Source organism: Delphinapterus leucas, chromosome 6 (genome assembly GCF_059928025.1).
Source record: "Delphinapterus leucas isolate spDelLeu-1000000601 "Yukka" chromosome 6, BTC_Dleu_Yukka2, whole genome shotgun sequence".
Lineage (NCBI taxonomy): Eukaryota > Metazoa > Chordata > Mammalia > Artiodactyla > Monodontidae > Delphinapterus > Delphinapterus leucas.
Genome location: NC_143134.1, coordinates 99797456 through 99869544, shown reverse-complemented (window position 1 = coordinate 99869544; position 72089 = coordinate 99797456). Strand labels below are relative to the sequence as shown.

Genomic DNA, 72089 nt, shown 5'->3' with positions numbered 1-72089 from the left:
TCATACATAAGGTAACAAAGTGGCCTGGTTCAGCTTAGAGATCTAGTCCCTTGAGAAATCTCTACAGATCAATTCGATTCAGCACACAATCAGTGAATACTTTCTGAGTGCCTGGCCCTGGGCTAGGTGCCAGAGTTATGCATGAGCATTGCACCCAGTGCCTGCCTTTAAAGAGCTCCCATTTTAGTGCCTAAAACAGACCAAAAATTGGCCTACCGTTGAAAAAAAGGATAACAGATCTATGGAAAAGGGAAGAGATGGGAAAAGTGATTAACATCTGAAAAGTAGGGAGGGGGAGCTCTGGGGAAACTTTTGGGGGATGGAAAGATAATGAACAGGACTTTGGAAGGACCAAGCAGAAGGACCAGCAGGAATAAAGCCTGTGGGGAGAAAAGCACTGAGTGTGTAAAATAGAGGAGAAAAGCCTGCTGTGGCTGGAGCATCCGTTCCCCATGTCCAGGGCTGTGTCTTCCTTCCCTGTCTTGCGTGTACTCACATTGACCTTGCCCCTTTCATGCCATTCAGCTGGGGTGAGAGCAACGAAGTGGAGCCCATTGAGCTTCCTATTCTGGGCTTAGGGAAAGGCGGGGCAAACAGGAGTGAGCGAGAGAAAGGCTCCTTATAGCGCCACTGCTGGAGAGAAGGGGTAGGGACAGGGGAGTGCTTTTTTGTTGTTGTTGAGCAGAAGGGTGGGTGTAGGGAAGACAGGAACCTTTTCTGAATTAATTTATTTCTTTTTCCAGGCTGCTTTTTTTTAACATCTTTATTGGGGTATAATTGCTTTACAATGGTGTGTTAGTTTCTGCTTTATAACAAAGTGAATCAGTTATGCATATACATATGTTCCTATATCTCTTCCCTCTTGCGTCTCCCTCCCTCCCACCCTCCCTACCCCACCCCTCCAGGCGGTCACAAAGCACCGAGCTGATCTCCCTGTGCTATGTGGCTGCTTCCCACTAGCTATCTACCTTACGTTTGGTAGTGCTTTTTAAATCCTCTCCTTTTTTAGTATTTTATTTAACTTCATTCTATATGTCCCCATGATTTACATAAACTACTTGACTCCATAAGTGTGTTTTTTCTCTTTTTCTTTCTGGCATGACTTCCCCATCTCTCTCTCCTCTCCCCTCCATCACTGTCTCTCATGTCTACAATCCCTTTCCCTAGATACCCCATGTTAACAAGATGAGTCAGGGCCCTTGCAGGGAGCAGACGGCACACTCATACAGACTATTCAAGGAGATTTTATTAAAGGGACAATTTTAAAGGTGTGAGCGGGGCCAAGAAAAACTAGCAAAAGTTGGTGAAGCAAGAGCAGATAGACCTCTAGGCTTGAAGGGCCAAAAATAAAGATTATAAAACAAAGAGAATGGTCATCTGGAGGCCCCCCGCCAGGCACGATGGTCTTCAATAAAGGGATGGCACCCACCTGTAGCCACCACCACTGGCAGAAACGAAGCCAGGGGAATATACCCTGACCTCACATTCCTCCCTCTTTCTCATCTTTTGCTGGTACTTCCCATACCAAACCAACCAGAAGCCAAAGGGTACACTGGTCCATAGATACAGCCCATCAAGGTCAGGGTCCAGGGCACAGAGCTGGTTGGGGAAGGTAGGGAATGGATTTGCGAGACAAACAGAAAAACCCAGCACAGCCTAATATGCATTGTCCCAAAGATTTCTCTGCAGACATATAATTCTCTAGATATCCATATATGCCATACATGAGATTTTTATCCTTTTTTACCAAAAAGGCAGCATATGGCACACACTTTTGCTTATCTTGCTTTTTACATTCGACAGTGGCTCATAGACTAACACTCCAAGTCGTTTTGTAGAGCTGCATTCATTCTTTCTTCTTTTTATTCTTTATTCTTCCCTTTAAGTAGCTGCAAAATATCCCGTGAGATGAATGTATGATTAGTTACTCAGTAATTCTCTTATTTTCCAGTTATTTTGTCAGTTTAAACAGTGCTGCAAAAAAACATCTGTATATTCATGCCATTATGTATTAGCGTTTTTTCTGTGCTGTAAATTCCCAGAATGGAGACAGCTTGGTTTAATAGTATATCTGAGAATCTCTGCCCCCTCTTCTCAATTTTGTTGTAAATCTAAAACTGCTCTTAAAAAATTGTCTTTAAGGAAAGAGTGTATTTGAGTATGTATGTGTATTTTAAATAGAAGTTGCCAGAATGCAATCATGCCATAACTTTTCATGTGCTCAAGAAGAACAGGCAAGGAAGGGAAAGAAATCTCGTGTCTCCATTCGTGTGTCACGTGCTCCAGAAAGCCATCCATGATCTCCCGACTCTGTCCCCTTCATTGTCACTGCCCCGGTCCACCCCTCCTCATCCATACCCCAAGTGCATCCCCCAAACCGTAAACTTCTGAGGTTAGAAACTGTGTCTGAGACACCTCTGAACCTCCACCATCTAGCATGGAGCCTGCAATATGTTAGACTTGCCATGCTTATTAAATGAAAGAATGAATGAACCAAACAAAGGTGACAGGAACCTTCCAGTATCTTCTCTGCCATCCCAGGGTGGGGAAAGGAGCATGGACTCAGGGACTGAGCTTCTGCTTCAGTGCAGAGCTTGCCATAGAGTGGAACATTCTCTATGGTCTACTTCTTGGGCCCTGAGCTTGACAGATAAGGTGCCAGTGCTGAGGAGCAGACCTCAGATGTGGGAGAGAGCTACGAGATGACCACAGAGTGTAGATTAGACCTTTCCCTGGTACACAGTGCTTGTCTCCCTCTCAAGAAGGGAAAATAAAAACAAGACTGCAGTTCATTAAAAACCTTTGGGAAGGGGCTTCCCTGGTGGCGCAGTGGTTGAGAGTCCGCCTGCCGATGCAGGGGACACGGGTTTGTGCCCCGGTCCTGGAAGATCCCACATGCTGCGGAGCAGCTGGGCCCGTGAGCAGTGGCCACTGAGCCTGCGCGTCCGGAGCCTGTGCTCCACAACGGGAGAGGCCACAACAGTGAGAGGCCCGTGTACCGCAAAAAACAAACAAAGAAACAAACAAACAAAAACCTTTGGGAAGGGACTTCCCTGGTGGCGCAATGGTTAAGAATCCGCCTGCCAATGCAGGGGACACTGGTTCTAGACCTGGTCCAGGAAGATCCCACATGCCGTGGATCAGTTAAGCCCGTGTGCCACAACTACTGAGTCTGCGCTCTGGAGCCCGCGAGCCACAACTACTGAGCCCGTACGTACCTAGAGCCTGTGCTCCACAACAAGAGAAGCCACTGCAATGAGAAGCCCGCACACCGCAACAAAGAGTAGCCCCCGCTCGCCACAACTACAACAACGAAGATCCAACGCAGCCAAAAATAAATTAAAAAAAAAAAAAAACTTTGGGAAGATGTCCCATAACAAAGCATAGATCCCAGTAACAATAAGGAGAGCCTTCTTTCAGCGTCTTCCGTTTGGGCTCATTAACTCCCTTCCTGCCCTTAGGTTGCTCACTAGAGGGAGACCCATTGTCTCAGTCCACCAACTGGTGTGGGTGTCGGCAGAAGTCATTCTTCTCAGAGTTGATGCTTTCAGAAGAAATAAAAGGCAATGGCAAGTTAACAATGAACTTTTCTGCTTTTAACAAACAGAAAAGATTGTTTTGAATGTTTTTTTTTTTTTTTTTTTTTTTTGCGGTACGCGGGCCTCTCACTGTTGTGGCCTCTCCCGCTGTGGAGCACAGGCTCCGGACACGCAGGCTCGGCGGCCATGGCTCACGGGCCCAGCCGCTCCGCGGCATGTGGGATTTTCTGGGACCGGGGCACGAACCTGTGTCCCCTGCATCGGCAGACGGACTCTCAACCACTGCACCACCAGGGAAGCCCTTTCTTTTGCATTTTAATGTTGTCTTTCTGGTTTCTCCAGAAAGCCTGGCTACACTGTGTTCTCCCGGAAAATGCGTTTGTCCTTGCCCGAAACTATCAGCACAGTTCTCAGCGGGTCTGAATTGAGGCCGCCGCGTGGAGGGCTAACTGAGAACAGACCTTCACTCAAGGGACTGACTTTTGGTGGACCGACTCATGGGGCTGAGCCCTCCACCACCTTGTGCCCCTCAGGTTGCCGGAGAGATGATGTTTGCGAGAAGCAGAGAGAGGAGACTACATGTGCTTCCATCAGTCGTGGGTGCTGTTTGAGAACGCTGGCTGGAGAAGATGTTCTCCTGGGGCCAGGCTGAGTGGGGACGATACACGTGCTTGGGGCTGGGAGTAGGGTAGCATGTGTTGGTTGGGATGGATGCTTCACCAGAAGTGGCTAAAGGTAGAAAAGTCAGAGGGAGAATCTGGAATCTGGTCCACCAGGGAAACCAAGGTCATAGCCAGGGAAGAAAGATCAAGTTCTAGCCCAGGGTTTCTCAGTGTCAGCACATTTCACATTTTGGACTGTAACCTCATCTCAGTAGTGGCATCCCATCAGGTTTACCACATTCTAGTTGTTAGAAACAAGTCTCTAAGTCTAGGGAAGGGTTTTATACAGGCATGAATACCAGGAGGCGGGGATCATGGAGAGCCGTTGCAGAAGCTGCCCACCACAAGGCATGAGCAGAGCACCTTGATCTTCAGAACCGTTGCCACCAGGAAAAATTTACTCCTGTCTCAAGGTGTGGACTGTGGGCAACTAGAGCAGATTGACTGCACAAAGAGGAGTTGTGAGTTTTGGTTCCTCCCATTTGGCCTACCCCGAGTTCTAGGTGTAGCCATGTGCCTTCACTCTCTCTGGCTTACAGCCATCATAGCATTTATGTAATGCACTGTCTCTCTCCCATTTGACAGTGTTTCAGGGCCTAGGACAGAGCTGGTCCTCAGAGCCTGTCATAAGTGAAACTGAAACCACACTTGCCTTGTCTAGCAAGGTGACAGTGCTACCACTTTTCTCACTGGACTCAGCTTTCTTTGATAAGAAAATTTCCTGCTGGGTTGAAGTGGTATTAGATGCCATCTAAGTAGAGCTTAAGCAGGGAAAGACACTGGGCCCTGGGTTGGGTACAGATGGCTTGGCCTTTCCTGAATAGAACAAAGAGAACATAAATACCGAACAGGAATGACTCCATTATTGGGATAACTTCTACTCTCAAAGGAGTAAATGTTGAATGTCTAAGTGGTTTTGTTTTGCTTTGCTTTGCTTTTTTTTTTGGAGGAAGTTCTTTTATACTTGGAGTTTTATGTAGTGCTGAAAAAGGATCTATTTAGAGAATTAGCTTCCCACATCATAGTAGATACTTGCAAACTTCATGTTACCTTTCTTATATTTAAAAAGGTTGGAAAGCCAATTAGATGCACTCATATGATTTGAAGGAAAGAAGTGAGGGGCTTCCCTGGTGGCGCAGTGGTTGAGAGTCCGCCTGCCGATGCGGGGGACACGGGTTCGTGCCCCGGTCCGGGAGGATCCCACATGCCGCGGAGCAGCTGGGCCCGTAAGCCATGGCCTCCGGGCCTGCGCGTCCGGAGCCTGTGCTCCGCAACGGGAGAGGCCACAACAGTGAGAGGCCTGTGTACCGCAAAAAAAAAAAAAAAAAAAAGAAAAAGAAAGAAAGAAAGACGTGAGTAGGGGTCATTTCTTCAGCCCCTGGTTGTCACTACTGTTAGGAAAGTTGTAATTTTCTTGCAGTAGGTTGCAGTGTTTACTCTCCAGGGTTCTGGGTATTGACAAACAGTGGAGGTAGTGCTGGCTTCTTGATCTGACTTCCTGGTCCCTGGGTTGCAGCTCTGGGCAGCCATTCTCCTGTTTCCTGCTATGGTGGTGGCTCCCATTCAAGGTCTACCTAGCACCAGTGGCACCCTCAGAAGTACTAGCTCCTCTGGAGGATCGGTTTTGTCTTACCTAGCTTAGAGCCTGCTCCGTCAGCCTTTACAACTATTTCGTAAGCACACAATTGTTTATATTAAACCTTATTCTGTTTAAAATACCTAGAGTGATTTCTGATTCCTGTACTTAGACCAACTGATATATATTTTGTCATCTGAAATCCACCATTTTAAAGCCTTCTCTTTGGAACTCAAAGCCATTAACTTGTCAACGTCTCCTACATAAACACAAATAGAGTTCTAGGAAGTGCAGTGCTTTGGGTGACAGCACAGCCCCAAAACTAACTTCCTTGGGACTTACCCTTATGACTTGTGAAATGATTCTCACAAGGCGGAGTGGAGATTGTGATAGACGCCAAACTTCAGCTGCTGTCCCAAGCACTCCCTTCCCCAGATGTAAAATCACCTTGGAGAGTCTGAGCCCATGCCCCAGGGCGCCGACCAGCTACTCCCTTTGCCCATTTACGGGGGCTGGATGCAGCTCTATTTTCACGTATGGGAAGGAATCTGCCCTGGTAGGAGAAAGCAGCAAAATCAATCAGAGAGAGCAACTCAATCTCCATTTTTACCTGAAGACAGAGTTGTGTCCCAAATTTCTTAAAACACTTGAAAATACTAAGAGTGGACATGAAAGTTTAGTTGTCTTAGGGAGTCAGTGAGCCTCAGCGAAATGACCAGTGGAATCTGAGTTCTAACCCAGTGCTACCTCTTAGAAGAAATGTAACCTTGCAAATACCGTTCAACTTCTCTGGGCCTCAGTCCCTCATCTGTAAAATGGAGCTAGCACTTTGCAGAGCTAGTACAAAGGGCAAAGAAAATCATCTTTCTGATTCCTAGTAAATGTTAAATAATTGTTGTCCCTTTAAGAACAACATCCTATAAGAATGTAACAATCACAGGACCAGAGTTCTCATAACATGTAAGAGTTGGAAAGGACCGGTATGGTTACTGGCAGGGAGTTGGCAGCCAATAAATGTTTGTTGAACTAATGAATTAATTACTGAAGGATGTAATTTAATAATTTTACAACCCCCTATGAAAGTCAGAAACTTGGGGCAACTTGCCAAAGTCACATAACTAATTGATGACAGGACCAAGGATCAACATACAACCCTCAATTCCCAATCAGTCTTCTCTGCCCAGACTCATATTTTTATAAAGCCATATACAGTTCTCAAAATGATTTGTAGGCAAAATATCACTGATTTATGGAAAGCAAATCATAAATTATTCTCAAATACTTATTTCTCAGCATCTGAGACCCATTTTACATGGAGCAGGAATTCAGATTTCCTATTGAAAGTGACTTCAGGGACCAAGGATTACAGAGTCTACTTCCCAAAAGCTAATGTTCCCCAAGTCTCCGCATCACAATCTAAATAGGATGCTGAGAGCGAGGCAAAGAGGAAAGCTCTGGATGCTGGAACGTGGAGGTCAGGGAGAGAAGCCTCCTGTACCGTGTACTCTAACAATCGCTCAGAAACTTTCTCCTCCCGGGAAGTAAGAGGAGTGAATCTGAGGTCTGGACAAGGACATCCTTAGGGATACAAAAGTCTTATGAGTCGACATCCTGAACTACCATGATTCGTAGCAGAAAGTCCCACTAAGCAAATGAAATCACTGAGAGAGAAAGAAGAGACAGCTGAATATGAAAAGCAGCTCAGCAAACACTCTAACCGGAGGAATCACGAGGTTCAGAGAATGGGCAACTCTAAAGAAAATTGCTATTGATTTAAGTGAAAACAATCCAGAAGTTTAGGAATAATAGGATCGTTGGACTGGCTTATTTCTCTGGTCTGTAACTCCACATATCTCTTCTCCCTGCAACTCCCAAGGCAGATTCTTCTCGTGGATGAATTAGACCGGGTGAAAACAGGATTCTTGCCCATAATTTTTTCAGCATATCTAGTTGATTTATCTGTTGATACCACTGTGTTATGGCAGTTAAAATGGTGCAACATTAGAACAAGCTGGAACAGACTTCGGGCATTCATAAAAGCCATATGAAAACCACATGGAGGAGACGTGGGAGAACCGGTCCAGATAAGAAAGTGGATGCAAACATTTGCCATCCTTTGCCTAAAGCTGAAGTAAGCCGAGTGCTTGGCTGCAGAATTGTAAACACCGCAGTGGAATTTGGGAATCGTCACCATGTAGAAGCCTGGAGACGGAGATGGCCCTACTCTGGGACAGGTGAATGGCTAAAGCTAGTGGGAGAAACCTCCTTTCATTCTCCTACTAGGAGGACCCTACTGACTCCCAGGAAGATTTTAACATTCCTCATTTGCAATCCCTCCCACTTTGAATCTGTGCCCCTCTAGGTCTTTTAGGGAGAAATTGGGGACTTTTAATTATCCTTTGACTAGAAAACTGGATTGTTTTCATTTTCCTAGGAGGTAGCGTGGATGGATTTGGTGTCAGAGATTGGAGCTAGAATTTGTTAGTTCCTGGGTATGTGACCTTGGGTACAAATATAAACCTCTCTTCTGATTTCTAATCTTCAAAATGATTGTGGTAATCACTCACATACTTCAAGGAGAGAATGTTGAAATGTTTCTACAACTCAACAGGGAAGCTGGGGCTCACAGTTCAGAGTTCCTGAAACTTGTATAATATATAAACTCTTTCATATGGGAAAAAAAAACCCACCTCCTCATAGAACCCTAAGAAAATGACTTCAGGCATGGGACGTAGTCTCTAAGAGCCTCAAAGTGAAGCAATGAATGTCTTATTTTGTATATTAAAAAAAAAAAATCTTACATTTCAAATGATCATTAACATTGTTTAAAGTAGTTTTTAATGTATAATGGGTAAAATTATTTTCAAGACCATCATCAAAACAAAAATGCAAAATGTTTAAAGCTGTGTAACCATGGGCTCTCCAAAAATGAGCCACAAATCAGTCCTTTTTTGAGAAACACTGACAAGGCAGTTAAGAAGTCCGAAGTCAGATTTTAATCCTGGCTTTGCCATTTACTAGCTGTGTGATTTGGGACAGGGAACGTAATCTCTTCTAAAGCCTCAATTTCCTCATTTTAGATTACTGGAACCAAAAGTACTGATTAAAGGTGAGAAAACCTCCTGGAATCCTACTCTGAAAACAGAATCATAAGGGAAAGGAATTGTAGTCAAGGGTCAGGGCCAACTGTGCAAGGTCTGGCACACCCTTTACCCTCGCTGAGCCTCGGTTTCTTTTTGGAGGAAAGAGGGCAATAACCTCCGAGGAGTTTATCTACCTTACAGAGCTGCCAGGAGGATCAAAGTGTTGATGTGAAGGAACCTGCCCTGCAAACAGGGAAGCACCACACGGAACAGAACTCCTCCTGGAAACAGGACGCTGCGACATTGCTCAAGGCTTAGAAACCACCATCCCTATCTGGAAAATCGAATCCATCTTGAGGTTAGAATTCTGGTTTATGATCCTCTGCATTTCGTGCCAGAAATGAGCTCAGCCGAAAGTGCCATTAACTACCCGCTGCTGGGGTGGGTTCACTGTGAAGACCCTTTTTATCAGTCAGCTGGCTGTGAAAAGCCAAACAGTGCTTAAATACAGCCATTACCCAGAAAGCCCAGCAGTTCTGCTTCCCAGGGCTCTGGCAAAGCCCGCCCCTCTCAGGACCACGGTAAAACTCTCACAAGGTCATGAATGAATTCTATTCGCCCTCCCCAGTTGCCCTGCAAACCAACGTACCCAGAGGAGTAACTGAGAAGCAAGGGGCATCCCTGAGTGGCTAATCTACTTCCTTTTTATCTTTCCTCCCCTCATTTTTTCCTCCCCTACCCCTACCCGGAGGCCCATATGGTGATGAGTTAGGCTTTATAGAGAAGAGCCCAAAGCAGTCTCTTTCCAGCCTCCTAAAAATCATCTGGGAATAGTCAGCTAATATTCAGCCCACGTTAATGCAGGCATCTCCTCTGTGCCAGGAGCTGAGCCAGGGGCTTTCTCGTTGACATTGTCTCTGGTTCATCTTCACAATCAGCCTGACATGTTAGAATTATTATTCCCATTTCACAGCCAAGAGGTAGAGGGGAAACTGATACTCTCTGCACAGACGCTTCCAAGTCTGCTGTCTATAACACCTGTCCTGGCTTTTATCATTATGACTGTGGCTACTCAAAGAGGGGACCCTAGATGGTAAGAAGATGGTTCTAGTCCGAGCACCACCGCAAACAACGGTATGCCCTTGGACGTTCGCCTTAACCTGCTCTGAGCCATAGTTTCCTCCTGTTTAACTTCTGCCCGTGTGTAATGTGTTTGTGCGGTTTAACTGAGATAATACATGTGTATTCTCTTACGTCATGAGGCACTCAACACCTGGGAAGGCTGTTATTGCAGTCATAGAGAACACCGTAAGCTCTTCACTCAGACTCCAAGTCATCTTCTGAAAGAGGCAGGCATCACGCTGCTATTCAGTGAAGACCTGAGGACGCCCAGAGTGTGACCTGGGTACTGAAGTCCAGCCTGACCAGATCCGCTTGCCTAATACAGAACAACTTGAGGGTGGGAATTGGGTGGTCCACTGTGATCACAAGAACTATGATGGCGAGTTCATGTCTCGATCTGGCTGCTGTGCCTTCTAGCTCTGTGATTTGGTGCACATTTCAGCTCTACGAACCTCAGTCTCTTCTCTAAAATAGAGCTGGTAATTGCTACCTTACCTTACAGGGCTGTTGTAAAGATTAAGTAAGAGAAAATGTGTGAACACATTGGCACGGTGCCCAGAACATCACAGAAGTTCAAGTCCTTCATGCGTTAGTCTTGAAAACTTGGTTTGGTTTGTGCAGTGTGCTGTTGCTTTTCACGAGGAAAGATCCCACCGGGGCATAGAACAAGACGGGCTTCACTTCCCGTGTGTAAATCTATGGGAAAACCTTCATCAGAAGTGTTGCTGAAGAAGAATGTCTGTCCCTAGGAAAAGTATTGAGAGATCACCCGTAGGTATTCTGCATCTGACCCCCAAAGTATAAGAAATCCAAGAACACTGCCATTTTTAGCAAACTAGTTGGACGCCAGCTCTTGCTATGCTTAATAACCAAGTTTCATTTGGATGGTAAAGCAATGGCACTTTCCAAAGGAAATTTCGTGATTGCCAGGAACTGCTATCTTGATGCTGAGCTGGGTCTCACTATTTGGCTCACCTGATTAGTAGCAGCTGACTGCCAGTTGTCATCCGTCCTAGGTATGGAGCAGACATCAGCCAGATGAGTTGACTGACCTAAGTGATGCAATCTTAAGTCAAGGAAGAGCTTCTTCAGGGAAGCTACACTTGCTTCTCTGCTCATTCTTTTTTCGATTTCCAGCCTAATTGTGACTTTAAAAGGCAGGCAGAATCTTACCCGTGTAAAGAACACAGTTATACTTCCTGATCTACAGACTTAAGGTTTTGATTGTAATTCCAAGTTCCACCTGTTCCTTTTCAGTACTCTGTTTTGGTTCATTCAAATGTTTGCACAAAAAATTAGAGAGTGAAAACAAATGGGTCGGAGGATCTCAAGAGAAGCATAATATGCTATAGGAGTATGGATGAAAAAATGAAACACATGAGGAGATGAGGAATGAGGAGGTGACAATTAAGATGGAACTTTGAAAACTGGGTAGAATTTGAGAGTGTAGAAATGGAAGGGAAGTGTTTTCTGGGGTCAATGGAACAACATAAACAAAGACGTGGAAGCAGGACACTCAAAGGGTTTTAAAGAGTGAGGAGTTTGACACACATGGACTATGTAGTACACCCTATATACACACAACTTTCTTGTGCCCTTGTTCATGGAAGACAGTCATTTTATAGTGGAGTTTGGGTAGAGAACAAGGATGTGACAGATCTTTCTTTTTCTTCTAGACACAAGAGAGGATTCTACTTTTCCACCAACACTGTAATTAGGTAGGGACATCTGACTAGTTCTGGTCAATGCATTGCGTATAGAAGTGGTAAGTGTCAACTCCTGGCCAGAGGAATCGCCAGTGCAGTAATATCCAGCACCTTTTCCCCTGCCATGTCAACCGAAAAGCTTGTGTTTTCCGAATAGTATAGCTAAAACACAGTGGAGGCTGCTGACATATGGATTACTGAATTGTTGATGTGGAGTGGAAGTGGCTTAGAAAGTCTCCTAGATCTTACGTGCACTTTTCATAAACAAGAAATAAATCTCTGGTGTTAAGCTACTGAGATTTGGGAAATGTTTGTTATGGCAGCATAACCTAGTTTATCCTAACTAATACAAAGAATTTTTGAAAAGATACCATGAGTCTTCTGAAGACACACCCTGACCTAATACGTTGACTTGCTTTTCTGAGGGTACCAAGCCTAAGCATTCTTATGGTCAGAGAAAGAGATAGCTATTCTATTTGTTTGTATGATGCTTCGGGCACATATAGTTGCCTTCCACATTCCAAACAGGAGCTGTTCAAGATAGCAACGCAGAGAGGGCTTTGTGGCTTTATTTTGAAACAACAGTAAAGGAAAATATACTTGACAATCCCTAAAGCTACACTGAGAATTGGATAACTTAAACAATGACCTCATAGCAGCTTTTCATAGTAATTACTACCAGTTAGTAAATTACTCAGATTTCAGCATGTTATTTGACACCTTACAGCCTTGGCCAGTTTCACCCTTACACTAATCCTGCAACATTTATATTATTATCCCCAATTTAGAGACAAGAAAACAGCCTCAGAGAAGGAACATGACTTGCCCAAGTTCACCTAAGTCCGTTAGAGGAGAGCTAAGACCCAAACCCAGACACGTCTGACTCTAAACCATTTCAGGGAGCTATCTGCTCTGTGAAAGCTCACAGGAAGGATAGATAAAAATAGAATTTTACCCAGAATTGTTCATCTTTACTCTAACAAGGGGAAAAAAATGAAATGTGGCAGAGACAGTACTCTCTAAATATTCCTTTCCTCCTCTACATTTCCCAGTCTCTCCAGCAATTAGTCTGGGGCCGTGTGACTAGTTTTGGCCAATGAACTGTGAGCAAACATATGTGTTATTTGCAGGCTGAGATTAAAAAGCCAGTGTGTTTCTTTTATCCTTCTCTGCCCCTATTTACCTGGGAGGTCACATAGTCCAGTTGGTGTGACTACACGATGGAGGAGAGCCTCTAGACTTCATGAGATTTTATGCACAGAAGAAGTAAGCCCTATTATGCAAAGCCAGGGAAACTGCCTTTTGGAGACTTGTTTTGTTCTTAGGGGACCACAGGTAAATACAAACTGAATTAATCCTAATGGTTCATGACACATTTTGATCATTGACCTTTGTACAGCCCGCTTTTATTTCAACCGCTGTTTAATTAGCTATTTTAAATAATGTATGTATTCATGAAACCGCCTCTCAGAACTGGAACCTTGACAGTAACATTCATCTGACTACATTGTCCTTCTATCAATTCCTTCCCCTCCCTTCCCTCACATATAATAACCATCCCCCTAAGTCCTGTATTCTTCATTCCCTTGCTTTCCTGAATATATGGTTTTATTGTATATATGTGTATTCCTAAAGACTGTGTATATGTGTGTGTGCAGTCCCTGTTTTCCCATCTAGTAAACAGTTGTTATGAAAATTAAATCAGATGCTGTAAGTCGAGGGCTAAGAACAGGCCCTGAAGTAACGTAGATGCTCATTTAAATGCTAGCTTTCTTTTCATTTGCCTTTTCTTGGTAGTTTTCCCAGAGGCATTCTGGTAAAGGAGCAGTGTCACAGTATGATTTGAAATACCTAAAAACAATTATGTAACTTACCAAAGCAACTGATAAAGGGGCAGAATTCACATCAGAAGGAAAAAAACACTTCAGGCCTGAGAAAGCTTCTGGCTTTCTCGATGTTTGTCTTGGCAAAAGCAGAAACTCTAATTTCTTGCCTGGTTAGAGAGCAGAAGCTCACGGGGAACTGACGCTGCACCTCCTTCTGGATGGTAGGGCAGCTGGTCAGTTGCATCAAGTAGTATCCTCAGGTACCATCAAGGTAGCCCTCGTGACAGTCCCGGAAGAGACGTCAGCTTGACACTGAAAGGAGACACATTTTTAAATGTGGGAGAGGAGATGCTGCAGGAGAAAGTAGCTCAGAAGGGAGGGGAGATTCCCTGAGACTTCACTTCAGATGATAGTAAATAGTAAGTTATTCCAAGGAGGAACATAAATATTGGGAGAAGCTAAGGATGCCAACTACCTGCCCTGTGGATTATCCAGTGAGCTGACTCGTTAAAAGCAAGGCAGACAAGAGCTGCCAAGTATAAGAGAACAGATTGGATCTGAGGGACCCATCCAAGGAATACTGCTGTGGCAAGGAGTGAGCTCTCCATTGGATGTAAGCAGAGTCTGGCGAACCATCTAGTAAGGATGTTGCAGAGAAGAAGCCAAGTACCAAAGGAAGCTGGGGAAGGGGTGGGATGGGATATCCAAAGGACTTTAAGATCCCTTTCAGTCTGAGCATCTAACTTGATGAATGACCTAAAATGATTTTCATAGAAGTCCAAAAACTTTTGGCCCAAATCCTAACCATCAATGTGCTCTCTGCTCAATACAGGGCACTAAAAGGTGTGATTCGCACAAGTTGCCTTGTAATAACCCTTCACATTTGCACTGGGCTTTGCAGTTGACAAAAGTCTTCGCTTGCTGTATTTATTGTGATCCTCTCAATTGCCCCATGAATGACATACTTCACAAAGACCCAAGAGGCAATTCAAATTACCCCAGATGACACAGCTGGGAAGTGCTATATCCTTTTGGCATCAAGCACGGTATTCTTTCCACTGCATCTCAGCCACCTCCCTGCCAGTCCAGGGGTTGCGCTAGTACCCAAAATCCAAAGCCCAGCTCTGACATCTACTTACTCCTCCTCCTCGTGTGGCTTACGTGTAATGAGGCTGTTTATCCAGCTCACCTCCTGCCAAGGTACCCAGTGCAATGTTCCTGCTCACGGAGAGGAGTCTCTTACCCCCAGTCCCACTCCCTCCCCTGAAAATTCCTTCCTGGGGAAACACTGGACTCTCGAGAAGCCCGAACTGTTCGACTCTCCCGGGCATGCTAATGAGTTGTTTTAAGCTGTGTGTGAATTTAAAGGAAACCCAGGAGCTCAGCAATCACAGTCCAGGAGCGCAGGCACGAGGTGCCACCCATCTCTGTGCAGCCCGCCTTCTGCTCAGATGATACCACCTCTTTTGAGTGGCACTTCCACCCGCCTTCAGTCATCCTTTGTTGGGCAAGGGTCCCGTCAGATTTACAAGCCAGGCAGGGTCAGGCCTGGTGAAAACGTGAATGGGAATGCCCAGAACAACAAAGGCAGCAAGCGGTTTCCCTTAGGACGGAAGGGGGAATGTCGAGCCAAGTCACGGGCTGGGAGTCGTGGGGAAACAACGGGCGGGACAGTAGCAGCAGACTCCAGTGAGTAAGGGGGGGAGAGGGTCCCTCCTGGGCGCAGACCTATCGGAATTAGCCCAGGGCTTACAAGGACAATTCTTGTAGAAAGATTTTAGTTTTGATGATTTTCAAACAGCTGGATTACCAGGATGCAGGCTTATGAGTTGTAACTATTTCTAGAGCAGGGGTGGGCAGACTTTCTCTGTAAAGGGCCGATAGCAAATATTTTAGGCTTTGTGGGCCCAAAGGTCTTTGTTGCAACTACTCAACCTGCTATTGTAGTGTGAAAGCAGGAATACACAATATGTAAATAAATGAGCATCGCTGTGTCCCAATAAAATTTTATTTATGGACACTGAAATATGAATTTTGTATAATTTTCACATGTCATGGAATATTCTTTTTTGATTTTTTAAAATCATTCTTAGCTCATAGACTGTAGAAAACAGACGGGCTGAGTTTGGGCTGCGGGCTATATTTTCTCAACCTCTGTTCTGTGGCAATGCTTCTTGAGCTATATATGGTAAAGGATGAATTTTTCTTTTAATTTCCAAGTTTTCTAAGTTAGATACTTTTGTAATTTTATATCAAAATTGGCTGCTAGAAAAAGGAAAACGGAAACAAAAGAGCTCTAAAATACAAGTCCACTGACAATTGGCACCACCGTCTCTAATGCATACTCTCAATGTCTGAACTTAACTTACCAAGGACTGGACCATCTGAGTGTGTGACCCACACTTTGGGGGGCCCTATAAATCTTAAGTAACTGTTTTGTTGATCTAGAAATCAGTTAGCACATCAGTTATTTAAAGTATCATCTAGTGTTTCTGAACTGCTTATACTTTGCGGTTTTCAGACAAAGGCAAACAGTCCTCCTTTCAGTCTTGTTTGCCTGTTCTCAAGGACTCTCCTGTTGCCCCATCATGGGTTGGCAAAAGCACAGTCACCTAGGAGCTATAATTCTATATAATAAGTATATTGTAAAATATAAACATTGCTATCAGTATTTCTCAGGCTCTGCTCCTAACCTCTCAGTCCCCTTCAAATTCCCACCGACCACCTGGGAGGCCCTGTGTTGAGTCTGTCCAGTGCCCTGTGGTCTGCTGTTCACTTCCTTGTCTGCTCTGCGGTCTGGGTTCAGACATCCGCACAGCTTCTACCATTATCATACCTGTGACAGCATGATGGCTGTTCTTCCCTCCTCTCTGGAGATGACCCTTTGGTTCTTCTCTTCAGCTGCCGTGTCTACCTTACTTTGGACCATCCTAATATGCTCCTCCAGCCTTCCCAAGCAGAGAAAGCCATAAACACCAATGCCCTATGGTTCATTTTCACACAGGAATCACAAAGAACAGTCTTGTACGATGTCACCCCGTTGTACTTCAGCCTCATCTCTCTAGACTGCACAAGAGGAGGTCTGAGTGGCATCATCTAAGCTGTGTTCAGAACCCCCTTCTCTCCAGCCTCAGATTACTCAATTTGTACCAAACATGGGCACCTATTCTCTCCTTCCTGAGGCATCCATTTTAACTGTGCAGTTTAATGAGTTCTGACAAAATGTACATACCCATGTAGCCATAACCCTAAGATAAAGATACATTTTCATCAACCCCAAAAGTTCCCTTGTGCCCCTTTGCCATCAGTTTCCATTTCTACTTCTGGCCCCAAGCAACTATTGATCTGCTTCCTGTCGATATACATGATTTTTTTAAACATCTTTATTGGCATATAATTGCTTTGCAATGTTGTGTTAGTTTCTGCTGTATAACAAAGTGAATCAGCTATATGTATACATATAGTCCCATATCCCCTGCCTCTTGCGTCTCCCTCCCACCCTCATTATCCCACCCCTCTAGGAGGTCACAAAGTATGGAGATGATCTCCCTGTGCTATGTAGCTGCTTTCCACTAGCTATCTATTTTACATTTGGTAGTGTGAATATGTCCATGCCACTCTCTCACTTCGTCCCAGCTTACCCTTCCCCCTCCCTGCATCTTCAGGTCCATTCTCTATGTCTGCGTCTTTATCCCTGCCCTGCCCCTAGGTTCTTCAGAACCTTTTTTTTTTTTTAGATTCCATATACATGTGTTAGCATACGGTATTTGTTTTTATCTTTCTGACTTACTTCACTCTGTATGACAGACTCTGGGTCCATCCACCTCATTACAAATAGCTCAATTTCGTTTCTTTTTATGGCTGAGTAATATTCCATTGTATATATGTGCCACATCTTCTTTATCCATTCATCTGTCGATGAACACTTAGGTTGCTTCCATGTCCTGGCTATTGTAGATAGAGCTGCAATGAACACTGTGGTACGTGACTGAATTATGGTTTTCTCAGGGTATATGCCAGTAGTGGGATTGTTGGGTCTTATGGTAGTTCTACTTTTAGTTTGTTAAGGAACCTCCATACTGTTCTCCATAGTGGCTGTATCAATTTACATTCCCACCAACAGTGCAAGAGGGTTCCCTTTTCTCCACACCCTCTCCAGCATTTGCTGTTTGTAGAATTTTTGATGATAGCCCTTCTGACTGGTGTGAGGTGATACCTCATTGTAGTTTTGACTTGCATTTCTCTAATGATTAGTGATGTTCAGCACCCTTTCAAGTGTTTGTTGTCAATCTGTATATCTTCTTTGGAAAAATGTCTATTTAGGTCTTCTGCCCATTTTTGGATTGGGTTGTTTGTTTTTTTTGAAAAAAGCAGCTCTGCGTGAGCTGCTTGTATATTTTGGAGATGAATCCTTTGTTAGTTGCTTCGTTTGCAAAAATTTTCTCCCATTCTGAGAGTTGTCTTTTCGTCTTATTTGTGGTTTCCTTTGCTGTGCAAAAGCTTTGAAGTTTCATTAGGTCCCATTTGTTTATTTTTATTCTTATTTCCATTTCTCTAAAAGGTGAGTCAAAAAGGATCTTGCTGTGACTTATGTCATAGAGTGTTCTGACTATGTTTTCCTCTAAGAATTCTATAGTGTCTGGCCTTACATTTAGGTCTTTAATCCCTTTTGAATTTATTTCTATGTATGGTGTTAGGGAGTGTTCTAATTTCATTCTTTTGTAGCTGTCCAGTTTTCCCAGCACCACTTATTGAAGAGGCTGTCTTTTCTCCACTGTATATTCTTGCCTCCTTTATCAAAGATAAGGTGACCATATGTGCTTGGGTTTTTCTCTGGGCTTTCTATCCTATTCCATTGATCTATATTTCTGTTTTTGTGCCAGTACCATACTATCTTGATTACTATAGCTTTGTACTATAGTCTGAAGTCAGGAAGCCTGATTCCTCCAGCTCTGTTTTTCTTTCTCAAGATTGCTTTGGCTATTCGAGTCTTTTGTGTTTCCATACAAACTGTGAAATTTTTTGTTCTAGTTCTGTGAAAAATGTCATCAGTAATTTGATAGGGATTGCATTGAATCTGTAGATTGCTTTGGGTAGTATAGTCATTTTCACAATGTTGATTCTTCCAATCCAAGAACATGGTATATCTCTCCATCTATTTGTATCATCTTTAATTTCTTTCATCAGTGCCTTATAGTTGCTGCATACAGGTATTTTGTCTCCTTAGGTAGGTTTATTCCTAGGTATTTTATTCTTTTTGTTGCAATGGTAAATGGGAGTGTTTCCTTAACTTCTCTTTCAGATTTTTCATCATTAATGTATAGGAATGCAAGAGACTTCTGTGCATTAATTTTGTATCCTGCTACTTTACCAAATTCATTGATTAGCTCCAGTAGTTTTCTGGTAGCATATTTAGGATTCTCTATGTATAGTATCATGTCATCTGCAAACAATGACAGTTTTACTTCTTCTTTTCCGATTTGGATTCCTTTTATTTCTTCTTCTTCTCTGATTGCTGTGGCTAAAACTTCCAAAATTATGTTGAATAATAGTGGTGAGAGTGGGCAACCTTGTCTTGTTCCTGATCTTAGAGGAAATGATTTCAGTTTTTCACCATTGAGAACGATGTTGGCTGTGGCTTTGTCACATATGGTCTTTATTATGTTGAGGTAAGTTCCCTCTATGCCTACTTTCTGGAGACTTTTTATCATAAATGGGTGTAGAATTTTGTTGAAAGCTCTTTCTGCATCTATTGAGATTATCATATGTTTTTTCTCCTTCAGTTTGTTAATATGGTGTATCACATTGATTGATTTGTGTATATTGAAGAATCCTTGCATTCTGGGGATAAACCCCACTTGATCATGGTGTATGATCCTTTTAATGTGCTGTTGGATTCTGTTTGCTAGTATTTTGTAGAGGATTTTTGCACCTATGCTCATCAATGATATTGACCTGTAGTTTTCTTTTTCTGTGACATCTCTTGTTTGGTTTTGGTATCAGGGTGATGGTGGCCTTTTAGAATGAGTTTGGGAGTGTTCCTCCCTCTGCTATATTTTGGAAGAGTTTGAGAAGGATAGGTGTTAGCTCTTCTCTAAATGTTTGATAGAATTTGCCTGTGAAGCCATCTGGTCGTGGGCTTTTGTTTGCTGGAAGATTTTTAATCACAGTTTCAATTTCAGTGCTTGTGATTGGTCTGTTTATATTTTCTATTTCTTCCCGGTTCAGTCTCGGAAGGTTGTGCTTCTCTCAGAATTTGTCCATTTCTTCCAGGTTGTCCATTTTATTGGTATATAGTTGCTTGTAGTAATCTCTCATGATGCTTTGTATTTCTGCAGTGTCAGTTGTTACTTCTCCCTTTTTATTTCTAATTCTGTTGATGTGAGTATTTTCCCTTTTTTTCTTGATGAGTCTGGCTAATGGTTTATCAATTTTGTTTATCTTCTCAAAGAACCAGCTTTTAGGTTTACTGATCTTTGCTATTGTTCATTTCTTTTCCATTTATTTCTGACCTGATCTTTGATTTCTTTCCTTCTGCTAACTTTGGGTTATTTTGTTCTTTCTCTAATTGCTCTAGGTGTAAGGTTAGATTGTTTATTTGAGATTTTTCTTGTGTCTTAAGGTAGGATTGTATTGCTATAAACTTCCCTCTTAGAACTGCTTTTGCTGCATCCCATAGGTTTTGGGTTGTCGTGTTTTCATTCTCATTTGTTTCTAGGTACTTTTTGATTTCCTCTTTGATTTCCTCAGTCATCTCTTGGTTACTTAGTAGTGTACTGTTTAGCCTCCATGTGTTTGTATTTTTTACAGTTTTTTTCTTGCAATTGATATCTAGTCTCATAGTGTTGTGGTCAGAAAATATACTTGATATGATTTCAATTTTCTTAAATTTACTGAGGCTTGATTTGTGACCCAAGTTATGATCTATCCTGGAGAATGTGCCATGAGCACTTGAGAAGAAAGTGTATTCTGTTGTTTTTGGATGGAATGTCCTATAAATATCAATTAAGTCCATCTTGTTTAATGTGTCATTTAAAGCTTGTGTTTCCTTATTTATTTTCATTTTGGACGATCCGTCCATTGGTGAAAGTGGGGTGTTAAAGTCCCCTACTATGATTTTATTACTGTCGATTTCCCCTTTTATGGCTGTTAGCATTTGCCTTATGTATTGAAGTGCTCCTATGTTGCGTGCATAAATATTTACAATTGTTATATCTTCTTCTTGGATTGATCCCTTGATTATTATATAGTGTCCTTCTTTGTCTCTTGTAATAGTCTTTATTTTAAAGTCGATTTTGTCTGATATGAGAATTGCTACTCCAGCTTTCTTTTGATTGGCATTTGCGTGGAATATCTTTTTTCATCCCTTCACTTCAGTCTGTATGTGTCCCTAGATCTGAAGTGGGTCTCTTGCAGACAGCATATATACGGGTCTTGTTTTTACATCCATTCAGCCAGTCTATGTCTTTTGGCTGGAGCATTTAATCCGTTTACATTTAAGGTAATTATCAATATGTATGTTCCTATTCCCATTTTCTTAATTGTTTTGGGTTTGTTATTGTAGGTCTTTTCCTTCTCTTGTGTTTCCTGCCTAGAGAATTTCCTTTAGCATTTGTTGTAAAGCTGGTTTGGTGGTGCTGAATTCTCTTAGCTTTTGCTTGTCTGTAAAGGTTTTAATTTCTCTGTTGAATCTGAATGAGATCCTTGCTGGGTAGAGTAATCTTGGTTGTAGGTGTTTTCCTTTGTGGTATGTCCTGCCACACCCTTGTGGCTTGCAGAGTTTCTGCTGAAAGATCAGCTGTTAACCTTATGGGGATTCCCTTGTGTGTTATGTGTTGCTTTTTTTTCTGCTTTTAATATGTTTTCTTTGTATTTAATTTTTGATAGCTTGATTAATACGTGTCTTGGCATGTTTCTCCTCGGATTTATCCTTTATGGGACTCGCTGCACTTCCTGGACTTGATTGACTATTTCCTTTCCCATATTAGGGAAGTTTTCAACTATAATCTCTTCAAATATTTTCTCAGTCCCTTTCTTTTTCTCTTCTTATTCTGAGACCCCCATAATTCGAATGTTGGTGTGTTTAATGTTGTCCCAGAAGTCTCTGACCCTGTCCTCAATTCTTTTCATTCTTTTTTCTTTATTCTGCTCTGCAGTAGTTATTTCCACAGTTTTATCTTCCAGGTCACTTCCGTTCTTCTGCCTCAGTTATTCTGCTAATGATTCCTTCTAGAGAATTTTTAATTTCATTTATTGTGTTGTTCATCATTGTTTGTTTGCTCTTTAGTTCTTCTAGGTCTTTGTTAAATGTTTCTTGTATTTTCTCCATTCTATTTCCAAGATTTTGGATCATCTTTACTATCATTACTCTGAATTCTTTTTCAGGTAGACTGCCTATTTCCTCTTCATTTGTTTGGTCTGGTGTGTTTCTACCTTGCTCCTTCATCTGCTGAGTGTTTCTCTGTCTCCTCATTTTGCTTAATTTACTGTGTTTGGGGTTTCATTTTCACAGGCTGCAGGTTCATAGTTCCCGTTGTTTTTGGTGTCTGCCCCAAGTGGGTAAGGTTAGTTCAGTGGGTTGTGTAGGCTTCCTCGTGGAGGGGACTGGTGCCTGTGTCCTGGTGGATGAGGCTGGATCTTGTCTTTCTGGTGGGCAGGTCCACGTGTGGTGGTGTGTTTTGGGGTGTCTGTGAACTTATTAGGATTGTAGGCAGCCTCTCTGCTAATGGATGGGGTTGTGTTCCTGCTAGTTGTTTGGCATGGGGTGTCCAGCACTAGAGCTACTTGTTTGTTGAGTGGAGCTGGGTCTTAACCTTGAGATGGAGATCTCTGGGAGAGCTGTTTCCGATTGATATTATGTGGGGCTGGGAGGTCTCTGGTGGTCCAGTGTCGTGAACTTGGCTCTCCCACCTCAGATGCTCAGGCCTGACACCTGGCTGGAGCACCAAGACCCTATCAGCTACACGGCTTTTGAGAAATCTAAGGTCTTCTGCCAGCATTCAGTAGGTGTTCTGTAGGAGTTGTTCCACTTGTAGATGTGTTTTTGATGTATTTGTGGGGAGGAAGGTGATCTCCACGTCTTACTCCACCATCTTGAAGGTCCTCCTCAAGATATTTTAGACATGCCCATCTTTTGGGACCACCAATGTAGGTGAAAGTAAAGGTGGAGTCTGAGTATTTGAAATCAAGCAGGGCGCAGTCATCGATATACATGCTTTTTACCAGCCCTAGAGTTTAAGGTGAATGGAATCATATAATATATATTCTGTTGTGTAAGGTTTCTTTTACTCAGCATAATGTTTTTGAGATTCATCCTTGATTTTGCTTCCATCAGTAGTTTGTTTCTTTTCATTACAAAGTAGAATTCCATTATATGAATATGTGACACTTTGCTTATTTATTCACCAATTAACATCTGTATAGTTTCCAATTCTGAGGTCTTGTGAATAAAACTGCTATGAACATGCAATTACAAGCCTGAGGTATAAGAAATATTTTTATTCCTTTTGAGAGTGAAATTGCTGAGTTGTATAGTAAATGTATGTTTAACTTTGTAAAAAACTACCAAAGAGTTTTCCAATATTGTTTAATCATTATGTTTCCACCAACACCATAAGAGAATTCCTATTTTCTCCAGAACTCACCAGCACTTACTATTGTTTGTCTTTTTAATTTTAGTAGACTTGTTGTGGTCTCTTACTGAAGTTTTAATTTGCATTTTTCTGATGGTTAATGTTGTTTTATGCTTATTGGCTATTCTTATATCTTATTTTGTGAAGTCTGTTAAAAGCTTTTGCACTTTTTGAATTGGGGCTATTTGTCTTATTACTGACTTATGAGATTAACAGATAGATAGATAGATAGATGATAGATAGACAGATAGACAAATATCCTAGCTATAAGTCTTTTGTCAGATATATGTTGTACAAAAAATTTTTTTCCAGTATGTGGCTTGCCTTTTCATTTTCTAAATGGTGTCTTGTGACAAAAAGATTTTACTTTGATGTAATACAAGTTTTTATGTTTTCCTTTATGTTTAATGCTTTTTTCTATCCTGTCAAAATTTTTATCTACACCAAGATTAAAAAGATTTTCCCTAATGTTTTCTTCTGGGGAGAGTTCAAGTTTTAGCTCATGTTTAGGTCTATGATCCATCTCAGATTAATTTTTAATTGTTGTATGAGGTAAGGATCAATGTTTACTTTTTTAATGTGGCTATCCAATTATTCCAATGCTGTTTATTGAGAAGATTATCCTCTCCCCATTGAATTTCCTTATTGAAAATCAATCAACCATATATGTTCTTTTTCAAAATTGTCCTGGCTGGTCTAGATTTTTGCATTTTCAAATAAATCTTAGAGTTGAATAAAATTAAAGTGTGGCAATTTTATTGATTATGTTGAAGCAATAGATCAGTTTTGAAAGAACTGAAATACTATATTGATTCTTCCAATTAATGAGCATGGTATATCTCTTGATTTTTTGGTCTTCTTTAATTTCTATCAGCAATGCTTGCTAGTTTTCAATGCAGAAATCATGCACATATTTTGTTATATTTACTGTTGTATTTATTGTTATAGTTATCTGTTATATAGTTATAAAAGACTGTCAGTACAAGTTTGAAAATAGTGGTGATATCCTTACCTTGTTCCCAGTCTTAGGAGAGAATGCATCCAATCTTTCACAATTGATTATGATGTAAGTGTTAGGTTTTTATACATGGTCGTTGTCAGACTGAGAATATTACCTTCTATTCATAATTTCCAAGAATTTTTTAAATCATAAATGAGTGTTGAATTTTATCAAATATTTTTCTGCATCTACTGAGAAAATCATATGATTTTTCCCATTTATTCTTTACATGTTAAATACCATTTGTTGATTTTTTAATTGTTAAACCAATCTTACATTCCTGAAATAATCCCTAGTGGGACATATTGCTGAATTTAGTACCCTACTACTCTGCTAAGGAATTTGTGTCTGTTGAGGGGTTTCCTGGGCCATGTGATTTTTTTTTTCTTTAACATTTGAAATGTTCCCAGTTTATTGCTGTCAAGAAAAATGCCTCTTATGAACATTTATATACATTTATATGAACAGTTACACAAATACAAGAATTTCTCTGGAATATATACCTAGCAGTAGAATTATGGCTGTAAATATGAGCATTTTCAGTTTAACTATCAAAGTAGTTATCAAGCTGCTTTCCAAAGTACAAACCATGTAGAGATTAAGTAGATAAACCATAAAAGAAAAGGTTAGTAAATACACTAATTTAAGTCAAGAACTTTTTCATTAAAGACAACATAATGAAAGGAAAAGACAAGCAACAAACTGGAAAAAGGTATCTGCCTACATTTAATTAACCAAGAATTAGTATACTTAACACATAAAGAATTATGAATCAATGGGGAAAAAGGTAAACAACTTATTAGGAAAAAATATAAACAAACATATCACAGAAGGAAAAAATAAAATGGGACATGTGATTTTTAGTGATAAAACTGGGAACAGCCCGAGGCAAACCTAAATGGTTAGTTACCCCAGACATTACTCTCTAAATATTAGTCTCTTTTCTCTTAATATCTTGTCTGGTTAATAGCTTTGTCTTAATATCAAGACAATACTGGAGTCATAAAAATAAGTTAAGAAGTCTCTCTACTCCTCCTTTCTGAAACATTTTGTAGAATTGGTATTTCTTCCTTAACTCTTTGATGGAATTCCCTAGACAAACCATTTATGCCCAGACTTCTTTTGTGGACAGGTTTTTAGTCACTAATTCATTTTTTTAGTAAATGTAGGACTATTGTATTTTCTATCTCTTCTTGTTCCATTTCTTCTCGTTCTATTCCACATGTGAATTGTAGACAGAATGATGGCCTCCCACAGCTGTTAACATCATTATCCCAGTTCCTGTGACTATGTTGTGTTACACAGCAAAGGGCAATAAAGTTGCAGATGAAATTAAGGTTGCTAATAAACTGACCCTGAGGTGGCAAGATGACCCTGGATTAGCCGGGTGGACCCAATCCAATCACAGGAGTCCTTATACGTGGAAGAGGGAGGCCGAAAAGAGAGAACCAGAGAGATGGAAACTTGAAAAGGAAGTGGTTCAATGTTGCTGGCTTTGAAGATGGGAGAGTTGGGCCATGAGCCAAGGAATGTAGGTGGCCTATAGAAGCTGGAAAAGACAAATATATGGATTGTCCTCTAGAGCCTCCAGAAGGAACGCAATCCTGCTGGTACCTTGAATTTAGCCTAGTGGGACACATTTCAGCCTTCTTACCTCCAGAACTCTAAGGTAATAAATTCGTGTGTTGTCAAGCCATTAAGTTTAGAGTAATTTGTCACAGCAGCAATAAAAAAGTAATAGAGCATATTATAAATTTGTCCATTTTATCTGAGGTATCAAATTAGTTCCATAAAATTGTTTATAACATAAACTTTTTAGCACTTGAATGTTTATAGGATATGTATGGACAGCCTCTCTTTTATTGCTGATTTGATAATTTCTGTCTTCTCTCTTTATATCTTGATCATTTGAGTTTGAAGCTTACTAATTTTACTGATCTTTTCAGAGAATAAGCTTTTAATTTAGTTTTTGTTATTTTTAGTCTGTTTCTATTTTATTTACTTCTATTCTGACCTTTATTATTTCCTTCCTTCAACTTGTTTTGGATTAAGTATGTTCTTTTTTCATTTCTTAAATGTAAGTTTAGATAATTTGTTTAGACCCTTTTAAAGACAATTCTCCATGGATATCTCATGTTTCTGCACATTTTACGAGCAGAAGCACTACCTGTCCTGGTCTGGACCATCTTTTCCAGGATATTTGTATGGTAAACAGTTGTGGAGAATATAGTGTCTCCTGCCAAAGCAAAAGACAGGTGTGTTTACTGTTCAGTATTATAAATATAATGTCTCCCTCTGGGGCGTAGGCTACTATCCATTATAAAAGATGCAGGTTTCCTAAGCTTGGGTTTCTTCTCCTGTAACGTAACTCACTGCATGTTCAGGTGTCATCCGGCCCTTTCTTCCTCACCCTGTGGGAACTGGGACTCGGAATCATCACAAATGCTGATATTCTGGCTACTGCTATTGCTGTATACTATCAAGTTCTTTGCCTCTGACTCAGGAGTGTTGTGTCTTGCACCAGCCTTCATGAAACCATGGGAGCTAATTTGTTAGCTTGCAAGGAGGGAAAAATCTCAGACCACTCACCGCATTTATGGTTGGTCCTTTCTTCTTTTAATATAAACATTTAAAGCTATTACTTTTCTTAGAAGTACTGCTTTAACTGCATCCTACAAATACTGGGTTTTTGAAATTGTATTTCAGTTCAGTATATTTTCTCATTTTTCTTGTGATTTCTATATTAATCCATGAGTTATCTAGAAGTGTGTTTATTTTTTCTAAATATTGGAAGATTTTTAGATATCTTCTTGTTGCTGGTTGCTAATTTAATTTTGTTGAGGTCAGAGAATATTCTGTAGGATTGAAATCTTTATATTTATTGAGACTTGCTTTGTGGTCCATAATACAGCATATATCAGTGAATGTCCTATGTGTACTTGAAAGGAAAGTGTATTCTTCCATTATTTGACATAATGTTCTATGAGTTTCAATTATGAAGTTGGCTGATAGTATTGCTCAGAATTTTAAAACTGATTTCTTTCCATACATCCTACCAATTATTTAGACAGAAATGTTCAATACTATAATGATTATAGATTTGTCAATTTCTTTTTTCAATTCTGTATATTTTTGTTTCATAAAGTTCTGTAATCAGGTGTATATAGAGTTGCAAATGTCAGGTCTTCCTGACAAATCCACCCTTTTATCATTATGAAACATTCCTTTTTATTTCTGTTAATAATCCTTGCGTTAATATAGTAAATCCAGCTGTTTATACTTAGTGTTCTGGGTACATTTTATCCATCCTCTTACTTTTTTAACTTTATGTGTTTTTATATTTAAAGTGTGTTTCTTGAAGATAGCACATTGTACCTTGTTTTTTAACACATTGTGACAATCTTTGCTTTTTAACTGGAGTGTTCAGACCATTTACATGTAATATAATTACTGATATGCTTGAGTTTAAATCTACCATCTCGCTCGTTGTTGTTGTTGTTGTTTGTTCCATCTGGTCTCTGGGTTTTTTTGCACTCTTTTCCTGCCTTCGTTTGGGTTAACTTAGTATTTTGTAGTATTACATTTTATCTCCTCCCTTTGCTTAATTTTTAGTGGTTGTTCTAGGGTTCAGATTATAATTTTATCTTAACCTATCACAGTCTATATTTGAAAAATATTGAATCATTTCATGTTTAATGTAATAACTTTATAATAGCATATTTCCATTTCTTCATTCTTTTCCATGGTTCCCTACCACTAAGAAGTGACCCTTCTGGGGCCTCTACTGAATGTCCCAGGTGTGCAGTGAGGCCTCTCCACCGTGACTGGTTGGAACTACAATGTCTCCCATCCTTGTGTGAGCTCTAGGATTGTTTAGTTTATGCTCCTGCATAGTTTTCCTTTGCTTGGTCTCGTGCAGTTTCACCCTTTACATATGTAAACTTATATTTAGTCAAATATTCGAGGAAACATCTATGCATCTTCAGGATGGAGACACGATCACTTGATAACCCAAATTACACCTGCAGTGGATTTGAGTGTCTTTGGGATGAAAGATACATCAAATAATAGTCTGCTGCTGGAGCAGCCATTCTGGATCTCGGAGGCCTCTTTTGTTGGAATTTGTACTGAGTCTTGGGACACAAAATGCAATGGAAATTCATAAGCATCTGCTTTTAGTTGGGGGCTCAGGTTTGGCCACCCAGGGATAAATCTAGACACTTAAATCATATCAACCAAATATTGTTGAGCTCCTAACATGATCCAGTCTCTGTACTAAGCATCATAGGTAGTGAGTTGAATAAAACATAGTCCCTGCCCTAACTAGAGGGAGAAAGACACCTAAAATGAATAAACATACAAATGAAATTCTGTGATCATCACTACTGGACTGGGTATTAATAAAGCCTTAGGAAAATACAAGTATCTGAATCTTTTGTTTTGATCGAACAGGGGAGCCAAGAATAGCTTTAGAAAACAGGAAGCATTTGAGGAGAGCTTTGGTGAATGAACAAAAGTCAAAGGACAAGGCAAGAGGCATTTCCAAAAGAAAGAAACAACATGAAAAGGGGCACATAGACATCATGCTCATGGTCACAGTGCCCATGGAGGCCCTGACCTTCCCAATGGCTTCCCAGAGAGGCTGAGTAACACAACCCAGAAAAGTGGAGGAGTTAATGCTGCTGGGATAGATTTTGTCTGTCATTAGAGTCAGGAGACAAGAAAGGATGGGCCAAGTCACAGTAGTTCCATAAGCCTTTCTGAGACTTCCCACGTCAACAAGCAATCTACTCTGTTGTCTTGAGAAGCTATAGCCAGCTCGATAAAGTATCATATTTGCTATTCTCCTTTCTCTGTCTCATTTCCTTTCTTTCCCTCACTTTTGCTTCCCTGGATTATGCTTGTCAATGAAACATCGCCAAGTGAGATTTGCCTCTGACTCAACACTGTGGGAAATCCAAGTTATATCAATGTGACCTATGTTGGATACATAGTAGGCACTTAATTAATATCCTCTTTCTTCCCTCTTAGCCACATATCTTGTTCTTCCTGTACCTCATATGTTTTATGAGGCCCAATTGAGATAATTCATGAGGAAGTATTTTGTGAATTCTTTTCGTGAAAAGCAGTTATGCTGCACAACTATAAAGCATCATTACAAAGTAGCTGACACAGTGAGGATAACCAGTTCAGTGACTTTGCTTTCATGTGGGGGACTGGCTTACATGCTCTTACTCACCACCATGTCTTTTTCCTAGCTGGGCTACCTTGGGAAAGTGGCTTCTCTTCTCTGAGCTCCAGTTTCCTCATCTCTAAAATGGGGATAGCCATATCTAATTCACTCATTGTTATGAGGGTTTTTTTTCTTTGTTATGAGGTTTTAATAAAATCATACATATGAACGTGCTTTGTAAACTCTAAAGTGCTATGGAAATGAAGGAAGTCATTGTTATTACTGGAAAGGTAGCAGCTCGTAAATACTTGTTGAATGAATAACTAACTGCTTGTGAAATATAAAAAATTCTAGTAGTGCCCAGGTCTTGATGTAAATTAGCCATGCATCCTTGTTCTCGATTTACAGATCTCCCTGAGAATTTGGAGCCAGAGAATGGGAATCAGAGGCCTTATTCTTGGAGAATGCATTAACCATTGCTTCTCTGGGTGCTGTGAATGCAGTTCAAATGTAAGGTAGGAATAACAGTGTTTTGGGAATGGTAAAATATAATAGAGCCACTTATTCAGTTGACATGGGAGTGAATTGGCAATCACTTCAAGGATTTATACTTATAATTTATATTTGTTGTTTGTATAGTTTTTATATTACTTATATCGATATATTATTTAATTTCCCCAAACATCCCATGAGGTAGTTGTGAATTTCCCCATTTTCAGGTAAAGAAAAATTGAGATTTAGAGAAGTTTGACAGCTTACCTCAAATGCAAAAACTAATAGTTTTGTGGAACCAATGTTTGAAACAAGATCTGTCTCTTTCCCAAATCTGTACTTGTTCCTCTGTGCCAGACTTCTGTCTCAAAGTATTGTCCTCCCTCTCACAACTTTCTTATTCCTTTTTCAAATTGTGCCCTCCAGAATCTACATGACACCAAAATTGAATTCCTAGAACCCCAGGGACAACTACAAAACCAAAAAATACATTGATTACCCATCGGTAGCTCTCAAGAAAAAGAAAAATTGCTTTGTAGTGTTTACCAATTTCCATGGTGTAAATATTTCTAGCATGTAAATAAACCAGCATGGCTGATTTAAGCTACCAATTTATATCACTGAATGCAAAGTTAGAAAGAGATGTACACAACCAGCTGTCACAAGCTAGCACATGCTAGATCCAGCACACCACCACCTTCAGCCAGGATCTCAGCATTCCACAAAGCACTTTGGGGCAAGAGATGATCACAGTCCCTGTTTTCAAATTTGTTTGTTCATTGTTTACAGTTTATTTGGAAGATAAAAATGCCTACTTAGTAGAATACTCAGTAACCTTTTTCTACAGTTTGTGCTAAAACTCAGCTAGAGAAAACGTAGAGGTAAACAGATTAAATCTAAAGCCAGTAGTAATATAATCATGGTCAACCCTTTGGGGAGGTAATAGAGTAATAAATACCAGGCTGTAAAGTTGTCCATAATTTGGACCAGTAATCCCACCGTAGGTCTTTACCTAAGCAACTATTCCTATTGAAGCAAAAACCAAGTGTCAGGAGTATTCATTGCAGTGTTACCTACAAAAGTAAACAAAGAAATAAATAAAACACCTACTGACTGTCTCAATATCCAGCAAAAGGTAATGGTTAAGTGTTAAAGCTTAAGTGTTTGCAGTAAACAGAATAATGGCCTCCCAAAGATGTCCATGCCCTGTTACATGACATGCAAAAGGGACTTACCTTGCAGGTATAATTAAGGTTAGGAACCTTAAAAGAGAGAGATTATCCTGAATTATCTAGCTGGACTCAGGACTATTATATGAGCCCTTAAAAGCAGAGAATTTTCTCTGACTGAAGCAGACAAATGTGGATGAGGGGAAGTCGGAGAGATTCCAAGTATGAGAAGGATTTGATGCACCGTTGCTGGCTCTTGAGATCTAGGAGCCTGCAGGCAAGAACCCAAGGAGGCCCCTAGGAGATAAGGGCTGGCCGCAGCTGAAAACCAGCCAGGATATGGTACCTCAGCCCTACAATGGTAAACAACTGAATTCTGCTAATAACCTGAATAAACTTGGGACCAAATTCTCCCCCAGAGCCTCCAGATAAGAGCCCAGACCACTGACGTTGATTCCAGCTTGTGAGGCCCAGACTTCTAACCTTGGATCTGTGAGATAATATATTTATATTATTTTAAGCTTCTAAATTTGCAGCAGCAACAGAAAGAAACCTAATACAGTGCTATTCATCTATGTGAGATAATTATATTCAAATTTTAAAATGATCATTGTAAAGATCTTGTAGTAACACAGAGAGCGCTTTGTGAGATGATGGTAAATGATAAAACAAAGATTGTTCCATGAATTCTTCATAACCTCTCACAGTAAAAATATATGCACATGAAGTCCAGAACAAAAACACAATATGCAAAGATAGAAGTTGGAGAGGGGTACTTCCTTCTTCAAGGGTCTAAGCATCACTTCTCAGAAGAACTTGCATGGGTCTCCTTGATGAGAAGGTACTCACTTTTTCCAGCGAACTGGCATTCCTCAAGGGACCAGGGCACTCGGGAGCTGCAGCTGAATCTCTGACCCCTTTTCTCCAACTACACCGACAATGAAGCCAATGACAGAGTCTTCTCAATGCTACATTTTTCTGTGATCTTTCCTTTCTTAAACCCCTGGCACATGCTACCACCTGGCAAACACTCACAGGTGCTAGAAAAGTGTACAAGCACACATGAATATGAAAGGAGAGCTTGGAAAAGGATAATTGTGTTACCTTTGGCAGTTATTTTTTTCATTTGTGGTTGTGATTTGTCTATTGTCTACTGATCGTATTTTCAAGTCTGGAATTTGTCCTCTGTTTGAGTTAATAGAATTAAGCACCCTATGCCTTCCCAGGAAAAGAGCATGAACCAGCAGCTTGTCTGCAATCCTTGTTGCCATACAAACACTGGTGATCTCCCCGCCCCACCCGAGCTGCTTCAAGAAGGAAGAAGGGAATGGTGGGTGCAAACTGTGTTGGAATATTATGTTCTGAGGTGAACAGAACTGTAACCGAAAGAGAAATTTCAATTTACACAAAATGATTCAAAGATCGCGTATACTCCCCACCCAGCTGGGGGCTGGGAGAGGGTGTCCTATGTTGCCGCAAACCAGTGCTGCCTCGAGTGCTTGTTATTGGAGTAATATCTCCAAAATGACAGAGGCAAGTGGTGTCCACTACTGGGTCTAACGTAGGCTCCCTGGAAGCGGCCGCTTTCACTTCCAAGTCACGCTTTGATAGTGATGTGGGCAAATCATCCGTGTCTGAAGAGAAGGATCAGGAGAGCAATGATTACTAATGTCTTGTGGGCCCAGCGCTGTGCTGAGCCCTTGGCTTATCTCACTGATATGCCCATTGGACAGATGAAAAAACTGAGACACAGAGGCAGAGAAGTGACTTAGCCAGAGTCATACACACAGCTCTGTCTATGCCTGATACTTCCTTTGCATCACGTTACCTTTCAGACCTTAAGAAAGGGAGGGGTCAGGAAATTGAGTCATTTAAGGTGTGACTCAGCACACTGGGTATGTCTCCTCTGGAGAAGGGACAACAAAAGTCACATAAAGTGGCCTCGAATTTCAGAAGGGCTGCCACAAGGACAAACAAACAGAATTCTTCTATGTGGGTCTAGAAAACTAAAGAGGTTTGGTGGTGGGGCTGGGGGAGAAGTGATGAGACAGAAAAATACCTTCTAGCAATGATGGCTGATTAGGGCAATGGGAGTGAGGGCCTGAGTCCCCATCAGGGGAGGGTCAAGCAGTGTCTGCTCCTGTAGCTCTCGGGGTCCCACTGGACGTGGGTTTCTGCCTTAGCTGGGCAGTCCCCCCACCTCAAAGATGCCGTGAGATTGCGGGTTGTGATTCCTCATTATGTCTACAAGTTAAGGGAAAGGAAACTAGCATTTCTGAGGCTCTCCGCTATGCCAGGTAATACGCCAGGCCTTCCTCATATGTCATCACATTTAATCCTCAAGCACCTGACTTCACCTGCTAGACAGGCAGCAAGGCAGACCTCACTAGCTCTATATCTACACTTACAGATTCAAGTGCATTGCCAGCAAAATTGGCGATGCCAGTTTCTATGGCAGGTGCCAGGCAAAGAGGACTTGGGACTGAAGTAATCACCCTGGCCACCAGCTCTCCTGAATAACCTGCCTCCTGACTGATGCTCAGCAAAGGGCCATTCTCACTTCCAAGAGAACATCAACTGAACCCAGTGGGCAGAAAAAGAGAAGGAGGGAGAGAAGTCCAAATGTGAGGGTAGTTTTTCCTAGCCGGGGGACGGAGATGTTGAATCTCTGTTTTGGTTTTGGTTTTTAGGATTAGCATTGTGTGTGTGTGTGTGTGTGTGTGTAAATGATTTACTGTCTGTGTCCAAGATAAAAGTTATCTTCTCTAATAGGCAGGTTCTGCTCTGGTTAAAATGACACAGAGGGATACAGACAACTGTCAAGACAATTTCTGTCTCTCTCCAGTGGGCTGGCAGACATGTCTCTCCTTCTTGTCTTCATTCCTGCCTCTCCCACTGGCAGCTGGCCTGGTGGCACCCTGGAGATGCAGCCAAATGGCCAAGGAGAGTGGAGGGAAAGTGTCAGTGCAGAAAGCACCTCTGTATGAATGTGCAGAGTCACATGAAAGCAGAGATGGGGAGAGACAGGGGAGGACCTGGGTAGAAAGAGAGGGAGAGAAAGCAGCAGGGAGAGGGATGGATAAGACAGCAATGGAGAGGGAGGAGGGAGAAGCAGGAGAGGAAAAACAGGGAGACCTGCTCCCAGAGCGGACACCTATGGCGGCAGGGGGGCACAGTCGGCTTCTCATGCTGTTCTGAGCAAGGGGGTCTCAGTCATAGCATTTCTACACCAGTGGAAATCAAGTACCAGCCTCACATTCTAGCGGACACACATTGAGCCCTCCGTTCCCTTGAGCCCTTGTAGGATGGCACCTGGATTTAAGATCTGGAGGTACTTGGTGCTCACCCAAAGAGCCAACACAGAGACTAAAATATCCTGCTTTCACCAGGCATTGGCAGTGTTCATTTTAGCACTTTCCAGAGGTAAGGGCATTCTAACCAGCGGATCTCGAGGGTTATGGTCCCACTCTCAGGGTTAGCCACATCAGGGGTGGGCGTCTGGGGGGTGCATCAAGCCGTCTTAGCTGAAGGAACCCTCTTCAAATCACCCATCCAACCACCCTTGCTCAGATGTCCTGCTCAACGAGTAGATTTCTGATTATTCACTCCTGCATCGCCTCATTCCAACACAGCAGTCACCAGTGTGGCTGACAGAGAAGTCTTACAAGGGCACAGCAGTGTGCTTCGCTCTGCTGTGCTAACTCAGGTCAGCTGGAACTAGGTTTCCCAGACTCTCCTTCACTGTTTGGTTCCAGGAGAAATGGCCGAAAGAGCTTGCATGGGATGGGGCAGACCAAGGTGAAGCAGCAGCTGTCACTTTCAGAAATCAGTCGTGATCAGACAGGCACAGAGGTGCCCTGTGGGTCCCCACCCGTCCTCAGCTCTCCCTGGCTTCACATCCACCTGTTCCTCTGCAGGCTCACCACAGGTACTGGGCTGCAGACCCACAGACGCTGTGGCTGCACAGAGGTAACCGTGACATCATTCACACCACACCCACAGCACGTGCGAGACAGACATGGAGTGTGGTGACTGGAGAAAAACATAAACCGACAAGGTTATGAAAACACAGAGGAAAGTAGTTATTAGCATGTAGTAGATTTTTTGCATATTGCTTTTTTTTTAAATGGAAGTATAGCCGATTTACAATATAATATTATTTCAGGTGCACAGCATAGTGATTCAGTATTTTTACAGAAGACATACAGACGGCTAACAGGCACACGAAAAGACGCTCAGCATCGCTAAGTATTAGAGAAGTGCAAATCAAAGCAACAAAGAGGTATCACCTCACACCTGTCTGAATGGCTGTCATCAAAAAACCTACATGTAGCAAATGTTGGTGAGGGTGTAGAGAAAAGGGAAGCCTTTTACAACATTGGTAGGAATGTAAATTGGTGCAGCCACTATGGAAAACAGTATGCAGGTTCCTTAAAAAACTAAAAATAGAACTACCATATGATCCAGCAGTCCCACTCCTGGGTATACATCTGGATAAAAACAAAAACACTAATTCAAAAAGATTCACGTACCCCAATGTTCATAGCAGCACTATTTACAATAGAAAGGATGAAATTCTGCCTTTTGCAGCAATGTGGATGGACCTAGAGGATATTATGCTCAGTGAAACAAGTCAGGCAGAGAAAGGCAAATACTACATGATATCACTTATTTGTAGTAGGTATTTTTCAGAGCAATTGGAGAAAACAAATCTCAGGAATACTATTGATAGCTCATCTAGTATTTAGAGTGATCTGTGAGCGGATCAACAGACTGCCAGGTTTCAAAGCTAATAATAATAATCCTAGCACCAGAGGACTGTGGACTCCAGGTGTCATGGCGAGGTCCACAGAGAAAGGTCAACCACCTTTGTACAATGAAGAAGGAAAACTCGCACACAACCTGTGTAAACGCTAAACACCTGGGCTTACCTGGCTGAGACTTTTTATCAATCCCTAACTGAGGAGGAATTTGGAAGAAGATATTTAAACCCCGTTTCTGAAATGTATTGAATACCATGCACGCATGTATATTGCGGAAATGAGGAAGCATGCTGCAGTGCCTAAGTGCGTGGAGGCTGGTGCCGACTTCCTGGGCCCAAATCCTGCCTCTGCCACTTACAAGCTGGCTGACCTCAAACTCTCTGTTCCTCAGTTTCCTCATCTTGTATGAGGGCGCTGATAGTATATATCTCACAGAGACGTTTTGAATATTAAATGCGTCAAGATTCATAAAACGCTAAGAAGAGGTCTTGGCACATAGCAAATGCGATATAGTTGTTTGTCATAAAGGAACAGATATCATTTTCATTCCATAATGTGAATTCAATCTTCCTAGTAAAACCCTTTCCGCCCTCTTCCTAATTCTAGTTAGAGACTCTCGCTCCATACCTGCACCTAAGCATTGTTACAAATAGGTGGTGCTCCCCTGGTAATTGTGCGCAGGGGCATGGCGCTGAGGGTGAGCAAACGCAGGAGAGCCACTTCCCTACAGAGTTCTGCTTTGCAAAGACTGACTCCTGGCCTCCTTGGTTGGGTTAAGTTCTCAAGTGGAACCACTGAGTCTCTCCAAATAATTTCTCTGGGTATTCTGCCAAGGCCTGGTTTGAGAGACCTCTTCTCTCCCCACTACCCAGTGGGTTCCGATTCTGAGTCCAGCATAACCGGCAGGAATTGCAGGCTCATCGCTCTCACTTACTGTCAAATTCCAACCAGTTCTCTTGGGAATCTAAGTAAGTCAATCAACACTCCCTTTTCTGCCATTGGGGCAAGGGCAGGCCTTTCTTCTTGGCTCAAAGCTCTATGTTTTCACCTTACGATCCCCCTCCTTGTTGTTTTAATATCCTTTCTCAGTCACCTGTCAAGGCGGAGAGATGGTCTTCCCAAACAGCACCGATGCCCGCTGACCCCCTTCGTCTACTTGTTCTGTATTAGGTCCTGAGCCAAGTGCAGAGGTAGTTAAGCAGTAATAAACGTGAAATCAGAGAGGCGCTGTCCTGCCGTGGGCCCTCTGCCTCCTGGGCAAGCCATCTCCTGTGGGCCTGTGTGCCCCAGAGGCATTTGGAAAGAAGCAGGATGGAGGGAGAGGATGCAGTCCATGTTTTGTGAGCTTCCTTGTCACAGACAGGCAGCGGGAAGTTGTCAGTGTTCACGTGTGACCACTTCAACTTCACAAATTTCCTTCAGTTCATACACGGGCATGTACTCGCTTGCAGACATGAGACCCCTCCCCATGGCACTGTCTTCTTTTTGGAGTCCTAATCAGGGAAGATGCTTTGCCTCGGAAGAGTTCACTCAGCGCCTTCGTGGTCAAGCCTTAAGAAGGCAGAAATAGATCCGACTTGGCACCTTCCCCCAGGTGCTCGCAGTCACGTGGAGACATGCGCGAGCAGATGAACCACAGGACAAGCTGGCGGATGCAGGAGGGGGGAGACCCAGTATGATGGGAAGTGGAGGAGCCTCCATCGCTCTCCTGGGGGTCAGAGGGGGCTTCCTGATGGAGGTAAACTGCCTGACGGGCTTCCAAGCAGAGATTTCCAGGAGGCTGGTGGATGTATCAGCCTGCTGTTCCATCAGGAGATCTCGGCTGCGGAGAAAGATGAAGGAGACCACTGCACGATAGTGGTCACTGGCATTAGGGGATTGAAGGCCTGACCCGGGACCAGTTGGAATAAGAAGAGAAGGCAGCCCGTGTGAGGCCTTTAGTCCAAACACGGAATAGTGCTCAAGAGATATCTGTGGACTGATTACGGGTGTACTTGCGAATGGATGGGAGGTGAGGTCACAGAGGAGCCCTGCTGGGCCTTTCATTGCTTTCCAAGAGACCAGCCCTAGGGCAGGAAGAGGCTTGATCCCCCAGGGCTGCTCCTTCTGCCAGCCCCCTTCCCTGGGCCGGGACAATGGCTCTGGGCCGGCCAGCCCCCCACGTCAGCTCAGCAGCCTTGCAGATTTGCCAGCATTTACAAATGCACTATCAAGTACATGGGGAGTTTGGTCTCAGGTTCCCCTGTGGCGGGAACCTCTGTGCCTTGGTCCCTGGGCCTCAGTGGAGCTCAGAGCTCAGCTGTCTCCAGAGTTTCAGGAATGAGAACTGTTTCTCCATTCCAAGCAGCCCCCTGAGACCTAATTCCTTGTCATAGGAAAGAGGAAGAGCAGGGTCTGTCCTCCCACTGGGTCAGTCCTCTCTCTGCCCTTGCCAGGCTATGCGTCCCTCGGGGTGGGAAATGTTCCTGTTCATCCTTGGATGCCCAGAGTCCACCAGGAGATGCTCAATGGAGGTAGGGGTCTTTGCTAGTGACGCCAAGAGTTAACAGTAATGGGGGCTTCCCTGGTGCGCAGTGGTTGAGAGTCCGCCTGCTGATGCAGGGGACACGGGTTCGTGCCCCAGTCCGGGAGGATCCCACATGCCGCGGAGCGGCTAGGCCCGTGAACCATGGCCGCTGAGCCTGTGCGTCCGGAGCCTGTGCTCCGCAATGGGAGAGGCCGCAACGGTGAGAGGCCTGCGTACTGCAAAAAAAAAAAAAAAAAGTAACAGTAATGGTATGGATTCTGTACTGCACAGACATGAGGACGTGGAGAGTTGAGAATTACACTCCCCTCCCTAACAGGAAGGTTTTTTTTCCTGGGGTGACTTTGGAGATACAACATTTGCAAGTGTTTGATACTTAAAACAGAACACTCAAAAGAGTACGAATATAAACACCCACCTGCTTTTCCAAGGACATAAAATAGCTTTTAGAATGACACAAAGCCTTCTTTCCGAGCATATTTTGTTCCGCAGGGCACTTCCTAAATGAGTTGATGAATCTGGGTCCAGAAATTCTATCATGTGACTTAACCTGCTTTTTTTTTTTTTTTTTTTCCATCCGCCCTGATTGAAGCTAAAACATTCCAGGGAAACTCACTTTCCAAAACTTACACTTCTCCAGAGAGGTAGAAAATAGCTTTCTTTCAAATCCACTGTAAAGGTTTCATTTAAAAAATAAAATAAAATATAATGGAACCCAACACTCCTGGCATCTAATCTAACTACAAATTGAAAACTATACTGGTGTTTACATGGTTTGGGGTTTTTCTAGGAAAGAGTTGCCCAGAATTAATAATATGATGTTTAGCTGGAATGGAATTCCAGCTCTCCACCTCTCCAGACTCTGGGGGAGTGAGAACAGCCTGTTCGTGATTGATCCCACTGTACAAATGGGGAAACTGAGGCTCAGATGAGTAAGTTCCTTGCCTAGGAGGACCACACAGGCAGTAAGTCAGGAAACAAGAATTTGCATCTGAGTTTGCCTTCATTCATTTGTCAAATGCTTTGATTCACCCAGCTGACTTGGTGGTTTTCCGTATGTGTGTGTGTGTGTGTGTGTGTGTGTGTGTATGTGAAAGAGAGAGAGAGAGAGAAAGATTTTGCTTCCTCGGGGCCATTTGGCCATGTTTGTTTGTTACAACCGGGGCAGGGGGCAGGGGCGGGGGGGGGGGGTTGTGTGTGTTGCTGGCATCTAATAGGTAGAGGCTGAGGAGACAGCTACAAGGCACAGAACAGCCCCCCACACACACAGCAAAATAATTATCTGACCTCAATGTCAATAGTCCTGAGATTAGAAATCCTGAGCTGACTCGAAGTGCTAGGTGAATACTCAGCGTGTGATGTTTTTGAAGGACACATACAGATGTCCCCACGGTCACACCAGGAGGATGAGAGTTCCCTGATAATGGATAAGTGCTGTCATCAGTAGAAAAGAATACCTACATTTTTCATGAAAATTATTTAAGGGAGAGGTGGCTAATTTCAACTGAAATATTTGAGGAAGAAATAATTGGGCAATTTCCTTTTCCTTTCTTTGAATCACAATGGATCCTTACAATTCTGGGGACACTTGAAACTTTCCTAGGGAGACCCCTGAGAGGAGTGGGAGGTCAAGAGCACCAGCCCACAGTGCAGCATGGAGGCCTCTGCATTTGGGGAAGAGTTGGTGTTTTGAGCTGCTTCTTTTTGGAATCATCCTTTGGAAGACCCAGTAAAACAGAGCTTGGAGAGTTGGGGTATTTATCAGGAGTGGGCTTGACGGATTAAAAAAAGACAGAGAGAGAGCACAACTCTGGAATCATTGGAACCACACCCAAGAAGTTTCCAGAAATAGGAGATGCAAAGATGTCAGGAGTCAATAAATCATGGAACTGGATAGAAAGGGGGAAACAGGCAAGAATGAAGAACTTGTTGTGAACATAGCCAGGGCTTGTCATCTGGGGGTCCATCTGTTTATTTTAGAGGCTCCAGATGAGATAAGGATCAGATGAATGCATTTAGACTCCCTCTTTGACTCTGCAGAAGTCTCTAGGTCTCCTCCCTAAAGCCCTGGCCTTCTCCATAATCTGAAAGAAAACCACAGCTTGAGGTAGAAACCATAGCACTGTCTGTCCTACACCACGCTGGCCAGGCGAGACCAGCATGGGTGGGGAGAAAGGCACCCACGTGCTCACGCTCAGCCAACCCCAGCCCTTGGGAGCACTTGAGCTCGGCAAAGGCCAGTCCTTAGCTTCATGCCTTCATGTGTGGAGACCTCGGACTGGAAGCAAGACCTAACGGACACGATGTACCTGAGGCCACATCGGCACAAAGACTCAAGGATGCTGCATTCCAAGCCACACCGGGCCTGCAGACACTGGGCAGAAGCCTGTCAGTGCCATACTCTACTTAGCCTGGGCTCTCCAATTTCATCATTTCTGGCTCAGAATGGGCCTGCAATTTTCATTTCTTTATGGGCTTAAGTAATCTATTGCAAATGTCACCAGCAGGCTGTAATGCATTCTTGCCGAGGAAACTGTTCTTTTTCTTCAGTAACTTTCTGGTTAAAGATTTGCCTGGTTGGGTAACTGTTTTACATTAGCTATAATGGTGTTTACGTTGGATGCACCGATGTTTAAATCACTGGACATATTTGTTATTAGTAGGGAGGCAGTGGCATTGTTTTGTCCGAGTATCGGGGTGGTGGGAGGTGCTTCTATTAGTATTGATAATATTTTACAAGAGACCTTGCAGGGATGTTTATAATAATAGCAACGCTGTTTATCTTACCAGGATTATGTTGAAGCAACTTTAATTGTATTCATATTAAACATATCAATGTTAGAACTGATGTAATATGTTTAGCATTAATATGAAGGTCGCTAAGTTGGGGGCTTTTGAGATAGAATTAAAGAGCCTGGAAGACAATGGGACATATGGAAAGCATTTGGGGGGTTTCTGTTCTTGTCTAACAAGAAGGATTAGTGCGTTTGCTGAAATACAGTATAAGATGTACAGTGGGTTGTAATGCTAGCATCTGTTTCCCTTACGATCGAGTTCTCTTGGCTTGTGTGTAAGCGCGCGATTGCTCTGGAGTCCTCGCTTTTCACAAGCTCCACCAAAGCCCAAATGTCAGGGATACTTCAGATGCTTTGCAGCTGGCTGTCGCACCCAGAGATGTTTCAAAATGGATTTTGTAATGGCTTATAAAAGTCCCCGATTGTGCACGGGCGGTTATTGAGTGTGATATAGTGTGCACAAGAATGTTCCAAATTCCCTCCGCGCTGTATCCATCAATCTGGCTCTATTAGGGTTGGCAGGATAATGGCTGGAGAGAGGCTCTGGACTTTATCTTCAGCTGAAAGAAGCATCCTAATTATCTACTCATCAGAGCTACCCCACTCCTGGCTCGGGGAGACCACTGCCAGCTCAGGCCCAGAAATTCCAAACCCTCACAGTCACCAAGCCAGGCCCACGAAGGCCAAGATGCAAGACTGTGTCCAGGCAAAGCTGGGGAATCGTGGTCCCAATAAATCCTGGAAATCCATCCCACTCCCCAGCTGGAGGCACTGTCCGGTTAACCCATCACTACTCAGTTTCCCACTCCTCTCCTTCCAATCCAGTTCAGTCCAAGGCTCGGACCCAGCCCAGGCAAGTCAGGAGCCCTGGTTTTCTGTAACAAGGGGACGATATCTGCACCTCCCTCCAAAGGCTGTTGGGAAGATTAAATGGGGGAACATGTGAGAGCACTTAGCAGAGCAGCTGAGCACATCATGCACTTATTATGGGTCAAAATAGAAAACCTAGTGGAGCTAGTGGAGCATTAGGACTTTACAGGAAATGAATGGTTTTCTTGATAGAGACGTCCGTTTTCTAGTAGAATACTCAAATAATATTTATAAAGAAATTTCTTCTTTACCCATCACTCCTCACAAATATTATCCTTTAAGCTTGTATTATTATCATTATTTTTATGTGTTTTTTGTATCTTTTTTTTAAATTGGGGTATAGTTGTTTTAGAATGTTGTGTTAGTTTCTACTGTATGGCGAAGTGAAGTAGATTTCATTCCTATTTAATTGATGAGAAAACTAAGACTCAGAGAGATGAGATGATTTGCCTGTTTGCTCCCTGATTATTTCCTGAACTCCTATGTGCTGGCCACTCAGGCTACAGAGATGAGGGTCCCTACCCCACTGTGGTTACCAAGTGGCTTAGAGAGGGGTAAATACACAGGTTCACCAGCTCCACATGCTTTTCCCTTCCTAAACCACCATGCTGCCTCCCTTCCAGAAAGCTCCAAGGAGGTCTGCTGTGGGAAGGGGTTGGGTGGAGCACATGCATAAATAACTACAATGTAAGGTGCAAAGGACTTAGGAGCCATGAGAGTGCGGTGGGATTTAAGAAAGAGAGACACCGATTGGTAGGATGCAAAGGCTCTGTGGAAGAGGTGGAATTGGAGCTGTGCTTGAGAAATCCATAGGACTTAAACATGCAAAAGCAGAGAAGGGCGTTCTAGGCAGAGGGGACAGGGTGAGTAAAGATATAGGGTCAGGAAAGCAGGAGGAGCAGGCAGGGAATAGCCGGCAGTTGCCCGTGGATTCCAGTGATGGGTATGGAAAGGGGACGCAGCGGCAGATCGCACTAAGTGCTGATGGGTAGTAAATCGGGGCAAGTTGAGGAGCTGGGCTTTACCCTTCAAGAAATGGGGAGCCACGGAAGGTTTTAGAGCAGGAACATGACCTACGTGGTCAGATACGTGTTTTCAGAGATTTAACTGAAAGCTTTGGATGAAGTAGATGGGAGGAAGAGGGGCAGGCTGACCAATGGTACAGCAATCCAAGCTAAGGGAAGGGAAGCCTTTGATGGTAGAGGTGGAAGGGGCAGAGGATATGCATTACAGAGAGCCCAGAAGGTAAAAATATGACCGCATGTGACTATTTCCTCCTCCAAGGAGAAGCAGCAGCAGCTCAAATGAGAGAGGCTGCGGGGCAAGCCACGTGTCAGCAAGGTGCGGCCCAGATTGTGTTTCCCAATGGTGGGTGACGTCCCTGTGTCTCACCTTAGATACCTACTTTGGAGGATGTAGTAGTTTGCTTGAGCTGCCACAGACTGGGTGGCTTAAACAATAGAAATGTATTTTCCTACAATTCTGGAGGCTAGAATATCAAGATCAAGGTGTCAGAAGAATTGGTTTCTTCTCAGGTCTCTCTCCTAGGCTTGTGGATATCCATCTTCTCTTGTCTTCACATGGTCTCCCCTCTGTACCTATCTGTGTCCAAAATTCCTCCTTTATAAGGACACCAGTCATACTGGATTAGGACCCACCTGAATGGCCTCATTTTAACTTAATCGCCTCCTTAAAGACCATATCTCCAAATACAGTCATATTCTGAGATACTGGGGTTAAGACCTCAACAAATAAATTTTGGGGGCACACAAGTCAGCCCATAACAGTGGAACTTATAGATTCCCTCCCACACACATGTTTAGTGTCACGCGAACCCACCCCAAGCCAAAGTAAAATCAGGCAGTTTTCCGGGCCTCCTCAATGGTCCAAGAAGAATTCATCTCCCACCAGTGACAGGCAAAGCCAGGAACGGGGAGTGGGCGAGCTCTGCAGTCAGGCTGCCAGTGTTCAAATCACAGCTCTGCCACTTACTAGCTGCATGACCTTGCAACAATTACTTATTCTCTCTGTAGCTGACTTTTCTCGTTTATGAAGTGGCATCAATAGTAATCTCCACCGGGCAGGCTTGTTATGAGGGTTTACTGAGTGGACGTATGTAAAGATCTTCAATGGTGCCTGGTACATAATAAATGCTCAACACGTGTTAATTGTGACACCCATTAACACACTGGGTCCCGGCTGGGATGAGGTGGTAGACAATAGAAAGAAATAGGTCAAGATGGGTTTTACCAAGGAGAAATAAGGGCTAGAAGCTTTTATCAGCACTTTACAAAGTCCTCAGGCATGTGTGCATTTTTTCTCCAAAAGGCTGTGCAGACTAAAAAGTTCAAGCCCTCGCCTTGAGTTCATTATTCAACATACCTTGAGTGTCTGATAGCACAGACCAGGTGCTGGGCAAGAGGAGAGAGCTCGGTCCTGATCAGGGTTAGCAGAGGAGGTGGAGCCTGTGCAAATTACTGGAGCACAGAGAGCCTGAGACCTGACCACGTGGTTTATTAATACAAATCCACACTGGCCTGGGTGGAGGGAGTGGGGAGGGGGCCGGGGGTCCACAGGTGGTAAGTGACTGTGTAACATAGCAAGTCCAATCCTGCCTTGTAGGGGCACCTCCACAGGTCTGGGACTAGGGTAAGGGGAGCGAGGCACTGACCTCACGCACAAAATTTAAGGGAGTGCCAAAAGTCAGTAATAAACATAAAACTAACATTTTAACAGAGTCCCTTTAAAAATCAAAGCTAATGCAAAAAAGATAAATCCATGATGAACAAAATATCAAATTTTTCAATAAAGACAAGATCTGACCCTGCACTTGCAGGATGACCTTACTCACCTAACCCTGATCCTGGACCCAGATCCCCAAGTTTCTTCCTGAATCCAGCCTTACTCTCTGGGACCCTGGTCTAAGTCCTTGCCTTAAGCTGCTCTTCATCTAGGGATAGAGAGAGTCTTGCTATTTTTGAGATAGGAAATTTGGGAAATTTGTTTCATCTCATCTGTAAAATGGGTGTGAGGCTTAATATGAAAAAGCCTGAGTATGTTATGGCCCCTAGTTCAATGCCTGGAGCATAGTGAGCACTCAAGAAGTGTTTATGGGAGCTAGAGAACTCATTTTACGTCAGTTTTAATCATTGTGTGCAGACATTGAATGGGGAAATTGATGTCCACATTCAGCAGAACATCTTCACAAACAGTACAGTGTAATGGAAACGCAGGCATTACACTTGCACCTTAATAGGAGAAAAGATGTGCATCTAAAACAGGTCTAAATGGCCCCTTCAGACCCACCAAACCTCTGTAAGATCGGAGCACCATTTTATGGAGGAGACAGATGAGAATCTGAGAAGCTTTGTGCCCTGCACCACATTGCACACAGTATCAGGCAGAGCCAGGGATAGTGGCCAAGGCAGAAGCCTGGCCGTTACATCTGAGCATCAGAGCCATGCCTGGGTCCTCGCTGGAGTGACGTGGTGCTCTGTGCGGGGCTGGTGCTGCTACGGGGGGGAGCATGGTACACACAGGGGAGCTGCAGAAGCACAGCATGCCAAGTGGGGTCTAGCCCCAGGTTGTTGAGAGCGACTGCTGCCAACCCACACTGCCGCCCCCGGCATGGAGTGGCCAGCACGGCCATGCCTCCTGGATGCCCAGGAGAGTCCCAGTTCACACCTGGTTGTCCTGGCGCGACTGTTAGTAACTCACGATTTTACTATCAAATGGGTCCTGGTCTGGACGTAAACCTAAACAATTGCCCTAATTACAGCAGCTCTCAGGCGGAAGACACTGATCTCTGGATTTTCCTTCTCCACCAGAAAATCCTTTCCACCTGTAGGAAAGCTTCCCAAGTACCAGCTCCGTGTCCCCTCTCTGCTTCCCCAGCGGCTGGCCCAGGGCCCACCTCGGAGGAGACATGCTGAAAATATTTGCTAACTGGAACTAGACTGAGTAAGCCAGGCAACTCATCTTCTCTGCTGCAGTCTGCCTTCCCCGAACTCCCCGTAAAGGCAGCCATTCCCCAGCTCTGACTCTTCCAGGGAAAGGGACAACAGTCTCCAGAGCCCCTGTGCTGGGCGTGAGAGAGGAAAGCAGAAGTGAAGCCGGCCAGAAGCAGAGGCCCTCCCTCGCCCGCACTTGACGGCGGAACGGTGCAAAAGGCACACCCTGCCGACTGGGAACGGGGTCCGGCTCGCTCCACTCCGAGGGGAAACCCCAGCCCTGCTCCTCGGGCCACTGCAGCAGCCCCAAGCCCCTGCACAAAAGGGAGAGGCGCCCCCGTGTTCCATCCCCCAGCAGCCGCTCAGCTGAGAAAACTGCGCCGCGTGAAGAACGTGGGACCGAGAGGCAATGGCGGGTCCCTCGGCCGGGAAGAGGACCTGTTGAGAGCCACTCTGTGCCGAAGTCTGGACTTTCCGGGTCTTTCCTTCATTTCCCCCAGATGCTCCCCTCGTACGTGAAGTCCCTCCTTAGAGAACGTGCTCCCAGGTTGCTGTCTTTGCCCCTCCCCTTGGCTCTGAAGGGAACCCGCCTTTACTCTCTTGGTTCACCATTACAAGCTTTCCTCCCCAGCCCCTCTTCAAGGCCACCTTTCCTTACATCGGTGGTTCTCGGACTTAGTGCATCAGAATCACCTGGAGGGCCCGACCAGTACAGATCACTGGGTCTCCCCACCCGCAGGGATTGTGATCCAGTAGGGCTGGGGTGGAGCCCAAGGATTTGCATTTCTAACAAGTTCTCAGGCGATGCTGCCGCTGCTTGCCTAGGGAACACCCGTTGAGAGCCACCGCTCTTGACCTCTGGGAAAAGGCCTGCTCCCAGCGAACGGACGGTTCTCTAAAGCAGCAAGCCTCCATCTGGCCGCACGTTATCATCACCTGAGGAGCTTATAAAAGGTCCCACACTTCAGTCCACACCCTGTGGACCAATTACACTTGGATCTGGCCATGGGACCCAGGCCATGAACATTTTCAAGTCTGCTCAGGGGATTCCAAGGTTAAGAACACTACTCTCAAACCCATTTTCCACAGAACTGAGTTTGCTCGGCCCTTCTGCCAATCGCAGCTGTCCTTCTAACCTGAATCAAGCGAGTCCCCTTCCTCCTCCCATGTTCTCAGCATGATTTTTTTCCTCACTGCAAAGTTTGCTCACATTCAATCCAACTTCACGGGATGGTGGGTGGGGACTGGCAGGATATTAATTTGTGACACCTTCAAACAGTATTCTTTAGATACTTAACATTTATTTAAAGGGAATGAGAAGAAATTTATTTTCTCTTCATACAAGTTATATTCAGAAACAGCTTCTTCTGATCATTCTTTCCCATGGGCAAAGGATAGTGAAGGTTCTTAAAAAATTTTTTTAGGGTTTCCCTGGTGGCACAGTGGTTGAGAGTCTGCCTGCCGATGCAGGGGACACGGGTTCGTGCCCCGGTCCGGGAGGATCCCACATGCCGCGGAGCGGCTGGGCCCGTGAGCCATGGCCGCTGAGCCTGTGCGTCCGGAGCCTGTGCTCCGCAACGGGAGAGGCCACAGCGGTGAGAGGCCCGCGTACCAAAAAAAACAAAACAAAACAAAAAATTTTTTTTTAAAAATCTCATTTTTCTGTGGTTCTGGCCCTCCCTTTCGTTGTCTTTTGTGATTTTCTGAATCAAACTAACTTCTTAGGAGGACTGATAAAGGGTTTAAATTTAGGTAGTAAAATGAATCATTAACATAAAGAACGCCACATTAACATACTCTTCATTTTCAGAGTCTCAGCTGACAGCTCTTGCCAGAGCATGTCACAGAAATATGCAGCTGAGCGAGGCAATTGCTGGCGAGGCCTTTTTTTTTTAACTCCCACTCAGACATTTTGTACTTGGGTGTGAGAGGGCCCGATTTACATTTTGCCAATTACGTAAAGTGTTACACAGAATTTCTAAATAAACTGAGTCCATGTTTCCAATTCATTCCTGGGCAATTTGGCCTGCAAAGGAGTGGTGCCCTGGGAGGTGGTCCAGCCGGCCTTTCCTTCAATCGCTTTGGTTTCCAAACTATTCCTTCCATCACAAGCATTCACAGAGGTGGATACAGTAACCATGTCTGCTCACCAGAAGAGACGGCTCTTACGAAACTCAAGGAAGAGAAAGTCTCAGCTCAAGGAAGTTCTTACAAAACTCAAGGAAGAGAAAGTCTCAGCTCAAGGAAGTTATCACCAACGTCCAATGCAACTGAGAGGCCAAATAAGATGAGACTTCAAAGATAAGGAGGGAAAAGGATCCATTGATCTGAAGAATGAATGTCGATGGGGGCGGGAGTGGGTGGGATGAACTGGGAGATTGGGATTGACATATATACACTAATATGTATAAAATAGATAATAAGAACCTGCTGTATAAAAATAAAATAAAATAAAACTCAAAAAAAATAGTAAAGCCTAATGCGAACGTTCAAAAAAAATAAAGTAAAAAAAGAATGAATGTCATGTGAGACAGTTAGTTTGGAAAAAGCTGTTTTGAATGTTTGGTTTAGGAGAGGAAGAGGGAGATGAGAGAGAAAGCTGGAAAAAAAACAGAGCCCAAGGGAGATTTTCTTTGTTTTTTGTTTTTTTAAGCTGAAAAGAGACTTGAATTCATCCTTACTGGTGCAGGAAAACTGGTACAGACTAAGTGATGAACATATAGTAAAGAGGATGCCAGTAACCCATGGGGTTTTTTCACTCAAGAGGTGACGAGAGTGAGGTTCTGAACGGAATTTACCAAGTTTGCTTCACTTTGCTGCTTTTGCGTCAAGTAGCTGCCTTTTTTGTTCTCACCTGCTAAGGAGTACTATGTCTCTAACAAACTCCCATAGAGGGTACACATTACCTGGTAACAGGAGAGGGCTGCTCACAGGGAAAGGGACTTGTTGGTAGAGGATTGGGTCATAATGGAAAATACCGAGTTGGCTAAAAAGTTCGTTCGGGTTCGGAAAAACCGAACCCGATATACATATACATTACATATATATTACATGTATATACATATACAATATATATTGTATATGTACAATATACGACATATATATTACATGTATATACATATACAATATATATATTACAACCAGATTTCGAAAATTCTATTTAGAGTAGCTTTTACATTTTTTGTTAGTTTTGTTTTGTTTTACTTTTTTATTGAATTAAAACACTCAGTAAAGTATACTAATCTCACAGTAGAGCCCGTTGAATTTTTACATACATATACACCCACAATTAACTGTCAGCAGTACAAAATACAGGACACTCCCAAGCTCCCCAAAAGGCTCTCTTACGCCCTCTCCCGTCAATACCCACCCCCATAACTGCTGTTTGGACTTCAGGCACTACAGATTAAGGCTTCTGTTCTTGGGCTTCATATAAGTGAAATTACACATAAATGGCTTCTTTTGTTCCCCGTAATGTCTGTGAGATTCATCCATGTCTGGTGAGTATCGTTATTTTGTTCACTTTTTATTGTTCACTCCTATTTATTGCTGTCATGTATTCTATTATATGAAAATATGGCAATCTATGTAGCCATTATCCTACTGGTAGACGTTTGATTGCTTCTGGTTTGGGGCTCTTACGAATGACGGTGCTGTTGAACATTCTAGAATGTCTTTGGTGGTCATATGCACTTTCTTCTCTTGGTGGTAATTCTGGGAGTGAGGTGGACAGGTTGGTGTATGTTTAGCTGTAGGAAGGAAGGGCAGGGTGCTTGGGGTTGTGGGGCTTCCCATGACCCACAGGATGAGGCTAGGGCTTTATAAGCCATGGTACCTTCCATTCTATTGCCCTTGTCTTCTTCTCTGAACTTATCTCTCACCACAGCCCTCCTTCACTCTGCCCAGAAGCCATCTGAACATCGTACATTTCCCCCAACATTCTTAGTCATCTGGTGTCTCCACGCCTGTGCTCTGGCCGTCTCCTCAGCCTGTGATGCCTCTTCCCCTTTTCTATCAGACAACTCCAATTTACCCCTGAAGACTCTAGGCAAAAATTACTCCATCACCGGACCTTTCCCCCACATTTTTCCTTCTCCCCTGTCAATAACATTTTCATCTGCACCCGCAAGTTTTCTGCATTCATGTTTATTAGCCCCAATCACGATGTGTTGAGATTACTTGGTTGTGAGATAGCGACCTCCTGCAGGGCAAGGCCTGCATCCTGGTCATCGCTCTGTCCTCAACTCCCACACAAGACCTCAAACTAAGAAGGGTCTTAATAAATATTTTTCAGGTTTAATAAATGAACTGGACTTCTTTTTAAGGAGATGGCCTACTTTTTCCTCCCCCAAGATATAACAGTAAGAGATGAAGCAACCAGTTCTATAACGTTTCAAGTGGAATTGCTTGTCATACCTGCAACAAACAGGGAAGATGAAAGTGGACAAGAGACAAGCTCTAAAAGACATGCTGGTGATTCAGACTTTGTTTATGTCCCATAATACCAAACACTCTCAGATACAAAGTATTATTTATTTATTTATTTAGGCAAACTGTCCAGATGTTTCCAGATATCCAGATGTTCTCCCTGATATAACCCAAACGACTCTGTGTCACATTTTATTAAGCTCTTTAGTACCATGGAGACAGAGCTTGAATTGAGTTGAAAATTCGGTAAAGATAGAGCCAAGGGCAGGAACTTTGACCTACTCACTGTCCTCTAGAAAAGACTTGCGAGATGTGGCCCAGAGATGAATCCAGAAGATATACCTGAGATATGCAAAGCCGTCAAAATCCAACCATTCCAGAGGGTTCCCTGGGTCAGTGTGCTTCCACTGATCCATACAGTCACTCGAAGGAGCATCCCACCTCACCGTTCCAATCCTTCTTGGCTGTGCTGGATAACAATAGCCTTCTCCAAACATGCCGAGTACTTTAGACCTCTAAGCCTGAGCTTATGCTCGCTCCTTTCTCTATGACGCCTTTTCCCAGTTCCTACCCAGCCCAGCCTTTCCCTCCCGGTGCCCCACCTGCCCCCCAGATGAGCGTGATCTTATGCTGTCTTCTCTCAATCTCATCTCCCTCCAGATCCTTCCAAGAGTCAGCTCAGATGCCTGCGCCCTACAGAAAGTGATCTCACGCTACCCAAATACCAAGTTCTCCCAATACTCTCTGCTCCCTTTTTTGGGGTCACTTGGCATTTTCTGCATTTTAACAAAACTTTCTATGCATAGATTAACACCTCCCACAAATACTAAGTGCTTTAAGGGCGTGATCTATATCTGCTATATATTTGAGCCCCCAAAATCAATTAAAATATTGATTGAATGGGACAATTTCCATTTACGACTTACAGGCATAATCTGGATGTCGTAAATCAAGGGGATGGAGGAAAGGGCTCAGGATTAGGCGTCGGGCTGGCCTGAGTTCCACACTGGATCTGCCACCACCTAGCTCCACGTCTTTAGACAAGTCCCCTCAGCCCTCTGGGCCTCAGTTTTCCCATCTGAAAAGCAGCAATGTCTTTAAACCTGTTGTAAGAGGATAGCTGTTAAGGCAGAGTTAAATGTGGTCGCGGTGCCCAATGACGTTAACGTTCCTCTTTCTTATTCAGGGTTAGGGATGAGTGAGTATTGGCAGATGCACTTTCTCTGTTCCGGGAAAGACACCTTCATTGTACAAATTTGACAGAGAAGAAGGGCACAGCAGAACTGATTGTGCCTTTGTGTGGAGGCCTGGGATTCAGGCTGACTTATTTCTGTATCCACAATGCCCTTCCTGGCCTGGCATGTGAAGGCCTTAGGCCAATGTTTAGTGAATGAATGAAGGTCTTTATCCAGCTGAGACTCAGAGGAAAGCCAAGGATATTGTTCCCAGAATTGCGGACGGGGAAGGAGGCTGACCTTTTAGAACTGAAGCATTGGATCGGGGAATATCTATCAGCTGGACTGAAAAGCTGAGTGTCCGGAGAATTAGACTTGGGCTTCGTAAATCATGCTCTGGCTCCGGTTAGGATCCCTCCTTGAGCCCGGGGTATGGCTGAGCCTCTCACTGGGAGTCATGCGCCTCCAGCTGTTAGGAAAGGAGGATTGGGCCATTCAAGAGCCTGACAACATCTGTCTGAATCTCTCTTGAGGACAAGTCAGCTACATGTTTCACGCGGGCCCTTTGAGCTCTCCGGCTTCCCTGGTCCTCCGCCTGTCTGCTGAGCGGGGCTTCCTGCCCTCTCTCCCTTCATCCATCCTCTCTCTCTCTTTCTCCTTTACCTCCTTGATCATGCAATGGCAGGTTACACCAAAGCCGCAAATTCCAAGCTATATGTAGCATAGAGCGGCTGTTTGTCCCGAAATACCACGTCGCTGACTACAGCAAACACAAATTACAAGCTTTATCTAATCACAGTTATGGGACCGGTCATTTTTGGTTTCCAAAAATGCCTGTGAGTGGCATGCTTCTGCAGCTGGTGGTGGCACCGGCTTGGGTTTCAGATCTCAAGTGCACACAGATGCACAGGGAGATGAGCATCCCAAGTGACCGATTCAGAAAGGGAAATAGGAGAGGGAAGAGAGGAAGTACAACTCACCAGATAAACAAACTCCGCTGGTTGCGACCTCAAAAATAAATTATTTAAAATCATCAAGTTGCATCACCACTGCACTGAAGGTGATCAGCACTGATCTCCCTGGCACACAGTTTCCTAACGTAAAAGGTGACACCAAAGTCATTCTCGAGTGGCTGCACTGGGAGCTGGAGAAAATGAAGCTTGCTTGGAAATCACTGATGTAGTTTTGGGGTAGAGTTTTCTTCACTTATCTTTTCACCAGGAGTAGGTGGAGGTGGCATCGAGGAAAGAATGAGGGGCTTGGAGCCTGGACCCTGGGTTGGCTTGTGACCATGACCTAGGTCACTTCTCTGAGTGACCTTCTGAGCCAAGTGAGGCTGATACCACCACCCAGCTCGCCGGGCTGACGGGAGGGTAAGATGAGGGCACGTGTGGAAGTGCCAACCACATATTCGGCACATATCAGCCTGGATGAAAGCGATTTGGCTGCTGGCTGGGAGCTGGATTCTCTTTCTGCATCCGTTCGTCATAACCATTATGACTACTTCTTACTCCCATGCGTGTGGGCTTCACTTGTGAGCCACAGGCGGGGCAGGGGTGGGAGCCCAGCTCCTCTCGTCTCGCGCGTAATGAACTCAGTCTGTGATTCAGTGTCAAACACGGCCACTCAAATTCAACCAGTGTTCCACTGAGATTCCGGGGCACATGTGTGCGCACTGGGAAGGAGAGCGCTGTCTGTGAGCTTTAAATAGCCCAAAGATGTGCTTGAGCGATCCTCTCTGTTGAAGCATAAAAGCGCTGAGGAAAGCACAGCCCTATAAATACCTACATTCCTCCACACCAGATAGAAATTGCACAAGGCCACCCTTTCCAGAAGACGTGAGCTCTCACAGCGAGCCTCTTCAGCCACAGCTGAAGCCTGACTTTCCAGGGCCGGCAGAGGGAAGAAGAAGGATGGGCAATTCCACCCGTGGCTGAAAGTAGTAACAATGAAACAATGAACGGTCAGAACTCAAACTGACTCTCACTTCCCTAAACTATACATAAATCACCATTTTCTTTCTCCTTGACTTCAATTCCACATTAGTCCTTCTCATGAAAGGGTCCTTCAAGAGAAAGAACTGGAATTTGAGCATCGAATTCTAGCTGGGTAATGCTGGAAAATTCAGCGGTCCCCCTCACTCTGAAAAGAGAGGGTGTTGGATGAGCCTTCAAGGCCCCTTTAAGCTCTAACATTCTATTCTACGGAGGCCAATTCATCTTGGGAAATGGGTTGGAATAAGGCTCTTACACAAAGGAACACGGTTATTTTTACCTGCCATCGTGCCTGTTGCAAGCAGATTAATTTCCCCACGTCCCCCAATAGATGAGTAACGTAGTTTACTAGAGATCATCGTTTCTCAGCCTCTACCACGTTGGAAAAGGGACAAAACTCTGTAGCTGAGTCAATTGAAGCACCAGCCACAGTGCTGAAGGTAGGTGGTTTCTGACTTCAAAGCAGAAACCCTAGAAGAAATCAGAGTAACAATAAAAGCTATAGCGTTTGCAGAGTCTCTCCTATGTGTTGCACAATATACCTGAGGGTTTCATACCTCTTATTTCATTTCACCCTCAGAACAACCCTATGATGTAGGTGTTTTATTACCATTTTATCAACGATGAAACTGAGGTTTAGAGATAAAATAACTTGCTCAGAGTATTTCTCTCTGTCTTCTGACTACTAGGAACTTCAAGGTTAACTTTGGTCAAATACAAGTGCACAGGGGTTTGTACTTGTGATTTTGTCATTCTCAACTCCGTTTTTTTCTCCAGCCCCTATTTTCCTGTCTTCTTTCTCCCTCCTCCTGCTTGTAACTTATTTTTGCATTTTTCCTATAGTATAAAGCAAACTTACATCCTTTTTGGAAAAGAGAGAGATGTAAACAAATGGAAGAGCAACAGCCGGACATCGGCCAAGCCAAGACGAGACCTCAGGTCCCAGGCGCCTGAGCGGCTGCCATCTCACATGTTCTCTGCTCCTGAAGGGGCCGTTTGCCTATAAACCTGCATATGTGAAGGTGAAAAGTCCACAGGAGGTCAAAAAAAGACTCCCAACCTGAAACTACCACCACAGGCTGCTTAGGTTCTAGCTGAGGATGGGGTGGGAAGTACCAAGGTGGAACTCCAATCTTCCTGTGGAAGAACTTCACCTCTTTTGGTGAGAGGTTCAGAGCGTGGAGACCCAAGAATAAGGTCCTTGAAGGAGGAAACCAAGAGTAACTCCTGACTATTGGTAGAAGGCAACCCCCCACATGGCTCAGGGAACTGAAATGCTCTAGTATCTCTTTAAGGAACATAACTATGGCTTTCAGAAACCGCAAGCCTGTGTCTACCTGAAAAATCTGTAAGAACCTGCAAAGGACCATCCACAGTGACACGAGAGAGCTTCACAAAAGGGTGGAGTGCAAGATAAAAGGGCAATGATCTGTAACATCGTTGTGTGTCTGCAAGACACAGTTGTGGGAGTGTAAAGGGGCTAAGGAATCCATTTATAGTACATAAAAATTGGGGGCAAGCTTAAGAAGGTCAAATGAAGCTACAAATTGTGGCTGGGAGAAAATAAAAAGGAAATGAAAATTAAGTACCCAAACTGTGATAGACATTGTGTTGTTTCATATCCCTTCCCTCGCTAGTAATAATAATGACATCCCTCTGAGTTAGGTCTTATTGTCTCCGTGTGGGTAAGGGGGAGTAAGGTTCAGCGTGGTTAAATAACCTGGACAAGCTAGCAGGTGGCAGGACCACGTTCATACCCAGGCATGGTCTCATTGTAAAGCCCGGTACTTTATGCCCAACTACACCACTTAGAAGGGATGACTCAAGTTCAAGTTCAGTGATTACCCAATAATGGTAGTATATCTTAAAGGGACACTAACCCAAATATCAAATGGCCTCCTTTTAGAACTTGCCAAATTGATGTAAAGCTCATAGGAAATATAAATACATGAGAACCCATACACAAAAGAAAATACTGTAAAAATAATCAATAATAGAAGAAGGAGACATACTAGGAGTTAAACCAAATCACAAAGCAGGAATAATAAAAATTTACAATACTCAAAGAGTAAAGAACGTGAATTTTTATAACATAGAAAAGTACATAGGATTATTTAGTATATAATCAAGTAAGCATCAGTGGCGATAATTAACTCTTATTTAATCAGTTATTTTATGTAACTGGATCGTAATTTGGAGATAAATTAATTTAGATTACACCTTGTATGATATGAAAAAACAAACTCCAAATGGATTAAAAAGTGAACTATTGAAATGAGCCATAGAAATAACTGAAGTAAAATGGAATATTTAATCACAAGTTTGGAGGAATGTTTATTTGATAAATAGCAAATAAAAGAACAACTTCCATGGGCTTCCCTGGTGGCGCAGTGGTTGAGAGTCCGCCTGCTGATGCAGGGGACACGGGTTCATGCCCTGGTCCGGGAGGATCCCACATGCCGCGGAGCAGCTAGGCCCGTGAACCATGGCCGCTGAGCCTGCGCGTCCCGAGCCTGTGCTCCACAATGGGAGAGGCCACAACAGTGAGAGGCCCGCGTACTGCAAAAAAAAAAAAAAAAAAAAGTACAACTTCCAAAGGAATAAAAAATTCAACTGTATAACCACAACTTCTCCTCAAAAAAAATGTAACTCTCTTCAATAAAAACAAATGCCATTAAAGTGAAAGGAAAACTATTTATTTCTAAAAATCTGGCACAGATGGTTTAATTTAATACCTCTGATGTATATAGATAGCCAATACAATCAGGACCCAATAGAGTAATGGGTAAATATCAATTAACACAAGGACAATTCTACAGAGAGAAGAAGTATATTTTCAACCTCAGAAAATAAAAGTGTAGTAAAGCACTATTTGATACATATTTTCTGATGGCACTGTATCTTGGTTTTCTTTTAGAAAACAATACAATAATATATAACAAAATCTCTAACACTATTTGTACTCTTTGAGCCAGTAAATCTATCATAGAAATTTATCCAAAGGAAATAATCCAAAAGAATCAAAATTTGTTAACACATTTCTTTTCATTGTATCGAGATGAGAAGATGAATGCTAGCTGAACCTATTGTGATCACCATTTCACAACGTATGCAAATCAAACCATCATGCTATACACCTTAAACTTATACCGTGATATATGTCAATGATTTCTCAATAAAACTGGAAAATAAATTGTAAACATAAAGGTGTTCTTTGTAACAATATCTGAGTAAAATAGAAAAAAAAATTAATGACCAAAAAGAGTGAAGTGGTGAAATGCTTGTGGTATAACGACCAGATGGAATATTAGGCCGACAATATAAGATGACGTAACAACAATATTGGTGGGGGAAGGGCAGTTCCCAAGCACAAGTGTGGACTGAGGGTGCAAACACATACAAGTGTATGCAAATGCAAGACTGCTGGCAGGGGCCATGGGAAAAGGGAAGGGATGTGATGACTATTTTCCATATTTTGAATTCCCCTCAATGTTGTTCTATGAGGCTTTAACCATTATTTAAAATCTGGTTTAAACAAGGCATTACTGAGGACCCATGGGACACCTAGCAATGTGCCGCAGATACTCCAGAAGAACGTCCCTGGACCTTGCTGCCAGGAGACACAGTCCACCTCTACCTACTACTGCCAGAGCGTTGCTCCTGGAACAGGAAGATAGGATGGAAAGAATCCCAGTCCCTTTCAGCAGTTTGTGTCTGTGTTAGTTACCTGGGGCTGCTATAAGAGAGAGCCACAAACTGGGTGGCTTTAACAATGGACATTTGTTCTCTGGCAGTTCTGGAAGCTAGAAGGCTAACATCAAGGTGTCAGCTGGGCCAGGACCGTCTGGACTCTGGGTGGAATCCTTCCTGGCCTTTTCCTGGCACCTGGTGGGGACCCACAATCCTTGGTGATTCTTGGCTTGCAGCTGCAGCACTCCAGTCTCCGCCTCTGTCGCCACATGGCATAGTTTCTGTGCCTTCATATTATCTTATAAGGACACCCGTCATATTGGGTTAAGGGCCCACCCTAATGCAGTATGACTTTGTCTAAACTTGACTAATTGCACCTACAATGTCTATTCCTAAATAAAGTCACATTTCATAAGGCACTGGGAGTAAGAACTTTCAACACATCTTTTTGGGGAACATAATTCAACAGTGTCTAAGCCCATGAGCTTTCAAATCTGACCCGCCTCATCTCCAAAAACCCCAGATGCTTATGCATCTTCTTCCTGCAATTCTCTCAATTTTCCCATCGATATGATATAGGCAGGAAGTAGGGCATAAAAAGTAAATTTCATGGTAGCCGTTTGGGGGGCCGTCATTTTGCACACAGCCACAGACACTTCTTGCTGGAATTGCCTTGGATGGTCGATCTGAGGATAGACAAGTAATGACCTCAAGGAGGGTTTTCAGAGGAGCCCTCTGACGTGGGGGTGGAGGGTTCCATGGTGCTCTGTTAGTCTCTCGCTGCTCTGGCTCAGCAAGAGTTAAATAAAGTGATAAATAAAATGATGATCGCTAATCATAGAGAAACGCAAATCAAAACTACAATGAGGTATCACCTCATACCAGTCAGAATGGCCATCACCAAAAAAATCTACAAACAATAAATGCTGGAGAGGGCATAGAGAAAAGGGAACACTCTTGCACTGTTGGTGGGAATGTAAATTGATACAGCCACTATGGAGAACATTATGGAGGTTCCTTAAAAAACTACAAATAGAACTACCATATGACCCAGCAATCCCACTACTGGGCATATACCCTGAGAAAACCATAATTCAAAAAGAGTCATGTACCACAATGTTCATTGCAGCTCTATTTACAATAGCCCAGAGATGGAAGCAACCTAAGTGTCTATCATTTGATGAATGGATAAAGAAGATGTGGCACATATATACAATGGAATATTACTCAGCCATAAAAAGAAATGAAATTGAATTATTTGTAGTGAGGTGGATAGACCTAGAGTCTGTCATACAGAGTGAAGTAAGTCAGAAAGAGAAAAACAAATACCGTATGCTAACACATATATATGGAATCTAAAAAAAAAAAAAAAAAAATGGTTCTGAAGAACCTAGGGGCAGGACAGGAATAAAGACGTAGACATAGAGAATGGGCTTGAGGACATGGGGAGGGGGGAGGGTAAGCTGGGACGAAGCGAGAGAGTGGCATGGACATATATACACTACCAAATGTAAAATAGCTAGTGGGAAGCAGCCACATAGCACAGGGAGATCAGCTCAGTGCTTTGTGACCACCTAGAGGGGTGGGATAGGGAGGGTGGGAGGGAGACGCAAGAGGGAGGAGATATGGGGATATATGTATATGTATAGCTGATTCACTTTGTTATAAAGCAGAAACTAACACACCATTTTAAAGCAATTATACTCCAATAAAGATGTTAAAAAAAAAAATTGGTCATGGAATTCACCCAAGATTTATGGCAACCATGACTGGTTTCTGTCACCCTTGGCTTTGGGGACTTTGGAGGCCACCGTGTGGAACAAAAGGCAGCCAAGTGCCGTCACAATGAGGCCTGGCATCCGCAGAGACAAAAGCAGAGGCGGGGGGGGGGGGGGGGCACAGCCAGATTGAGAAAGCCTAGAAGCGCTCAGCAGAAATTCAGAAACGTTTAGGGACGACTTAACTAACTATTGGAGGCAATTCAAAATGTTCTAGACAAACTTTAAACGGCTTCTAGAAGGAGATTCTTGAGCTCCGATGGAAATTAAGTTCTTGCCCTGTAATCTGTGTAGTCTCCCTTTACTGATAAGGTCAAGTCCACGCCCTCGTGATTTGTCCTCAACCAACCTCCCTCGCCTCGTATTTCACTTAAACCTAAGTGCTAGCCTGACGTTTCCTAAACTGACCTTGTGGACTTCAGCGTACTTTGCACAAGTGCCCCTTCCTCCCAGGATGCCTCTCTGGCTTCTGAGCCTGGAGAAGGGAGAAGCTGATGCTGAGATTCTAAGGTTCCAGCTCAAGGAGCCTCCACTACACTTGCCTGCGATCATTTTCTACATTTTCTCCACTCAGTCATTAAGTCCATTCAGTATTTAGTCAGCCATTGAATAAGTATTTATTTATTTATTCATTCATTCGTTTGTTTTTGCCAGGCTGCCTCTGAGGACTTCTTCCTGCCTCTTCCCAGCTCCTGGTGGCTACAGGCAATCCTTGGCGTTCTTTGGCCTGCAGCTGTGTCACCCCAGTCTCACCTCTGATGTTGAATGTCATTCTCTTCTTCCCCTTCTGTGTGTCTCCGTTTCTCTGTGTCTCAGCTTTCAATCTCCCTCTCCTTTCTCTTATAAAGATACCAGTCCCTGGGCTAGGGGCCACCCTAATTAGCACTACTTCATCTTCACTTTTTTTTTCAGTTGACATGTAATTGTCATTCTCTTGAATATTTATTGACAGCTGACAATGTGCTGGGAACTGTGAGTCGCAGGTGAGAGACAGGTGGATGGGTGGATGGATTATGGAGTTTGGGCTTGTGGATAGAGTTGGAGGCTCGACTGGAGAGCTCTGTGGGGTTGAAACAAGGGACAATTACAGACCCCATGCATGTTCCGCAACAGCGGGCATTTGGAAGCCCTATGTCAGGACAGCAGTATGGCCCTTTATTCCCAGGGCAGCTTGTCCTCTCGTCAAGGACTGCTGCAGCCTACATAGGAGAGGTACCCTTTGGGATGGGAGTTCTCACACCTCAGTGAGAAGTCCGGGAACACAAGGCCTTCATGGGCCCAGCCTGTCCCCATCTGCGGCAGTGGCCAGACCAGGTGGCCTGAAGAGGAACACAAAACCTCTGAGAGCGGCCTCCCCATCCTCCCGTGGGAAGCCCTGAGTCCCTTCCCCAGGGATACAGGAGCACCCAGTGCTTTGCCTTTGGTATCCAGCAAGCGTCACTTCTTGACCCAGGAGCCACATTCCTTTCCCTGAGCCCAGTTCTAGTTGCAGAAATATTCCAACTTCGAAAGCACCAGGGAAAGTTTCTAACACATCCCCGGTCCTTGTCAGGCCACTCTGTGCTTCTGTTAGATTAGAACTTTTATTTCCTCCTCACTCCTCTATTTTTGATTTCATATACTTCCTCTATTTGCTGCCCCAATGGTCCAAGCCACCCCCAACATATCACTTCCACAAGAGAAATAAGCAGAGATAAATGAACCACTTCTTCCTCGGTTCTCCCGCAGGGCACTGCCCTTCCCTTCACCACTGCAAAAGCCACAGCTCGGGGGAACTGCCGGTGTCCCTGTCTCTCTGCCCCCTTGGACTGTGAGCTTCCCAGGACAGGGACCCTGCCTGCTTCTTCTCTGTCCCCCAAGCAGAGCCTGGTGCATAAGGCACATATAAGTACTGACTGCATGGAGAGAATAAAATGAAAGTTGGATATGCCTGTGTGTTCTGATGCTTACCTTGATTTCTCAGAGTCCCACTGGGTGAATCCAAATGGGAAAAAATTATGTTCTTTTCAGGGTCTTGCTGTCCTCCCCAGGTTGCACAATTTTCTATTTCCGGACCTGTGTTCAGAGGAACAAGCGTTGCACAATGAATGAATGAATGAATGAATGAGAAAGGCAGGACTGGAACATCTCTTAGAGATCAGCTCAACCAACCCCCAGTGACTGGACGGACCCTGAGACTCAAGGTCTGGCCGTGAGTCCCTGGCAGGCGCAGGAGGAAAATGCAAGTCTCTGGATTCGCAGGCACAGTGCCTCCTTCCGCACATCACCTCCTCATTCAAATCCGTGTAAAGATGTCCAGAACATCGAGGGTCAGGGTAGAGGGTCATCCTCCAGCTGGATGCTCAGCTAGTCCTCCCTCCCTCCCCACCTATGAGCTTGGCAGTGCCCAGATGTACCATCGATTCTATCCAGGATGCAAGTGATTTCCCAACAGAACCAAATAGTGTTTGCAAAGGACATCTGAAAACACAGTAAGAATGAACGCAGGGAGCTCGGTCTTGCCAGTCTCTTTGCTTCCCTGGCCCAGGGCCACCCCATGTTGGTGCTTTCTGCTGCCCAAGGAGACAGAGGGAAACCTGAAGCTCCTGCAGGGAGTTGGGCCACAAATGCAGGAGGAACACTTTCCTCACTGATATTTCAAGACTATTTCACAATCGCCAAACCACCAGCCACACGCAATCACTGGCTTAAAAGCAAAAAATGCAGGTTTGGATTGTGTGTGTGTATGTATTAAAACACAAATAATAAGGTCTGAAGGAAACTCAGACAGCCAACAGAATTCCTTGTAATGGCAGGGTGAGTTTTGGCCAAACGGACGTGTTTAAGGCAGGAATAAGAGAGGCTCACACCAGTCAAGAGCCATTTGCTGGATCACCAGATACGGGGGAAAAGAATCTCCCCAAGGCAAACACAGAATGTGATATACGAGCACGGAATTGTGTTTCTTAAACACAAATCAATAAATAAATGTTAAATTAAAGGAAAAACTGGAACCAGTATCGTTTTCACCTTTTGCATTTAATATTTGGGGTGCTGTGATGTCACAAGTTGAAAGATCAAAAAGGAAGATTTCACCAAGCTCACAAGAACAAAATGTAACAAGGTTTTTTTTGTTGTTGTTGTTCATTAGCTTGTTCACTTGTTTCAGTTTTTTGCTAAAGGAACAGAGAGGACAATATACCTCTGAGGTAGGGTTGCCAAATAAAATACCAGGCACTCAGATAAATTTGAATTTCAGATATACAACAAATACTTTTTTGAGTATAATTATATCCCAAATATTGCATGGAATATACTTGCACTAAAAAAAAAAAATGTTATCTATGCGAAATTCAAATTGAATTGAGTGGCCTGTATTTTTACTTGCTAAATCTGGCAACCCTACTGTCAGACTGCCAGCCAGTAAGCATGGGTACTTTATTTTTGAAGACTACAACATTCTCCATGCCTCCCACAAGCTTTCTTGCAATGTCAGGCCTGGAAGCTGATCTAGGTCAACGTCCTCATTTTACAGATAAGGAAACTGAGGTCAGAGAGAGGAAGTGACTTGCTCAAGGTCACACAAAGATTCAATGTTACAACCAGGGCACAAATCCAGTCTTACCGCCCCAGGTTGGTTTGCCACAAATAAAAGAGGCTCGGGTTACTAAAGGGACATCTACAAAGATCCATCCAAGGTTCCAACCACTCCAGGATCAAGTGGATATAAAAATAATTTATCTAAGGTCCTCAGGCTTATTCACTTGGAAATGGTAGATTAAAAGCTGGAGAATCATGAACTTCAGTACCTTCATATGCCCAGAACCTTTGACTCAAATGAAATTGTACCCGAAATCCAGTGTATAAAATAAAGTGAAAACTAAAACCACTACGCTTGAAACCGCTATGCTTAAAGCGTCCCAAAATGACACCTGCGGATTCTCTCAAGTCCCATCGAGCGCCATGGAGTGACCACTGGTGTGATGGAAAAAGCATAGGTTTTGGACTCAAAGTCTTCACCACCACCGTGCTTGGGTCAAACACTAACTTCACTGAGTCTTGTCACTCAAATAGAGAAAATAACAGTTACTAATACCAAGATGGCATAGCATGCCCTAACATCTATGTAAGTGCATCGGATGCTGGAGGGTAGTGTACCAGGAAGAGTTCATCCGGGTGTTTGCTTTTATGTAAATGAAAGAAGAAATAGTAGAAAACTGGGTGGACTGGTCATTAGCTCTATTTTTGCTCTACTTGCCAATCCATTCTTTTGCAATTTTTTATTATTACGCCTCTTGAGATCTTAGGGAAGGATTCTGACTGGTCTACCGTGGCTCTTGATAATAGATTCTAAAGGGCCGAGCAGATTATGACCACAGTGTCTGTGAAGGCTGGCCAGGGAAACAAAAGCTATGGCAAATCATTGGCCTTTCCAGGCAGCCAGGACCACGCTCCCTGACCAGAAACCTCAGCTGCTACAACCCCTTGACCCTCCAGCATCTCAGGTGAGTTTGTCCAAAGTTCTTGGTTTCTGGGAAGACATTTGGATGTCCTAAGAACATCTGGTACATACATAACACAGGCTGGGTCCACATAGAAGGCTACCCTCTGACTGGTCTGCAGAGGGGGGACTTGCCCAGAGCCGTGTCTGGTGGTGCTGTACTTGCTGCCACACTCTCCCTCCTCAGGCCACTGTCTGGCTGTGTGCTTTTCACACCATCCCAGGTTGAGATCTCTTGGACTTTATCCTTCTTCATTTCCATTCACCATTTGTCATCCCCAGGCATTCTAAATTCTAGGCCCTTTTTGCCTAGGAATACAATCCAGGACCTTAGGGAAATTCTGAGAAGCAGGAACCCAGGGTCGTTGCCTTGGACTAGGGTGGTAAACAACCTGTATATTCTCAGGAAAGTCGAGTCTTCTCTTTGTGCTTTGGTTTCTACCAAAGAGCACAGACTTGCCTGCCTCACTAGGAGGCTGGGAGAACATGAAAATCCTGGCATATGCAGAATGGTCTATAAAACACTATTCAGATATCAGGTTTTATATTTCTACTGGGGCTTTGGGTCTTTAATCAACTCTATATTCTCCCATCCTAATGCCTAATAGAAAGTAATTGATCTGTAAATACTTGGTCTCATTAAAGTGAATTCTTGATACTGGCCAGATTAAAATATTTGTTGAAATACACAATACCTAATGCCTAATAGAAAGTAATTGATCTGTAAATACTTGGTCTCGTTAAAGTGAATTCTTGATACTGGCCAGATTAAAATATTTGTTGAAATACACAAAAAGATTGCTATTTTAAATCATGTGCCTCTCCTGTGTTCTGAGTACTGAGATCCGCCATTTCTGCAGTACCCTAGTGGGCATGTTCTTCTACATGGAACGTTTATGTGGCCAGAGTTCCTTCTCTGGTGATGGATTTCTAAGACAAATGAGAAAAACATGAAGGACTATATTTCATTTGGTGGCAGAAGTGGTGGGGCTGGGTTAGCCCGGGCCCCAGTGGGAGTGGAAGGAGGTATCAGTGTGTGTGAATTGATTTCTCCTCAGTAGCTCAATTAACCAGGACTTGGTCAGACTGAGAATGAAAAGAGATGCACCTAGAAGCCTCTACTGAAAGTCCTCTGCCCTGATTTCTGCATGTTAAATCTCTTACAAAGCCATCCCATACATATGAGGAGTCCCTGAGTGATTCTCAGGGCACATTTACGTTTGAGGGTAAGAACGAATACGACTCCAATGGCATCAGAATTTTCCAGTGCACCAAACAGATTTGCTCTTCTAGAAATACTTGTAGCCATGGGATGGGAGAGTTCACAAGGAGACTTGCAGACAGGGCCACGTGAGACTGTTTGCAAATTCCTCGAATTTTGAGGTTGAGGAACTGGGCTCACCGAAATCTCACTCCTTTAGCAGAGGGTAAAGAGGCATTCATGAGAAAACACTGTCAGAGGAAAGAGGAAATACAGAACATGGAGAAACCTTGTTCTTGTGAAATCATTTCCATTTCAGATTCTTACACTGTACTAATAGGGGTCTGTATCCCAGGACCTCGCTCCATCCCACAGTCCTGTCTGGGTGTCACCCCATCCTCCCATCAAGTGTCAGAGGGCACTTGACCTCCCAGAGCTGCAAGCCTGTCCAGGACTGCCATGGCCATGGTGCCTCCCTGCATTCACGTTTTGGAGTTTAGAAAGGGTTCTCCCATCCATGAACTCATTTGCACCTCTCTGTCACCCTGGAAATAAACATATTGTTACACCCACACTCCAGATAAGACCAGCCATAGCCTGCCTGCACAAGAAGGAAAAAGCCCATTTGCAATTATGAAATAATATTTAAGCTACGTAGGGATAAACGGAGTGAAGAAATTTCCTGTCACATTTGTGCTTTTGGAAAGCAGTATTTCCAGAGAGTAAGCAGAACCAAAACCAAAGTATTAATTGCCTAATAACCACAGTTTTAACTGCATGGAATTTTATGAGATGGGCAAATTGGGGATGCCATGTTTCTAGGTGAAAGGACTGAAAATTGTCATTTTTGATTTGTTTTTCTCAATAGATTCTAGTCATTTCATTAATCTTTATTAATGGGATGGGTAGGAAATGTAAAGCAAGGCCAAAAGGATGCTTGAACTCCTCAGAATTAGAGAAATGTGACGTATAAATAGAAGTTCCCTCACCACCCACCCCAACTCCTACCAAAGTCTGTCTTGTTTAGGGAATAGGCATTTTTCTCCATTAAGCTGGCTTTATCAAAAATGTCAGGGCTTCCCTGGTGGCGCAGTGGTTGAGAGTCCGCCTGCCGACGCAGGGGACACGGGTTCGTGCCCCGGTCCGGGAGGATCCCACATGCCGCGGAGGGGCTGGGCCCGTGAGCCATGGCCGCTGAGCCTGCGCGTCCGGAGCCTGTGCTCCGCAACGGGAGAGGCCACAACAGTGAGAGGCCCGCGTACCGCAAAAAAAAAAAAAAGATGTCAGCATGGAACTGGAGGCTCTGTAGGCAAGCCTGCATTGTAAGTGCCTGCAAATAAATTGTTCTGACCTGAGGCACTTCTCCTTGGAACAGAATGGAGAGGCTGTGTGGTTGCTTGGCACCAGTGTGGGTACAGGCTCGCGGCATGGACTTCCCCAGAACTCTAGAACAGCCCAAGTGCTTATCCACCCTCTCGTTTTACAGATGAGGAAATGGGGATTGAGAGGGTGAAAGGCCTTAACTGGCCATATCAGCTCCAACGGTGGTGTGGAGTGTGTGTGTGTGTCTGTGTGTGTGTGTGTCTGTGTGTGTGTTGAGGTGAGAGGCCGGGTCCAGAAAAGGATTCTTTGGGAGGTGAAACCTATATGGGTCTCAAACGGCCAGCAGATGTTACACGGGTAGAACAGAGTGAGGGATAGTACGTTTACTGAAAGAGAATAGTGACAAAGTGCAAGAAGTCTGGGTGTTGAAGGGATTGCAAGGGGTTCAGTTTGTCTGCGGAGGTGTGGAGATTGGGGCACAGAAGAGCAGGACCCGGATCAAGGACCCTCACGTTCATTCTGACTGCCTCTACCTGCTCCGGGCCAGCTGCTGAATCCTGGGGAATGTGGACAAATCCCACCAGCTGTCTGTCCTCACACGGGGGTGCTCACCCGCTCTCTGGGTGTCAGCTGCCTCCTGTACATCAATACCCCTCAGGTGTCTATCTGTCTCCAGCTAGACCAGATCTCCCCCTTGAGGGCCTCACCCATCTTACTCCATCTGATTTCCCATAGGAATAGAAGGCCATGCTACCAGACATCTAGGGCAAAGGGAAGGGAGGCACTGGGGAGACAGGTGGTGAGAGACGGGGCATTCCCACCCCTTTGAAAGAGTCACGGCAGTCACTGGGCCCCCCTTCTTCCCTTCAACATTTCTTTCTATCCGTAGTCCCAGAAGAGTGGAAGCCAAAGGGACCCCATGAGCTCCAGGCCTGCATGGCAGACCTATGGAGCAAGGTTGAGGCTTCCTTTCCAGGGACTGTCTGTCTCCTACCCAGCCCTGCAATATCGCCCTCCACCTCGACCCCTACCTGAGCAGGATGGTCATGCCACACTGAGGCATCAGCATTCAATGCCTTTGTCATTGCGGTTGGGCTACCGGTGAAAGATACAAGGAGTTCTCTGGAGCTGAGGGCTGCTCGCCACTCCAGAATGGTCCCCCTTCATAGAAGAGGTCTTCAGAAATAGGCCCGCCCTCCTGGCTTCAGGGACAGTAGCATTGTTTTTCTCTCTGTCATTGATAACTTGAAATTTTTGAGTGGAAGCTGTTTTGATTGCTCTGGGAAAAACTAAGAGGTACAAGAAGCCTGTAACTGCACTGGTTCCACCCATGGCTGGAGTTAGCTAGTCCTGGCTCAGGAGCATAGAAGGTGCATGTCACTTCTCAATGCCACGGTCAGTGACGTCAACTTGGTGGCTTAAAGTCAGTCCTGGGGGGACTACTTGCACATAGATAGCAGCAGATGTTTCCAACTACCTCTGGCTTCATCTCACGTCCACACAAAGCCAACACTCTGACCAGAAAACTCACTTCTTTGTACAAAGGAAGTGCAGAAATCTCGTACTTAGGAATGGTCTGAAAAAGTGAGAAACGCCACACCTTTAACAAGCATTCGCCTGACAACCTTCGAACAAAGAGACATCATGTAAAATTATTTTATTTTACTTTATTTTTTATTTTATTTATTTTATTTTTTGCTCCAGAACAGGGATTCTTTTCAGAGTACAATAACAGGAGACCTGAATTTGGAATCAGATGGTTTAAGTCAGAGCCTCACCATTAATTAGATACATGTGCTCTTGGGTTAGTCTTTGAGCCTTAGTTTCTACATCTCTAAAATGAGGCTGGCAAACTACTTCTGATCCCTGATCATGAGGATTGAACAAAATAATAGACATTAAACATAGGATTCTGGGCAAGTAGCGGATAGTAAAGGAATAACAGGGGCTAAAAAATGTGGGGACCAATCTTGCCAACCGAATGAAGAGTTCCTCACTTCCTTTATGGGAAATTCTATCCCCAGGTGGACTTAACATTGCTCCAGTGTTCGGCATTTTCACCTGCACGAGCCACTGTGATCCGTGCTCGCTCAGCCGAAGGGCTGTGAGGGCAGGTGAGGGAGGCTTCACCACCTTCCTCTGCCCTCTCTGCCGGCATTGCTGGCGATGACTCCCTCGTGTTGGCAAGCATGTGATGGAGAGCAGAAAGTGTCACCCCAAGGTAGCCTGCTCTGGCATATAGATTATTTTGAATTAAATCTACTTAAGAAACAGCAAGGACACTCTGACCCTTCTTTGTCCCCCTGAAAGCAAGGAATAAATCTCCCATGTAAAATGTACCCTCCCTGTACAAGGAGGTAGAGAGACATCCTTATCACCAGAGGTAGGGAACTTAGGGTGGAGAAGGCTGTATAAACAAACCTTGTTACTTCTTCACTAATTTACTGTCCAAAGCCCAAACTCCTGTCTTGTCAATTCTTCACAGATGTTTCGTTTCTTTGTCTAAAAGGTATACAAGCTGCCTGCTTTGGTCACATCTTTGGGTCATATTTTTATGGACTCCCGTACATATGAAATTAAATTTTTCTCCTGTTACTCTGTTTTATGTTGGTTTAACTGTTAGACCACCCAAAGAACCTAGAAGGGAAGAAGGGAACAGTTTTTCTTCCCTACACATGCCAGCTCTAGAAACCTTTCTAGCTGTAACATCTTTGATCCCTGGGAATCTAGACTCACGAAGAAAAAATCTTATTAACTGTGCCATGCACATGCTTTCTTCCCCTAAGATCTCTGGAGAAAGAGTTGTCTGTGGCTGAGAATCTTAAAAGAATGAGTCCTAGCGGAAGGTCGGAGGGCAGTGTTCTTATTACCACTGCTGCATAACAAGTCATTCCAACACTTAGTGGCTCGAGATAGCCATTTTAGTTTAGGCACGGATTCTGTGGGCTGGGAATTTGGAAAGGGAACAGGCTTGACTCTGTTACCCACTCTCTACAGACTCAGTTGGAAAAACTCAAAGGCTGGGGGTGACTTAGCAGCTAGGGACTAGAATCATCTGGAAGCATCTTCACTCACATGTCTGGCTGTCGGCAAGGACCTCAGCTGGTGGTATCAGCCAGAGAACCTGCACGTGTCCTCTCCTTGTGACCTGGGCTTCCCCACAGCATGGCAGCCTCAGGTTTCTTAAATGTCTGCTCAGGACTCCAAAGGCAAATTTCGCAGCTTCAAAGGTCGGAGCCTACCTCACTTCCCAGCCCCACCCTTCTTTGAGCTGGCCTCAGAAGTCACTCAGCATCATTTCTGCAGCATTCCATTCCTTCTGTGCAAGTTGGGAGCCCTGCCCAGATTTAAGAGGAGGGGAAATAGACTCCGCCTCTTCGTGGGGAAGTGGCAAGGCTCTAGAAAAGCACATGGAATGGGAGGTATAGTTGCCACCACTGTTGGAAAACACAATTGGTCACAGATAGCAGTAGATTTCTCATGTGGGACCTTCACCTTCCCATCTGTATAATGTGGACAGCTACATCTTGGATTGTCTGCCCTTGGCCTTTATAGGGGTCTGCTGCTCTCCAAGCCCAAGGCTGGGTCAGGTCCATCATTTCTTCATGATGTTCCCATTAAAAGGATTTTGCAAGCAGCTTGGGGGCCAAATCCATGACTAGTTCATCTGGAATCCCATCCACATGCTGCTCCTGGCACAGAACAAAGCCTGAAAATGTTTATTGAATTGGGATTATTAGGTTATTCAGATCTTATAGAATACAATAATTTTAATAAATGTTTGTGTAGTGCTTCTTATGTGCCAAGTACTGCTCTAAGTGTTTAGAGATATTATTTCATTTAACCCTCCAAGGAGCTAGGGAGGTAGGGACTAGTGTTATCCCCATTTTACAGAGAAGGAAGCTGAGGCACAGGCAGGTTTAATGACTTGCCCAAGATCACTCATCTAAGAAGTGGCACAGCCAGGATTTGAGCCCAGCAGCCTGGTTCCTAGAGCCTGCATTCCTAACCACTATCCCACACTGCCTCCTGGGGTATGGAGAGCCCTGATCAAATAAACCGGCTGTTAAGGGTCCGATGGTGATTCTGCCACCTCCTTGAGCTTATGCAAGCTTTTGCCCCTTTCCTGTGTCCTTGCCTTCACCAGTAACCCAAAGGGGCTGGACTAGATTTCTCAGGGCCTCCCAGGCCTGCTGTGTAGGCTACGTCTTCAGAGGTCGACCAAGCCAAAAGCTGAACCTTTTATGATACAAGCTTTTATGATCCTCTAGAAAGAGCTTAATGAGGACTTTCAAAGGTGATTGAGGACCCAAAGTCCTGGGACTAAAAGCGTAAACCAGAATACAACATTCATTTCAAGTCATCTGTCCTAGGAATACACGCTGAGCACCTTCCAGTGCCAGATGCCGTGTCAGCGGAGGCTGTCACAGTGAGCGGGAGATACTAGAGGGGAAGGTGAGCGGGAGCCCGCTGACCACAGCACAGAAACAGGAATTGCAAGGGAGGTGAGCCCGATGCTCTGGGTGCCATGGGTGGGCATAGACCTGGGATCTGGCTTTGAGAGGTAGATCTGAAAATGCACCATTCTCATTTTACGATCCTGGCCAGCTCTGAGACTTTGTTTTCTGGGACTGCTCAGAGCTCTGCCAGGGAATCCCCTGGGACACAATGTTCCAGTCCACGCTGTCTCTTCTTGACACCAAATGCTCGCCCAGCCTACTCCTTGCTAGCAGAGAGCATGAGGGAAGATGACCCCAGAGTGATATTTGAACCCCTTCTCATTTCAATAGTGCAAAACTAGTGTGGCAATGAGGAACCTGGAAGGATGGATGGTTGCGTTTCTCCCCAAAGGACCATCGCCAGGTGTCTTCCATTTAAAAAGGGACGGAAGGGCAATTCCCTGGTGGTTCAGTGGTTAGGACTCCGTGCTTCCACTGCAGGGAGCCCAGATTCCATCCCTGGTCGGGGAACTAAGATCCTGCAAGTTGCATGGTGCGGCCAAAAAAATAAACAAACAAGAAATATATATTTTTTAAAAATTAAAAAATAAAAGGGACCAAAGGAGGGCTGCGAAGCCCTGGTGAGGTGGGCTTGCAGTAGAGAAGCAACCAGGAAGAGGCTACAAATTGCATCCTTCCAGCCTGAGTGCCTCCAGTTGGCTCTGGTGCCTGAACTGACTGCCCATTCAAAGCCAGCGCGGGGGAGACCTGGTGAAAGGTAAATGCCTTCCATTTGTTCTGCTCCGTGGTGCTATTAGTAGCACACGGAAAGAATTTGGGTGTCAGATTTTTACCCCAAAATCCTCACTCAGATAATGGGGCATTTTGCTTACATAGCAATCTGCTTCTGATACGATTTCCCTCATGTTTTTAAAGCTCTCCTGCTTCAAGCCTCAGCTAAGCACAGCTTCTATTTCTTTTTCTTCCTCCCTTCTCTCTCCCACCTTGGCCACCATGACAGCAGCTGTTTTCTGAGCTCCTACTAGGCGGAGGCCCCTCCCCACACTCAGCACTTCTTAGCAACCCTTTTGAGACCAGGATCATTATCCACCCAGCTCCGCCACCAGTAGATGAGGCTCTGCAGGTTCAAGGAAGCAAAGACACTGACCCAAGTTCACATAGCTAATCAGGGGCAGACCAAGAGAGGGTCTTGCTTGAAGCCACCAGGCCCCACCCACCATGCTGCCCACTAAGCGCTTCCGAAACCCTAAGTCACTAGCATCTTGGCATTTCACCTGAGCTGCTCCAGTGTATAATCTCTGTGCTTAATCACTCACTACAGACGTGTTAATATTGGCTTGGGGACATTTTCAAGTAGTCTTGGAAACTCCTCTAAAGCATGTTTAATTTTCCCTGAAAAGGGACTGTTTCGAACTCAAACGTGGAGTCAGAGATGTGTTGCCGTTGCTATTATTTAATATATAGATGGTGGGTTATTTAATAGATGGTGGGTTATTTAATAGATGGTGGGTTATTTAGTAGATGGTGGGTTATTTAGTAGTTGGTGGGTTATTTAATAGATGGGGGTTATTTAATAGATGGGGGTTATTTAATAGATGGTGGGTTATTTAATAGATGGTGGGTTATTTAGTAGATGGTGGGTTATTTAGTAGATGGTGGGTTATTTAATAGATGGTGG

General features: G+C 43.9%; 1 long non-coding RNA gene across 1 annotated transcript; it reads right to left on the bottom strand.

The window, feature by feature from the left end:
* Positions 1-45983: 45983 nt before the first annotated feature.
* Positions 45984-69226, bottom strand: LOC149749019 (uncharacterized). The gene is made up of 3 exons (XR_016393604.1): positions 69027-69226; positions 60898-61002; positions 45984-56038 (listed from the first exon to the last, which is right to left on the bottom strand). It is a non-coding gene; the product is annotated as an uncharacterized LOC149749019 (long non-coding RNA).
* Positions 69227-72089: the final 2863 nt, after the last annotated feature.